Raw genomic sequence first — 71493 nt, forward strand, 5'->3', positions numbered from 1 at the left:
ATCTGTTATATCTTAAAAACATAAAAGAGATTACAAAAGCAGCCAGAGGCTTGCCAATAAGTACTTGCACATTTGGGACTCCATGGGAACACAGGCTGTAATAAGCTTACTGGTTATGCTTCTCCTCCGACAGTGTAACTGGAGTTAGAAACAATGATCCTTCTCTCTGACACCCTAGAAGCATGTATGTCACATCAGGAATGTGAACAGTGGTGTTTCCAAAGCTGCTAAATTTTGTAATTTTTAAAGTATTGTAATAAAAGCCTTCTTTTCTGTTGTTTCAAAATCAGGTAATCAGCTAGGAATTGAAAATCAAAAACCAAGGAAACAAAAAGCTCTCTTCGCAATCCCAGTCTTGAAGAGAAACCTGAATATAAGAGCAAGGAAAGAAAAGGAGAACCCCAAACTATTATTAAGGCCTCATGAGGTTTTTTTTTTTAATGCCAGTCTCATGACTTTCTGGGAACTGATTTATTGAAAGCCTTGGTTTGGCAGTTCTCTGCTTGGCTAGCTTGGGCTTGACCCAAGTCCCCTTTTTTCTTGGCAGCACTTAAAAGAGTTGAGATGTAGCCTATGCTTCTTTGTAATCCAAGATTGCTGCGTGCAGTCAAGAACTCTTAAGCATGGGAAATGAACAAAGTGACCCAAAGTCGTGGGGCTGGGGTGAGGAGCCAAGGGCCCGCTCTACTTCCCTAGTATCAGCTTCTGTGTGGGTTTAGTGCAGCTGACAGACTCTAACTGGTGTAGAAATTCTGTCTTACTTTTAAATCGCGCTAGTTTAGCTGGCAATAATCCAACTGCTGGAAACCCAGTTGCATAGAGAGAACTCATCTGATGTTTCCAGTTCTTCAGCATTTACACGAGCTGCTGCTGCAACCAAAGAGACACAGTGCACGGCCATCTCCTGCAGCAGGTCACGTCCTGCTGGAACAGTGCAGCAGCAGCGCCAGGCATTTTCGTGACCGTTCAGCAATCTCAGCAGTAAGGCAGCAATAAAACAATGCTTCCAATGTATTGCACTGGCTTTGCCTGCCGGCTCTTATTTCAAGGCAGAGCACTCTGCTGGCATATATATATATATATATAGTATAGTAGGTTTCTGTTGCGCTGGTCCTAGAGCGCTCAGCCAAACTGCTGGCACAAGGTTGGAGTTCGTAACCCATAGCAGTACCCCTGTCGTTGCAAACTGCTGAGGTAGCGCTCTACCCTACTATTTTATACACTCTGTTTTCTATATAGAAACAAGGGTAACAGAATCATGCAGCTCTCAAGCCTTAAAACAGGCCAAATTCTTTGTTTTGAACAGGCACAGCTGTGAAGTTAGCAGCGTCTGGCTGCATTACACCAGCACAGAGCTGGGCTAACCGTCATGGTGCAGGGGCCTGTGCAAAGACAAGTAAATGAATATCTAGCTCTGGTGTTTATGCCCTGTGTGATTAAGCATGATACTTCTTTCAGTAACCTTTAAAGCAAATGTCTTTTAAAGTTTCCTTCTAACATCCTGGTCTCACTGACTTGCCTGAAGTTGGGATTGCAGGACTGTTGTTTGTTGCACTTGACAGCTTTTATCTGTAGACTGGTCTTACTAAGGTAGAAGAAACTTGAACTATTCAGTTATATAATGGAGAAGCAAATGCTTTTCCAGAAATTACTATTTGTTTACCAAGGGAGGGTGGGGGTGTGGGGGCTGTTTCCTGAGCCACCACTGTTGCAGTCATTGCAGACAGGCTCATCTCTTTGCCATTTGTTAGCTGGGACATCCAATTAATTAGACTGAGCTTGTTTTTTGGATCTACTCGTCCTGGGTTAATAGTGTAGAGAGTGTGTATGAAAGACTGAAGTTCCTGGCACTGCAAACATATGAATAGTTTTATCCAAAAGATTAGTCTCACTGCTTGAAAGACCAAGATGTCATCACAGCTAAAGCAAAAATACTTGGATTTTCACACCTGTATTATTATAAAATGCTCAAATTTTACTGAAACAAAAGTACTTGAATTCAAACACAAGGTGACAGAGTTCCATGTTTTTATTTGAGTGTAATATATTTTAATAGAAGTACAACAGGAGTTAGCAATTATAACAGCACTCCCATGTACACAGGAGCACAACCTGTGTCAAGGTGTGCCTGCCCCTCACGCAGACATCAGCCTCTCAAGCAGACCATGTGAAACCTACAGAAATGCTTACAGGCAGCCCATGGGCATCCTGTCTGTATACTGATGCAGTGTGGTGCCCAAAACTGAGCCATACTTACCCTGAGCTGTGCTCGCTTGCTCTCAGATCCCCATGCACTAGCAGGTGGATTGATGTTGCACAGCTGGGTTTCTGTATTGCGACCAGTACAATTTAATATCTTCATCAATGACATAGACAGTGGGAGCAAGAGCACCTTCAGCAAGTTTGCAGACAACACCAAGCTGAGTGGTGCGGTTGACACGCCTGAGGGACAGGATGCCATCCAGAGGGACCTGGACAAGCTCGAGTAATGGGCCCATGTGAACCTCATGAGGTTCAACAAGGCCAAGGGCAGGGTCAGGGCAACCCCCGGTATCAGTACAGGCTGGGGGATGAAGGGATTGAGAGCAGCTCTGCTGAGAAGGACTTGGGGGTACTGGGGAATGAAAAGTGGGACATGAGCCGGCAAAGTGTGCTCACAGCCCAGAAGGCCAACCGTATCCCGGGCTGCATCAAAAGAAGTATGGCCAGCAGGGTGAGGGAGGTGATTCTGCCCCTCTACTCCGCTTTGGTGAGACCCCACCTACATCCAGCTCTGGAGCCCTCAGCACAGGAAAGACATGGACCTGTTGGAGTGGGTCCAGAGGAGGGCCACCAAAATGATCAGAGGGATGGAACACCTCTCCTCTGAGGACAGGCTGAGAGAGTTGGGGTTGTTCAGCCTGCAGAAGAGAAGGCTCCAGGGAGACCTTATTGCAGTCTTCCAGTACTTCAAGGGGGCTGATATGAAAGATGGGGACAGACGTTTTAGCAGGGCCTGTTGTGATAGGACAAGGGGTAATGGTTTTAAATGAAAAGGGGGCAGATTTAGACTAGATATAAGGAAGGAAATTTTGACACTGAGGGTGGTGAAACAGTGGCACAGATTTCCCAGAGAGGTGGTAGATGCCCCATCCCTGGAACCATTCAACATCAGATTGGACGGGGCTCTGAACAACTTGATTTAGTTGAAGATGTCCCTGCTCATTGCAGGGGGGTTGGACTAAATGACCTTTGAAGGTCCCTTCCAACCCAAACTATTCTATGATTCTATGCCTGACAGAGTGCATCTATTCTCAAGGACAAGTGTGGAGCACCTCTCAAAGGGCAGTTGAGATACACACTCTCAGACCAAATATGAAACCGGAATTACCCACATCCTTCTCTGCAAGTATCAACATCTCAAATGCATCTTCCTCTGCTACACAAGAAAAAAGATCTGGGGGAAACGCTGTGTTCTCTTCCCATATTTTTGCTAGAGCTCTGACACCTTGTGTAAAGAAGTATAATGGTCCCAGTTTAATTTAGGGTAAACAGTATCTTGTAATCCATCTTTGCTTGATTTGCTGAATTACCTTTACTTTCTTACCTTTACAGTGGCTTTGCCTACTATCAAGGAAAAATATCCGTCCAGTGATTTAGATTTCACTGAATTTGGAAAAATTTAGGTCGCCAGTTCTGCAAACCAAAAGGCGGGTGAGAGGTTCTTTGACTAAAATGATCAGGACTACTAATGTGACTCACAGGTTTTGTGAGACTAACTGTACTCTGTATTTTAGCTTACTGCAATAGAATGTAGTGAGCCTTTGAGTCATAGATTACATTAGGTACTACATAAGTATTTTTGTAACTGATTTCTGAATATATTAAGATACAGATTAGCAGGTTGAGTATCTTAAACTGATGAAGAATAACGTTAGCAATTAAAAATCTCTTCCAGGGATTTTGAAAATGTGATGAGAAGCAAATGACAACTGGTCATACTAACATCTTGAAGAAGGCCTGAACCTTCTATATAGTGTTGCTCTGAAGGCTTTAGTCTTGATGAAGAAATTTCAGCAGCAGTTCTCATGTGGCAAGGTGAAGAAGTGAACACAGAATGCACCTACATTTCAGTGCAGGTGACAATGCAGCCACTGGTTTTACTCGTAATATCTGGATTAAAAGCTCCTCTGCAGACTTTGAGTGTATTTTCATTTTGCTTGTAAAACCACCTTAACAATAGAGCCTCCCTTGCTGTATTTTCCAGGATGTGGTGTTTCAGTGTTATCATAAAACTACGAATGAAAAAGACACGTAAGCAAAAATGTATTCTGCTCTGATACCATTAGCAGTAACAGTGTGACTATGCTAGTATTGAAAGATAAGCTGTTTACAGTAAGAGCTGGATTCTCTTCCTCCATACACAGTTGTATAGTAGGACTGCTGCCATCAAATTTTGTATATGTGGGAGAATGAATATCAAGATGAGCCTTTGAAAATACACTGAACTTTAAAGAGCCTTGGCTGGAACTGTGACAGACCCTTCCATAGGGAATGGTAGCGCTTTTGAGGATCTTAGTAAGTGGAGATTGCATTTTAAGTTAGAAATTTTAATTGCTAAGCAGAGCTATAAACAGGAGTCTAGCTCACCGTTTTCACGGTCGGTTGCATTTGCAAACAAGGTTTTCTGAGCCCCAATAGTTGTACAGTAACACCTGAAATGGATCTCTGCATAAATGAATTTCCCAAAAGCCTAAGTTGCCTAGAACTGACTTCCTACAGTAGCGAAGGATTTTCTGAACAGTTGTGTAACATGTATTTCTTACATTCTCCTAAAGGGAACTAAAAATTGACCTTTCAGAAACAGGGAGTTTGGAGCAATTACTCGCTCTTCAGTAGTCTCTTTGAAACTGTGCTTTACAGAATTAAGCCTTAGAGATTCCTTCCCCTGTTTTTCCTCAAGGCATGTATAGTTTGATCACTGACATGCTCTCTCTGTGGGCTAAACCTAGTTCTATTTCTAAGAAAATGTTCAGCTCACTGGAGCATGTAACTTGCCATACTGCATTATGTTCATTTAGCCCAGTTGTGTACCTCTAACTGTTGCCAATTCCCAATGCTTCTGAGAAGATGCAAAACCAAAACAAACCCAAACATATATTCGACAGAATTGAGGTGATGGAAACTTCATCCTAATTACTAACTTGTTTAAACTTTGCGTTTCAAGCTGTTTTTTTAATCTAATACCTCTTATATAAATAACAAGAATATCCAGAAATACAGTAATTCAGGACAAGAGAATATTGCCCTCCCTCTAAGACTCTTGCTGTGTGTTTTGACTTCAATAACAACCTGGAACAGTGAGTTTCACAATCTATTTTGTTCTTTGATGAAAAGACAACACTTGGTTTCAAATACCGAAGTTGTCAGCTACACAGACTGCCGCCTCTTGTACTACAAGACTAAGAAAACAAAAGCTCACAAACAACATTCTTTATTCTATTTTTATGTTTGCAAGCCTTTTGCTAGATCTTGACCCAGAATTTCTAGGGAATATTTACTAAAAGGTATCCTAAATAATACCGTACTTCCTGTTCACAAACAGCTTAACAAAACAGAACTTAGAAAGGAGGAAAGTAAAGGAAGGGAAATGGGACAGCAACTACACTTTCCCTAAAGGACAGCAGTTATAATTAGAGTTGCCCTCTGATTTCTCAGGGCAGGTGACAGCTACTTACCTCCTTAGGTAGTACTTTATTCACTGGTAGTGTCAAGTCCAGTGGATTGACCACCTGCCTCAGTTTAGGCTGTTGCATGCTGAGGTGTCACCTTGGGTTAGTTGCTCCCAGTTACCTGCTGTCCTTTCCTACTGGCCATTCTGACGGCTGTTTCTTTTTGTTAGTCACTCGTTAGTGATTTTGTGCTTTTTCATAGGAGATCATATATAAAGACACAAATAATCCTTATTGCCCCAGGAAGATTGTTTTTTACAGAGCTTTTCATTCCCCTTCTAGAAGCTGCTGCAACCCGAGGCTGAAAGGGAGGTTTTAAATTAGGATGACTGCAAGCCCCGAGCACATTTACGCTGAATTAGTTTGCCCAGGCTTTTCACACATTGCTGTAATTACATCACTGTTTCAAATCTATACCATGTTTTTTCTCAGTGGCTGACTTGTTAACAGAAATAAAACAAAGCATAAAATTCCAACAGGAGGAAGTTTCTCTTCAGCTCCTTTTCTACCCACAAGATGCCAACAGAGCACTAACACCCTCGTGGCTTTCCATTCTGTCACAGTGCTCAGGAAAGGGATGTTGGTTTGGTGGGTTTTTTTTCTCCTAAGCCTCAGGCTTTCATATTTGAATCTCTTATTTATTTAATTTCTTTGGGGAAAAGTTCTAATTCGGTTAGAGGCCTTTTTTATGCCACTTCAGTGTCTCCAAATGTCTCCTAATTCTGTAGTCTTTTAGGCTGCAACAATCAGAGCTGTACACAGATTTCAGCTGAGGTTGTATAACCTGTACATATATGAATCTTAAACATTTTGTTGATCATAGCCACATACTGTAGTGTCCACATTGATAGCTCTGTCTTTTTCTGGAAACAATATTGTTAACATATAATCACAGAATCATTAAGGTTGGAAAAGACCTTTAAGATCAAGTCCAACATCAACCCAACACCACCATGCCCACTAAACCATGTCCTGAAGTGCCATGTCTACATGTTTTTTGAACACTTCCAGTGATGGTGACTCCACCACCTCCCTGGGCAGCCTGTTCCAATGTTTGACCACTCCCTCAGTAAAGAACTTTTCCTAATATCCAATCTAAACCTCCCTTGGTACAACTTGAGGCCATTTCCTCTTGTTCTATCACTAGTTACTTGGGAGAAAAGACCAACACCCACCTCACCACAACCTCCTTTCAGGTAGTTGTAGAGAGCAATAAGGTCTCCCCTCAGCCTCCTTTTCTCCAGACTAAATAACCCCAGTTCCCTCAGCTGCTCCTCATAAGACTTGTTCTGAAGACCCCTCACCAGCTTCGTTGACCTTCTCAATGTGCAAGATTAATTTTTTACCTTCTCTACATTGGCAAATGAAGTTTGCACATTGTGCTTCCTGTAAACCAACATGAATAACATTCCCCCAGTCTTTTGTAGACTGAAAATAGAAATGAATTTTGCAGGGTTAATCTGAAGCAATGAGGAAAAAAAATTCTCAACTGTACTTACATAATAGGAAATAATGTAAAGATGCAAGAATGGGCAGATCTTCAAGCTGCCAAACCTCTGTTTTCATGCAAAGCCTCAGTGGTTTTGACTGGCTCCAAGTAGAAGAAACTCCATATAGAAGATGATGAGCAATCAGCAGGGCAACCAGAGTAACTCTCTTCTTGATCTGTTAAGTGGGAGCAAGGAACCAGAGGTCTTAGCAGGAGGAATGTTTCATCTCATCTAATTAAACTCAAAAGATGAACATCTGAGCTGTAGAGATGCATGCAGCAGACAGATGTTCAAACTACTGCCAGAATTCATCAACTCCAGGATGTAACAAAATTTTGAACTTTCAGAGGGAAAAAGTAGTAACCAATCCTGCTGGTTTCAATGTAGGCTGTGAGTAGCATTTAATGCCAAACGTTGAACTTAAAAATGCATTATCTGTAGTCTAGTCTGAACACTATTTCAGGGTGTAAGAAAAAAAAAGTTAATTGTTTAACAAGATAAATGACTTGGACTGGTACTTCTTCTGCCTTCATAGTGGATCTCAGTTGTATAACTATTTTCAGCCCAGCTTTTGTCATCAAACTAGGTTCCTCTGAAAGTTTACTTGATAACTTTAAAACCTATTATCCAACTCAACCAAATGCAACAAAGGTAGGAGCCTTGGAAGAAATTAATAACCTACACATTTCATGTAAATAGTCATTAGGAAAGAAGAAAAAGACAACTGAGGGTCCCCAGCTGGGAAGGATTGATTGAGTGATCTCATAACTTCTCGGCCAGCCAGGGAATCCACACCAGGCAGAGCTCTCAAGTTTGCCTCAGATACAGGAAAGAATCACAGCTACACCAAATCAGTCAGTCATAGGGCTCTGTTTCCAAGCACACACAACCTCAGTCAATCTAGTTACATGGAGCAACGTATCTGTTTTGTAATTTCAACTTCAGCAGCATCTGAAGTATCAAATCTGTCCTTATGTGCCATCCTTTCAATCTCTGTTCACCATTGAACTTCATGAATGGCATGTAATAAAAAACCATTAGCAGAAGTTAGACCCTTAAGGGAACTAAGCCAAGCTAATTTCCCGTTTCAATTTAATCATATTTCATTGCTTTGGTACTCTTGTAATATTCTAGCCCATCTGGTTCTTCAGCTGCCTTTGAGGTGTCCTTAAGGATGGCTAAAGACTGTGTCGTTTAATATCTTTTCTAAAAGCAAATAAATACTCTTAAATCTTTCAGACCTTCTTCATACACAGTGAAATGAAAAGGGAGCAGCCTTTAAAAATATACTTGGCAACACAGCACACTGAAGTTCTTCGCATCCTAGAATTATCTTGCCTTTCTCCCTTTCCTGCCTTATGTTTCTCTTTGCTGAACTTTAATGGAGCGTGATTTGTTCTGATGAAGTTCAGTTGCAACAGAATAACTGCTGCAAGGGCAGGTGCCCTCTTAAGGCTAAATTACCTTGCAGACTCAGGATTGCACCTTTGTAGGTGTGCCAATGGTAAAGCCTTGAGATACTGTTCTGCAAATTAAGTTCCTTGATACATTCCTCACTTGCTATCCTTGTGAGGTGAAAAAGAATCTGGGGGGGTATCCACTTCAGCAATAGACCTGTAGCTGGTTTTAATGACACATGCTTTTGCTAATATCAGCTCAGCCTTTTTGTTCCTAAATTCCTTCAGAAGCCCAGAATGTCTGTAGACTTAGGACCTTGTACTCGGTACTACAGATAACTCCGAAATAAACCAGTGATTTCAGTGGAGGCACAACATTTTAAGAGAGGAATTGTGTTCAGTCTCTACTTCTTTACCAACGTTCATGCAGGCACTCAGCAGTTTCATGATTAAGGGCTACACAGGGTTTAGCTGAAAACAAGTAGGGCAAAAATTGCCATCTGTTTTCTTCTAACTAAAACATTTTCTTAATAAAAATGGGTTGGGGAGACTGTTGTGGCGTACCCCCTTTGGAGAGGTGATGGAGTGTTTCCTTTGGTTCTGCAGGCATTTTTTCATCTTTTGTGATGCTACTGGCATGCTATCAAAAATGTCCCATGTCTGGAAAACACAAAACTGAACAGTCTACTTCAATTTTCACCTTTTTTTCCCCAAATAGATATATAGATTTTCCAGGAAATTTAATCTTAAAAAGGGAGTCTTAGCCACTCTGGCTAGAGTTGAGGGGAAAGATGGACTTCTATTTTGAGGTTTTGACATGTCTATTTTGGTAGAACAGGGAGATGACACAAAGCCTTGAGAATAGATTTTGCCTGAAAAGTTTTAAATCTCCTTCCACGGTCTGGCTTATTTCTGCTTGTTAATATGGAAGCAGGTAAGTGCAGTAAAATTAGAAGGGGTCATGACCTAAAAATATTTCAGTGACTGATTCCTAGGAAAAAGCTCTACTTTTTTATATGATTTGTTTATTCACAAAGTTGTATTGCTGTATCTCAGAACAGTGTACATGTGCCTTACGAAAAAAAACCCCAACAAACCAAAAGCATTTGTTTTGGCTCTAACAGTTGCATATATTTTTCAAGCCTTCAAACACTTTCATCCAATTCCTTGGTAACTATATTCCTCTTTTTGTGCCCACAATTTTATCAAAAAAGTTGTTTTCTGGATTGGTGCCTTTAACTCTGCCTAGTATCTTATATCCTAATTTATTTCATTATAAATGCTTAACATTATTTCGCTGAAGTGAATACGTCCATGATTACTAATGATTTTGATTTCCAATGCCATGGACATGACCCAGCTACAACCACGTCACAACTAAAATAAACGCTGTCACTAAAAAAACAATGCTGTCACTGTGGAATGACTTGCACTTGTCATAATAATTATAACTATGAACAAGATAAAAACATGAAGTGGCCAGAAGCAGGAACTGCAGCTAAATGTCAGCTGTTAGATGACAACCTCATGTATCAGTGAAGGCATATTTGGGTGACTTGACACAAGAGCAGTGACATGAGCAGATCTGTCCCATCTCAGATACAGGAAATCAGACAGCTTGCCCCAACCTTAATTGCAAAGCAGCTTAATTTGTTAACTTGTCTCCTGTGCAACTACCAATAGTTACAAAAACAAATCATAAAGTGATAATGGTGGTTGAAATAATAGATGGAACATAAGGACTGCATAATAGATACTCTGTGTGCAAAAATTAGATTAGCAAGTTTTTACCACAGAGATGCAAATACTAATGCGCTTAGAATGAATTGTTAAGATCCATATTTGACACTGTTAAACAAACTACTCCTCTACAAGTGATTTTACTACTTCCAGTCTTGAGCAGAAAAGGTATTAAAGTTGGGCCCTGAGATAGGCTGACACCACTGTGGTATCTTTGCTGTAGTACCAGAGACTAAATACCTAAGAGAAAAACAAAGACACATCATTGGCAGAGGTCATCACATGTGAGAGATGGTCAGTGGTGAAGCCTCTGGGCTTCTCACTCACCCAGGCCCTAGCCAGTGTAAGGTGTCTGCTTGTGGTGGGAACAGTCATCATGAGAAGCAGTGTTCTTCTTAAGTCATTCACCAGCAAGGAATTCATTGGGCTGCAGGACAAAACTTTTGCAAACAAAAATTACAGATTTACAACAGTAAAGGTGACTGCTGGCCAGCCAAGTTTCAATGTCAATGTTAGAGACTAAGCCTCTTCAGCCGAGTTATTAAAACAAAAGGCAGAATGGTCTGACACCAAGCCAGCTGCCAGCAGAGCACTTCATGAGTAGATTGTTCTGCCCGCTGTTTTTCAGATGTTTTGATCAGGCTTTGGGGTCCTTGTTTATCCTTTCTGTTTCCTGCGTGTCCCTGAGGAGGAGGGAAAATCCCCCTTCCATAGAGCTTTTTGCACGCTGGGGCTGCCTTCCCTCATCACAACACTCATGCAGGGGAACATCCAGCTGAAAAGTCCTGGACTCCCCGACATCTTCCCTGGAGCTGAGGCTTGTGGAGGAGCTGCAAACTGCAGGACATCTTCAGCAAGCTTCACACAGCTATGGCATTTCAGAAAGGAAAAGGACAAATCTTCCACAGTCATATCATATTTTGCCATTTGAACTTGATCAAAGGTGAGACTATATATATGCACGCAATAAAGGCAGCTTGGAATGCTCAGTGTTAAGGTGTTAATATATACAATAAGTGTTAAGTGTTAATATATACAATATCTATATATATCATATATAAGGAACCCTTATATTGTTATTAAAATCTGGTATTTTAATAATTCATTAAAAATACTCTTTGGAATTAGATACATTTAATTTTAAATGACAGACAAATTTAAGAACATACATAGAAACTATTCAGACATTTATTGGAACTTCACCAAATATTTAAAATATCTGTGAATTGGATTCATCTAATGACCATGAAATTCTTTCAGTTCCATTTTGTTTCTAGCAAAAACTTTAAAAGGCAATCTAACATACTTGTTTGAAAAAGAAATATGCTTAATGTCCATTAAGGTAACATATTCTATCGTTATTCAAATACTAACAAAAGCATAAACAATTCGGTTTTAGACCATACAATTAGTAATAGTAAAATTACTCTGCAATTATTTTAGACTATGTAAGGTTTGCTTCTGTAAACATATTAATAGATGAATAGGTGTGTATTGAGTCATATGCATAAATATTCCCAGACAGAGCAACTAGCTTCCAGGCTTATAGACGAAGTCCGTGTACAACATTCCATGTCAGGGGCACAGTACGGGCAGAACTGCACTTCTATCCTAGCTGATAGCATAAATCTTAGTTGAATTAGAGGATAGAGAAAAGGTGTGTTGCATACCATTCAACATGCCAAAAAATTCAGAAATTCCTCAAGGTCATTTTTTTTTTCTTAGTTCTCCTTTCCAAGATGCCTCATCCAGTAAATGCCCCTTGGATTGTACATTTAGCTTTTAATAAAAGACCCTAAAATTAATGGGTCTTCACTGGCTACTGCAGGTGCATTGAAAAAGAAGCATTGGCCCCAAAATCTTTACTTCTGAAAGTGATTCTAGGATTGATTCCTCAGACAGGGCAATGAAAGTCAAAAATCTTTTTTTTAATGAAGAGCTGTATTTTGGCATTACTGCTGTAAGACAAACTTTTATTTGTATCTTGTAGTTACAGCATTCTTATCATTAACTTTATCTTTATAACCTACCTCTTAAAGGACTGTGTAATTTAAGTTGATATGGGTATCTGAAAGATCTCTTTATTGCCTGTAGTTCTTTCTGTAGTTTCAATTTCATGGCTAAAAAGAATACGATCTCTAACTACACTTTTGTTTTTACTGCCCTGTACTTATCAGGCAAACTGCAATTTTACACCTTGTTAAAGAAACAAGGTGAGAAGAAAACCACATTATACTGGTGACAAGGAAGATAAGGCTATTATTTACCTTGACATTTTTGAGCAATAATATTCTTCATGTAACAGGATAAGAGATAAAGCATATCCTATGGTGATAATGCACAAACTGAAAGGAACTTTCTTCCACATGCTATCAACACTAGTAAAGAAACCATGCCCTAGTGCAGTAATCCTATATCTGAGCCAGTTCACAATGGACTATTTTGGAAGAAAAGCGAGCCTCTAATTCAGTCAACTAAAGTAAACACATTTTATCTGTGCGCTGTACTGAATCATAGACAATTTCTTTAGGTGACAGAATGAAATAGGGTTTGGTTTTCCATGGTTTCTTTTTTTTCCCCTTGGATCTCACTCTGACCTGCAGGAAAAGGCCATCTGAAGAGGGAAGAGCATGTTGCACACTAATGGCAGCAGGCCAGTGGAACTGTGTATCTGCAGAGGCTGCAAGACACTTCAGAAGTTTAGTGTACTGCAAAATAATCTGTTTCAAGCCAGGATGTTCTTCACGATGAGCAACAACAGTGAGAAGGAGGAATTAGGTGCTGTCACTTTTTCCTTGGAGCAAAATGGCATAAACAAAGCTGGAATTGAAATTTTAGCTCACAGAAGGAAATTGAATGTACCTTTAATAGACTGAAATGTTCAGGTTCTGTGGTGATGACTGCGAGTGAAATGCCTGTTTGAAATATACAGTAAAATGCATTAAATTATCACAGATTCAACTCATTAAATGCCTCTAGAAGAAGCAATTAAACAGGCTTCTAGAACTCACTTCAATAATAGTTTGTATTATGTAGTCATCAGGTTTATGGGAATGTTCTTTAAATTTTGTCCAAACAAATCTAAAAAAAATGTAGTCACTGAGGCTCCCACAGATTCTCTGGGAGATTAATTCCTTGCGACTTGTCAGGCTGCTCTCCTATTCTTCCCCTTCTCACCACCTCCATTCATCCTAAAATGTTCTTATTATTCTTTTTGAAGCAGCTTTAATTGAAAATTCCTCTTAGTTCTTCCCCCAACCTTTCTTTCTTTATCAGACAGCCAGAGGGCGAGGTGTATTAATAGCAGCTGCGTGACTCGGAGTTGGTAGCTCCAGTGGATCCCTTTGCACTGAGCTTTGCTGTTTGGCCTCCCTGGCTATGCTGCCACTGAGCTCAGGGAGCACCTTCACCTTCTCGCAAACAAAAATAAACTGCAAAAACACAGAGGGGGCTGGGACTGCCTCAACCTCTCTGTCCTTCAGAAGGATTGGGGAAAAAAAGTGTGATCCTATCCCCCAGTGCGACTCTCGACACTCGAGTGATGAAGAAGGAGCGAGGATCCCATCATTGCGGTGAGATGAAGAGGGAAACAGGGTGAGCGCTCTCCACTCAAACTGCATCCCGCGCTCTTTTTCTGAAGGCTTCCCTTTTCTCAAGGGCCACCACAGCTTGAGCCTTTCCCATCGCCAGCTCCGTGCCACCCTATCTGCCGAAACACCCGTGCTCCCACCGCGCCTATCGCACCCACGCCCACGGGGCCCCCGAAATACACGCCTGCCTTTCTCTGCCCAGACAAAAAGGAGGGCACGTTATTTCCTCGCAGGGCTTTGAAAGGGAAACCCCCGCGCTGCCAACTCCCCCCTCCCTGGCTCAGGCTTTACTGCCATTTTCTTTTCCCGGCTGCCCAGCTGTCCTAACCGAAGAGCTCTTTCTCCTCATCTTCTCCTCAGTTACGTGAGCAAAGAGTTTTCTCGAGGTTTGTTCTCGGAAAGTTTTACCGCTGAGCATCTATTACGAGCACACACGCGCGGGCAGAGTCAGGGCTCGGGTGACTTCTACGGCGCACTCGCGTCTCCGAACACCGGCTCAGCCCGAGCGTGCAGGGCGCTGCGAAGCTCCGTGCCGCGGGGCCGCAGCGCGGGGCGGGCTCTGGGGGTCGGGCCTCCGGGCCGCCGTGCCCCGGACGCCACCTCACAGAGCGGGTGCTCGCCGCCGTGAACCCCGGCCCTCACCCTGGCTGCCCCTCCGTGGGAGCCTCGATTACCCTCCATGTCCCCCAACAGGTACCACGGCCGCGCACAGCTCCTTCCGCGGGCCGCTCGCGCGCCGCCAGCCCCCGCGCCCCTCCGCCAACGCCGTCTCCACGGGCAGCGGTTTCGCGCCGCCTGACGCGCATGCCCGGCCGCGCCGCGCATGCCCAGTGCGGGCGCAGGAGCAACATCTGATAGGGGGGGAAAATCTGAACGGCGGCGGACGCCGCCATATTGCAGAGCTGTCAGCGGCCGCCGCGTTTGGCGCCTCGTCACCGGTGGCACCGCGAGCAGCACGGGGCGCCCCGCAGCGTCTCCTGCCCCTCTGCGAGGGGGCAGCTGCGCGGCGGGGTGTGGGGGGACGGGACGGAGACCGCCCTGCCCCGCGAGGAGCCGAGAGCGCTGCGCCCAGCACCCTACCCCGGGGTCTCGTCCCTCCGCTCCGCCCGTCGCCGCGGAGCGCCCACTCCGCTGGTTGGGGAGCGGAGCCGCAGGTGAGGTGGTGGCGCGGGGAGCGGCCGCGCCGCCGGGCGGCGCGCTGAGGCGAGGGAGCGTGGGCGGCTGTCAGCGGGCGCGGGGTCTCCCCTGCCGCCGTGCCCCGGCGGGCAGTGCGGGGGCGACAGGCCGCGGCCGCGGGGGCCCGTTCCCCCGCTGCGCCGGAGGCGGGAGCCCGCCTGCAGCGCGCGGGAGGCGGGCGGGGGCGCAGCAGCGCGCGGCGGGGCGACTTGTTGCGGCGGCGGCGTGGCGTTGCATCGCGCCGCTCGTGTGCGGGGCGCAAGCGGCCGCCGCCGCCTAGGAGGGGGCCCGTCTCGCCGGCCCCGCCGCCGCTGAGGGGGTGGCGGGCGGGCGCTTTGTTGGGGAAGCCCCGGGAGCGCGCCCTCGGCGTGCTCGTGCCGCGCAGCCCCCTCTGCATTATTCATGTCCGCGAGCGTCGTGGCTGTTGAGGTGACCGTAGACATGTGGCAGTCGGGTCGGCCAGCTGACTGTGGCGGTGTGGAAGAATAATAAGGAATTACTTCATAAACAAGTTCTGTGAAGCATCTGTTGCTGTCTATTGTTTTCAACGAATGCACATTTTTAGAGTCCTTAAATACTGACCGACGTAATGGGCACAGCGGCCCTGAATGAGCCTTTGTGCATTGTTTTTTTGAATGGATTAATGTTTTGTACAAGTCGTGGGCATTTGTAATTAACCTTGCTGCTTAAAGTCTAGCGCAGATAAGGGGTTTTAGTTTCAATTTTGTGGAATTCTTTTCTCTTTTGTCAGGTTTCTTAATTCAAATGTGAAAAAAAAAAACTCTTCGGACTCTGTGCCAACACAACTAATCACATCAGTTGTAAGGTGCCATTAAGCTGTCTTTTTCAGCCTATGTAACACCCTAGACAAGTATTTCATGTTCCCCTTTCTGGTACAGGCTTATGAAAAGATTCCATTTTTTAAACTGAGTTATGGGAGTTGCAGTTCTGAGTCTTAATTATTTCTTTGTGACTGGTTTGTGTCAGGCCTCAGACATGTCCCTGCATCTTACTCTCTTTTGTTTTCATCAGAGCTACTTGTCATGGTGTTCATGTTGCAGAAGTGTTTTGAACATGCATCTGCCTCCACAGCACTTTACGTATTCAAAAGACTGTAGAAATACCATTGTTGCTGTCAGCTCTTATGTAGTGCATTGGCACAATGCTGCTGGGCAATGTGCGTTGCAAGGAAAGATGTGGAGCTGGTATACAGCAACATTATGGCTACTGTGATGTGGCAGTTTTGTGATCGTTAAAAATAGGAGACAAGTAGTATCTGTTTATTGAATTAGAAGACTTGCCTCCATTGGTCTATTGATTTAACATAGGAGGGGCTGTGAGAAAAATAAACTGCAAGTCAGTGTAATGTTCCCAGATAAGCAACCTCCCAGCAAATGGCAATTGCAAGGCAGTGGCATATTTCCAAGCTTTGTGCTGAAGTGACACAGCTCTTCCATCAGGTTGGGAGACTAGAGAGCAAAAGTACAACAAACAGCTTTAGAAAACACACAGAAAATGACATGGTGTGACATGTCAGGAGCTGTCCAGAGAGTTTTCCTTGCATGCTGACTGAAAGAAATGGTGTAAAAGTGTTTGTAGAGATGACAAAAAGAGTTCTGGTCTGACTATTTCTGCAGCAGAGAGCATTGCAGGGCTTGGTGATAATAGAGCTGCCAGAAAAAAAGTTGGTTCACAGGAAATTAGGTAAAGCCATAAAAAGAGTGAGCATGTGGATCCATGTACAGGATGCAAAATTGGGGTGGTAAGAAGTATAGAGTTTATGATATTAGTTCCTGGTGAGGGCGGCTACTTTAGCCACTGCCAGGATAGGTATACGGCCTTTCTTCTTCAACAGTCGTGCTCAGCTTTTTGAGTAGGGGGACTTCTGTTGGCAGAGGTGAAGAGGGATGTTGTTTAAGGTATTACTTCTTTCTGTTGGATGTGTTAAATACATCAAAGCTGTCCTATCGCTTTGTGTTGCATTAGGAGTCTGTGGGAGTAGAGGAAAGGGAGGATTTTCAAGTCAGTAAATGTAAACAAAGCTTTATACAAACTTCTGAAGAAAGTCCTGATTGTTGAAAGATGCACAGAGTGCTGCTTTAATGGATCAGTATCTTGCATGCTCAGCAAGTTTACCCCAGAGCTGAAGGGGTCTAGGTAAACTCTGTCCTTTCAACGTTTAAGGGTTGCATCTGTGGGTTAACTTTATCAGTAGGCTAATTCTTAGCTGTGCATTGAATTTAAAAACTTTTTTTTCCTTTCTGCTTTGGACATTTATTGACTCTGTGAAATGAAACTTTCAGGTCATGTACTAGAAGGAAAAACAAACATTGCATTGGCTCAAAAAGAGAGTTAATAATCTTTACACTAGAATGTTTCTATTTAAGAACTCTAGCTAGTGTATATGGAGGCTGATGTGAGTGGCCAGTTCATGTTCATAGGTTTCCTTTATTTTATGGAACTAGTTCTAAGAGTCTTAACAGCATTATTCAGAAAATATAATACCTGGTTTTGAAATGGGATATACCCAGAATTTTGGTTATGTCATAATTCTTTGCTAACTGTATGTTTAGATAAAGGTTTATTTCACCTTGAAACAACAGAGTATCTGCAGCAGTCACACTTCTTAATTTCCGTTTTTGCTTATATATCAGATGTGCATGGGAAGATTTGCCATCCTGTCATTGTTGGACTCTTCAAAATCTTAATGTTGTTTCAGATAGTGCAGTTGTGGGTAGTTTGAAGATAAATCTTGAAATAAAGTTACTAAACTTAATAAATATAAGCTGTATGTAAATTGTTTAGCACATCTATAGCATACCAGTTTATTAACTGGTAAAACTGCAAGTATTGCACAAATATTCTTTGGCTGCTCTGTGTTGGGTTTTGTTGGCAACTGCCAAGTTTTCATTTGTACTTCTGAACTTCTCAGGCACTCCAGTTTGGAAGAAACGCTTTACCCTTCAAAATATATTTAACTATAAATACATTTAATGCATAACAATTGTACTGGTTATATTGCAGTTATTTTTCAGAGAGACAGCAAGCCTATCTCAAGTATTTTGGGGAAGGGAGGCTTGCGGGAAATGGTGGTTTTAAGAAGGTGAAGATACAGTACTAAAAAAAAAAGGTTTGTATGTAATACCCTGTGTGTGACTAGCACTGGTCAAATCTCCATTATTAGGTATTATTACAGAATTCAGCTCTTTATTTTTCTTTTTTTCCTTTTTTTGTGAGATAGATGGCTTGTTTTGGTTCCTCCTTTGGTTTGCTTACATCGCAGACAGTTGTGTAGACGACCTTTCTGTCTGTCTGAAAAAGATGTATGCAGAAATAAAGTCTGTGGCAAATGAACTTCTTTACTGGACTGCAGCAAGTATGTAATTAGGGAGCTGTTAGTGTGAAAGACGGTTGCCCTGCAGGCATTCACAGGCTGCTTTGGAATAGAGAGGCGTTTTTGTAGAAAGCTGGGACCAGTTAGTCAGGTACAGTGGCCTGTAAGTTGCTTATTGCTGCCTCCTCAAAGGTCTAAAACTTTTAGGTATCACAAAAAATGGAACGGTATAAGACTTTGAAAAGAAAAAGTATATTAATTTTTAAAAAGTTCCTGTAAATAAATGAGTTGGTTATATTGCTTCGGCTAAAGCTCTGTGGTCCCTGCCATCTGTATGTAGGAAAATAGGTGATGAACCTCTTGCTAGAGCTTAGGAGGCACACTGCTGAACAGCCTGCTTCCGAGAGAAGGTCCTATGCTGTCAAATAGGGATCCTGCTTTTGAGGGTTGGTTCTTCTCCAGCCAGGCGTCCTGCTCAGGCCTTCTGCCTCCTATCCCATCCTCACCTGACCTCAAACCCATGGCTATGTGTATGAATGTTTCTTTTGAAAACAGCTGCTGCATAAATTATTTGACAGAATTTTGGCATCAAGCGTTTTATGCACCATCATTTTCCGAAGAAAGCTTTCTTTGTTGACTTTCAACAATTGCTTTATTTGTTGGCTTCTGTGGCATAACTGGAAACATGGATGATACTGGTTTTAAAAATCCTAACTGCCTTGTAGTGAAATTAATGGAAATCACAGTTCTTCATTTCAGGAGAATTCTTGATGTTCTGGGTGATTGTTTGTTTGTTTGTGATGTGGAGCCTGCTGATATTTTGGTGGTTTGGTCCTGAGTCCAGATTACTGCATATGCTGTGAAGGTCTTAAGGACTGGAGTGTTGTAGCCGTAGGAACTCTGCAAAGTCACAACCCTGCTAATCCTGACTTGGAAGAGGCACCTTTGGGAATTGAAATGCCAAAGTGATGAGCCTTTATGTCTGGTAGGTCACAAGCTGGTTTCAGAATGCAGGAAGCAACAGGGATATCATTCCCAGTCCCAGTTGGCTATTTTTTTTTTTCCTCTATTTGCAATGTCATTTCATATGAGTGTTAAGATAAAAGTAAGTACAAGTAATTAATTGTTTCAAAGATAAAAAAATTAGTAAAACTGATACGCGCTGCCAATAAATTTTTATTTAGTGGATGCAACCGTAAGTAGCAGAAGTGAACTCTCACTCCAGTAATAATAGTGAAGATGCACAATATTTTGCCTGGCAGTGATTTTTAGTTTCTTTTGGCCAAATATTTTCCTTTTATTCGTTTTGTTTTTAATGTTAACTGGTGCCAATAATTGGGAAAGATAGGGTGTTATTTTTCTGTTCAGTGATTATTTGATTTAAATTTTTGCACAGACTTAAGATCTGTGAACTTCTTGATTAGTTGCAATGCTTTTGTGTGAATATAATGTTATGCAATTTCAAAACAGTTTGCGTATGAAAACATAGACATAAGCTGATTTTGCATTATATATAAAATGGAAACAATGGTCCATGAATTTAAGTTGTAGACACTTTCATTTGAGTTTGATTTTTTTTTTTCCCCTTTATAATACGGCACAAGGTCTTTATGATCTGAAATAGAAGCAAGTTCAGCATAGTTGACTCTAAATTTATGAAATTTCTTTTTTTTTAAAAGAAATAATTTTTTTTACTCTAGTAAAAGTTATTACAGCAGACAACTCAATAAAAAAATATCTGGACTATTACTTGTTTTGCATAGATTTTTTTTTTTTTTCCTGTGGCTTCTGTACTATGCTAATTTATCAGGCCCACGAGATCTGTGGGGCTGACAGGGACACTTCATTTTTATTGAGTTTTGCACAAGAGGATTCTTACTTTTACCTGATAGTTTTGTTTTATTGTGAACAATAAATGTTAATTCTGTAAACTCCTTTAAATTACATGTCTACCAGCCTTGAATTCTGTAAACTCATTTAAATTGCATGTCTACCAATTGTGATTTGATAACATAAGATTATCCTATAAAACTTTGTAGTCACATTTCTGATTTTAAAAATTACATTAAGTTTTAAAATATGTTTTCAAATAAGTAATTTAGGGTTGGTGGATAGTAGTTTAACAAAATGTTTGGGTAAAAGCCAAAGCAAAAAGTTGGGACATGTTTATGAAAGAACTTGCAATGTTTAAATGTGTGAGGGTATGACAATCGTTTTAGAAAGTGAAAGACATGGTCTCTCTTGGAAATACCTCAGAAAGTAATCGGTTGATAACACAGATCTCGGCCTTGTGCCATGTGCTGTCATTTGTCTCCTGGAGACTGGACTTACTTATCAGTCATCTTACCCTTTTTAAATGCTAAAATAACTTTTCAATGCACATAAAAATAGTTGTGCTACTTTCTGTTCCTTTTAGTACTGTTGAGTTGGCACGCTTATAAAATGGTGGCTGAGAATCTAATTTACCTTTTGCATTGTTAATTAACTGAGTTTAACTCCAGGGCTTCAATCTGCCTTCAGTTTTGCAAGCAATGAGCCTCTACTGTCAAAAAGGTGAACACAGGGACTACTATAGCTCAGAATCCAGTTTACTGTTAGCAGATATTAGAGCCAAGCTTGTTTTGCTTTTTACTACTTTCTTGAATTTTTCTGAGGACTACATTAGGGAAAGGAGGGGAGAAGAGGGGGCAATTTCTTCTGTGAACTGGAAATGTTCTATTGAATTGTATTAAAAGCTAGCATTGTAAGGACCCAAACCTTTCTTTTTTTCTTTCCGGAAGGCTTTTTTGGTTTAAAAGAAAAAAATGGGGGTATTGTGGAAAAGTGTATTCATATTTTTCAAGAATATATTTAACAATATCTTAGAATAGTAAAGTAATCTTACTGATACTGTCCAATACTTTAGAATGTCTTCCATAATGTAAAAAATCTACTGGAATGTAATTGTCTTTATGCTAGGCAAACTAAGTATTACACCTTTACAGTTGTGCTACATTAATTATGTCATAATGAACAAAACTGAAAGATACTGTTTTAATTTTTTCAGACTGATTTTTTCATTAAACAAAATTTGCTCCATATCTGAATTAAACGACTAGAGTTTTCTTTCTGTAATCTTTAGTCTTAACATTCGTTTTTCTTTACCAGCCAACAACACTGATGCTTCTTAAATTCTGTTTTCATCCTTTATCTCTTTTCCATTCTCTGTTTTCAAACATATCTCTACAGATTAGAAAAAGAAATAAAAATGAAATGCTAATGCACCTTAGATTTCTGTGCAAATGTTTCTAATATTTACTGTATTTTTTTATTGCTAAGAAACAGGGAAAAATAACTTCCTTTGTAAATATATGTAACAATACATTATATTTGCATTTTTCTTTATGAATAAGAAATCATTTATACAAAAGTTTGCTTTTGTTAAATGAATTACTCTAAACATTTTGCTTTTCTCCTTATTTATATATATTTTTTAAGTACTTGTGAAAATTTTATTAATGTGATGCAGTCATAGAGTTATAATACTGGAATCTTGGATTATTCAGAGGAGTTATGTCACTTTCCTTTTTCTTAGTATAACTGTAATTCCAGTTAATATTATTGGAAGGCAGTGCCACCTTTGGTAGTCTTTGCAGACCAGCAGCAGGACTGATTCATGGAAGTCATTACTGTAGAAATGTGCAAGAAGATGTCTAGCTGCTTATTCTTTCTGAGTTAGAATGAATTGAAAAGGAGGCAGGATGCTATCTACCAATAACATTGCAAGCATGTTTTATTCAAGGCATAAAAACTTGTTTGTAACAGAACACAATAGTGAATACTTTCATTACGATGTAGATACAACTTACAACCTTTCTACATAAAAAACAACCCAACCACTCTATTTTAGTATTTTAAGCAGAGCAGATTTTCTTTCTTTTTTTACTGGATGATGTACTTGCATTTCTCTTCATTTGGGAAAAGTGACCATATTGTTCCTTCACTGAGAGAAGCAGATACTTTTACAGACATGAAATACAATTTTGATGCTTTAAAATTGTTAGGTTCTTTCTTAGTTTTCATGATGTTTCAAGTTTGACTAGAGTTGACAGATTAAATTGCAGGTTTGGAGTTCCTTGTACACATTTTACTTCACCACAAATAATGTTAAAGGCTTTTAATACTAGAAGATAGTCCGATATCAAAAGTTTTAAAAATAATTTGTAGCACTTGGGAACTATTGTCTCTTAATTGTAACATTAGTGGATTATTATTCTACAAAAACTAGAAAGGAGGCTACTACTTAGAGACCTGTAGATTCTGGTACTGGTTAACTTAGTTGCTTTTTATTTATGTTATCTACTGAAAAGTGTATTTTTTACATGTAGAGCACTTTTTTACCTGCTTTGGAATTTCTACTGTTTGCTGTGATGTACGTGAACTCTCTTATGATTAATTTAAAAACAACCTTTTAAATTTTATTTTGGCAGAAGGGGACAAGGAGTTATAGAAGACTTAAGTGGACAAGAGACTAAAGACAACAAGAAAAATGCCGAAACCAGTAAGTACCTCTTCTCATCTTACTTTAGATGAGCTTACCTGTTTATAATCTAACAGGGTTTTCATGTTTTAGAGTGGTGATCTTATAACAGCTCTAGTGGTTTTGGCTCTGCACTTTCTACAGATCTGATAATGTACAATTGGAGTTGAGATAATTTAATACCAACATGTGAAAAAAGATTGAGAAAGCTCAGTGCTGCAAGTTGCTTGGAGAACACTTTGAGATGGAGACAGTACTTATAAACCGCAGTGAACTTAGAGCCCCTTTGGCTGGCAGGAGGAATGACTTTTCAGGAATTGTTGACTTTCAGATGAGATGATACACAGTGGTTAATGGAAGCATAATTTGAGCCTGGCTCAACGTCTGTGGGATTCAGTGGAAGGATTTGCTACGGGATTTGGCAGAGGAATACAGAACATGTGTAAAGAGTCTGTGACAGCATCAGCACTAAGTTAGGTAGTTTTAGTACGGTAGAGGGTATAACCTACAAGTATTGAAGAGGGGAAATAAGCAAAGTTTGTGGTCTCCTATTCATCTCACTTTAGCTGAGGTACGGGTTCATCCACTTTCTATCCTGGGGAAAAGAAAAATCTCTTAACTTCTGTTTCAATAATAGTTGTAGAATTCTTTGAGGAGATAATTATTCAGCAGCTTGATTCTTTTGCCGTTGATGTAATATTGGTTGCTTAGGATTTCATCTGCCATGTGCTAAGTGACTTTTGGTTGTCTCTTCCCCTTGTATGCAGTGAGCAAAGCATTCACAAAGGGAACTGAATTGTCAGGGGAGATTATTTCTATTCAACTCAATTGGTTTATGTAGTAGCGTTCAGGCTTTCTTTGTTTACTGATGTTTCATTGAGGTAGTAGATTAGGAGCAGGGCAGATCTATTACTAAGAATAAATATGTCTGTGTGCACATGTGTACACCTATACATACCTATACATGGATGTATAAAAGGCTTTTGCTATGAATCAGAAATTACCAGTGTAGGTAGTCTGTATCGCACATCAGTATGTGGAACTGGTACAGCGTAATGAATAATGTGATCATGAGACTGCCCAAGGGCTAGAAGTTCTGTTCTGAGCTTTGTTGTTGGTCTACTGGCCATACCATATTGTTTCTGTAATTTCTTCTTTTCCCCCTGTGGATTTGGTGCAATATCTTGGCACTTTCTGAAGTTGGAAGTAATACTCATATCCTGCCCCTTTTCACAGAAAGCTGCAATATTACGGTCAGGAAAATGAATTAGCAGCATACCATTTTCTGACCTTTTTGAGTTCTGGCTGTGATGATTAAGGAGTGCCTTTGATAGACCTTCTCAGCTAGAAAACTGAATTTTAAGAGTAAGGCAAAAAGTCACTGTGAACTGATGTCGTTCCCGAGACACCCGACTTTTTGCAGCTACAGAGCAATGAGGTCACAGAAGTGATGACTAGAAAAAAAGCCAGCCAGCCAGTGAGGTTACTTCTTTTTAAATTGTGGGATTGCAGCCGTGAAATTTAGGCAGGCAGGGTTCCCTCTTTTAACGACCTGAGAAAATTGTAGGAAATAGTTTTAGGGTTTTTCACAAGAAAAGCAGTATCCTTAGAACTGAGATTGCAGAGGTGTTTTAAGAGCTCACAATCCACCCTAGGAATGGAAATTAGCTACCAGAATTTAGGAAGAAGCTGGACTCATGCCAAAGATGAGATCATTTTTTTTTCCTTTCATGAGGGGCTTTTATATAAAGAGTTCTCATACGTTGGGATGTTCTCATATGTCTCCTGACAATGTGGGCGCATGTGAGATCTTAGAAGGAAACCAAGTGAAAGGAGCCATTAAGAACTTAAATTTAATACATTTCTCGAAAAAAGTCATACGGATTTCTTACTGGAAACTACAGGTTGCTGTAATTATAATTGGTAATTAGTGAATGAAGTAGCGGCACACATGCCAAAAAGTTATCTTCCCTATAAAAAAATCAAACCTTGGATTTTGCTCTGGTTGCTTTTTAAATGGTAGATTGCTTTGGAGCTTTTTCTGTTTTTATTCTTTCTCTCCCCCCCCCCCCCCGCCTTTTTTGGAGACTCTAAAAGCGTAGTCATTGGTTATGTTTAATGAATCTGACATTGTTCTTTGAAGAGTCTTGCTCTTCTGCTAAGGTTTGATAGTACTGGACTGTAGAAGGTCTCTTGCTCTGGACATTCACTGTAGCTCTTGCCAGTTGTCTTTAAAGACAATCCACAATAACAAAATGTACTTCTAGTCTGGAAACTATTTGTTTCCAAATCTGTGTTGTTTATTTTTGACAGCTGTTGCAATAAGACTTGTCAGTGTTCTGTAGTTCTACTGTTGGAGGTATTTTAACCTGAAAATTAATGAAATAATGAATAAGAAGTAAGAAAACCCAGTTAACATTAACTGGTGAGAATTTTGGCAGTGTTATTTTATAGCTCTCTTCGCCGTATTACTGTGACCTATTTAGTGGTGTTTTTTTCCCAGATTCTGCTGTAATGATCCAATTGATAGTTTTGAGAAAATCTGGTCATCTTGTAAATATATGAACCTGTACAGTACAACTATTAAGTAAATTCTCTCCATGTTTTTGTAATTAATTTTTTTTGTTGTGCATAACAAATAAGCTATAGATTGGTTTAAATGAAATCAGTAAGCACTAAATCACAGACAAACCAATGGAGTAGATTTTGGTTTCACTTTTTTGCTTTCATGTTGAAAAGTTATGTAATACTCCAGACAAAATTAAGTAAATGAAGACCAGTACAGGGTCTTGGTTGAATTTTAAAGCAAAGATCTTTCATTTTTCCTGGAAGTCTCATTCAGGAATAAGGTTCATGCCTCTGTGAATGATCTCCATATATACGTGGTAGTAAAAAGTCATTGTTCTTATGTGTTTGGGATTTTCTCTCTTAGAGGCTACTAGGTTAAATAGCTTGAGTGAAAAGGCTGCTTTGAAAGGGTTAAACTGCCTTTAATGTATTGTCCTGGGATATTAAGGTAATATGTGTCTGAAAAATATACATGATTAATCCAGTTTCTTGTTTGATTGCTTCAGTGGAAAAGTTCATCTGTTCACTTTGGCTGTGTTTGTAACAGAGTGACTTTCCATTCTTTCAAGCAGTTCACTCAGCATATCCTCTAATTTAAACAAAAACTCAAAAAAACCTCCCGAACAGTTCTGAGACTTAACATTCTCAGTTCTGCCTAGCAGTGCAAAATTAAGTTTTGGTTAGCTTCTGTTGTGATCTCTCTAAAGAAAAATTGTGACTTCTTTGTTTAATTAGGCCTTTGCTTCTGTAATCAAAATTGGAGCTGTTAATAGGGCTGTTTTCAGTGCACTTAGTTTGCTGCTTACTGAAAAATAGAGTATTTGTTGAATCTTACTTTCAGTGCTTTCTTCTTAAAAGAAGAAATACAAAGTGTTTCTCAGCTGTATGCTGTTCTCCCAGATCTTCACCAAAAATAGAAACATAGAAACTAAAATTAGGCATCATTAGTTACATAACTGTTACCCATTTCATAGGCTAAGAAGATTAGGTTTAATTGACTGAAATATTAGTTGCATTTACAGGATTTAAGAGCAGTTAAAATTATCAGCTGTTTTTTCAGGTAGTTTGCAGCATTTTTTGAACGAGACTGCAAGGCATGAGAGAAAGCATTAATCTGGGAAGTAAAATGTAGATGTCAAAGTTTAATATTAAAAAAGATTTTTCTAAAAAACTTCAACACTTTATGATATTGTGTATTCAGAAGGAGTAGATTTCAGATTATGGAATAATATGGAAGTTTAAAATTTGAATTAATATTTACAAGATCAAGTTAATTTCAGTAAAGTGATTGAATTGAAATAGTATATAAATTTTTTACTAGAGTGTTTTTACAGGAAAATCTGAGATGTGTAGTGCAGCGTTTGAATTATGTTTTGAATATATGTTTTATTTCAGCAGCATAGAGAGACAACCAACGTCAGTTTGGAGTACTGCTTTCTTTTGATTTGTCTCTTAGTAAAATGTGTTTGTCATTATTCTGTAGCCTTCTGTTCCTAATGCTATGTAATCCTTTCCTTTTTACCTTATCTTCATTAATTTTTCCCTTGCATCTTTTCCTATGTCTCCTTTGAGGTTGATGTGGAGAGTATGTTGTGTATATTTGTACAATGTGTAAAGCAGTGGGACCAATGTAGTGCTACTCCTTAACACAAGTAATTTAATATGCAAACTTCAGTAATCGTCTGAACTAGTGTGAAGAAACTCTTGAAAGAAACTTTTTTTGCTATATGCAACTTTATAATAAATAAGAATTGGACTACTTTGGCTTTTACATGTGGCTAATTCATATTGCATTTATTAAAATAAAGCAAAAACACTGGAAATCTTCATGTAATTTTAAATGGCTTTCTTACTAAATACTGGTACTTACGCAGTTTTGTTCTTCCTGATGAAACTAGTATCTGGAAATGATGGCTGATGTGCAATGATAGGAAATATTAGACTATTAAGCTAACAGTAAGGTTTTGTGCACATTGTGCACAAAATGTGTTTGAGGAAAGGTCCAAAGGTTAATGTGATGACTGTGTAATATTGCATTAAATTGTGGAGGGTTGAAGTTAGACACTACAAGGAAGCGCAGAAATATTTTTTCAAGTCCTTAAAGCAGTGAAAGAATACAACAAAAATATAATTCCCATATAAAATGCATACTTCTAATATATGCACATGGGTGTTTGTTGTTCCAGGTATGTTCATTGACTATACTTTTTATTGGTTTGGAAAAATTATTTCATACATAAATTGCTTTAGATTGTTCTTTATAAATACTATTTTGTGAGCTGTGACAAATGTCCTCATAATCCATTAACAACATTTGTTATCAAAACATCAGTTGCTCCCTTCACAAAGAATAAACAACATGTATGTATGTGCTCTTCCCTTTCCCTTGACCATGTTTAATCATTCTGAAGCAAGTCTCATAAAATACAGATAAACTCAGACTGCTAGTTCTGATGCCAAGGACCTGGACAAGCTCGAGGAATGGGCCCGTGTGAACCTCATGAGGTTCAACAAGGCCAAGTGCAGGGTCCTGCACCTGGGTTGGGGCAACCCCCGGTATCAATATAGGCTGGGGAATGAAGGGATTGAGAGCAGCCCTGCGGGAAGGACTTGGGAGTACTGGGGGATGAAAAGTGGGATGTGAGCTGGCAATGTGCGCTTGCAGCCCAAAAGGCCAACCACCTCCTGGGCTGCATCCAAAGCAGCATGGCCAGCAGGTCGAGGGAGGTGATTCTGCCCCTCTACTCTGCTCTGGTGAGACCTCACCTGGGGTCCTGAGTCCAGCTCTGGAGCCCTCAGCACAGGAAGGAAATGGACCTGTTGGAGCGGGTCCAGAGGAGGCCACCAAAATGATCAGAGGGATGGAACACCTCTCCTCTGAGGACAGGCTGAGAGAGTTGGGGTTGTTTAGCCTGGAGAAGAGAAGGCTCCAGGGAGACTTTCTTGCAGCCTTCCAGTACTTAAAGGGTGCTTATAAGAAAGACAGGGACAGACTTTTTAGCAGGGCCTGTTGTGATAGGCCAAGAGGTAATGGTTTTAAACTAAAAGAGGGTAGACTTAGACTAGATCTAAGGAAGAAATTAAACAAAAAGGGGGTAAGTTTAGACTGGATACAAGGAAGGAATTTTTGACAATGAGGGTGGTGAACCACTGGCACGGGTTGCCCAGAGTGGTGGTAGATGCCCCATCCCTGGAAACTTTCAAGGTCAGGTTGGATGGAGCTGTGAGCAACCTGCTGTAGTTGAAGATGGCCCTACTCGCTGCAGGGGCGTTGGACTAGATGACCTTTAAAAGTCCCTTTCAACCCAAATTATTCTATGATTCTCTAAGGTGAAGATAACTGTCACAATGCAAGGGTTTAAAGCATTATTATTTGGGAAATGTTTATTACAAATAGATTAAAAATATGTATATATACCCAGATATTGGGACAAAGCAGTTTTGTCAGGAATAAGAGGAAAAACTATAGCTTTTGTAGCAATTTTACCAAATATTTGGTGATCCTTTTATGGTGAAAGGTTTCCTTCCATGGCCACTTGTTTATATTGTTCAGTATAGGCAAATGAGCCAAGCTAGTCACTTCAAAAGCTGTGCGGTAGGCATCGGTGCTAATTATTATGGTATTCTAATTCTGATTTGGTGCTCTAAAATAGTGCTTTGCAGTAGTGTTTTCCTAAATGTTCAGCAGACTTTTTTTATGGTATGCTAGCTTTCACTGTGTTCTTTATTCCCTCTTGCAGCAGCTTTGTTTATAAAATGCACTCTTAAAGGTAGCCAGCTGAAGAAAACTTTGTGCTTAGCATTTTCTCCCTCTTAGAATTTTTTAAAAAATTAAAATAACTCGTTAACATGCCCTTTTATGTTTGCCATTATGGCTTTTTAAATACAGCCTGTGCTTGTCTAGATGCTTGGCTTATGTAATCTAACATGTAGTTGCATAAAGGCAATATATTCAGGATGAAATGCTGCCAGAAAGAGGCAAACCCTAAAGGTGTTCACATTTTGCCCATGGGTTGTGGGGATTTTTTTAAATGCCGCCTTCTTCCCAGCATGAGTGCACTTCTTATCCTAGCTTTACTGGGTGAACGTAAGTGTAGTCTGTATCTAAAGTGGGAGCTGAGAAACTTTCTTCTATCTTCTGCATTAAAACCATATGTAGCTCCATGGGTTGGGTGTTGGAAGCATTCCAGTTTTCTGTTTGTTTGTTGGGGTTTTTTTTTGTTTACTGTGTATGTCGCAGTGGCCTAAGTCAGAGATTTCTGGTGCTAGATGTAAGAGGGCTGGTCTAGGAGTGCTTTATTGCCATGTGTCAATTCTGTCTGTTATCACCGAGCTGCCATTCAGGTATGATGTTGCCATATCTGTGGAGGAAGAGAGGAGGATCTCGCACCATAGGACCTTGCCAGAAGATTCACAAAGTCACTAAACCTACAATAGCATTTTTTAAATGTTTCCCAGACATGATCACCATGATATTTTAGCATTTAATATTTGCATAGAGATGTCTAGGTCAGTATTAAGTGATACAAAGTGTTAAATTGTGGCACGAAAAATAATGTGTGCCTATAACCACTTTTTAACCTTAAAAAAAAAAAAAAGTGTTTGCTCAGGCATTCTCCTATGAATTGCAGAACCACCTAAAGAGTTTCTGGATTAGTTTATCATAGTAGGATCCTTGGAGGGCATCTACTCAGAGTTCAGTCAAAATTATATACTAATATACTAAACGGGACTTGTTGCAGCTTTTACCCTGAGCCTGTGCACAGCAGAAAGGGATTTGTCTGACTACTGAGCAGCTGAAGTAATTGTCTAAGTCTTGTCTAGTACTTTTCATGGTTTCTGAAGTTTCAAGGAAGGTGTGTAATCCTGCTGAGAAGGTTGAAAAGCAAGCATTATATGGATCTTGTGGTATGACTTCCAACACTTGCTACAGGAAACCTTCATACATTTCTCTTGTCACCATTGCAAGAGTGTCTTCCTGTTCCTGTATTCATGTGGTAAAGTAAGTTCAGAGTAATTATGTTCAGATTAGTGTCTGTCTTCATAATTTGTGGTTCAAATCATTTCCCTCTGTCACCAATGTCACATTAGGAGTGTTGCTTCAAAGTAGCTGCATACCCAACAGCAGGTTATATGAGTGACAGTCCATTGCTGAAGTCACTGAGCGTTCTTTCTCTGCCCATGTTTTCTCAATTCCCTGCCTTATTTGTAATGTGGAAACTTCCCCCATGACTCTTCTTAGTGTAGTTGGTTAGCTTTATTTTACAGACAGCACAACTGACACCAGAGGTTTGATTTTGTTGCGAGCATGCTGTGTGATCGAGGTTTGGATTAGATAAGTAATTTTAGATAAGTAACTTCTGGGCTCAGTCTCAGGTTTTACCAAAAGTAACCTTCTTATTTTCCATGCCCAGAAATAACTGAAGCTATGAAACAATGTTAGAAGGTTGTAAAAGCTCAGTATTTGTATGCCAAAAGTCTAAGTCAGTCCAAATGTCTTAAGAAGGAAAATGATAAAGTGTAATGTTGCCTTTGTAAATCTCCTCTTAAATAACTCTTGTCATGAAAGGTAGTATTTTAGTATTGCTATAATTTAATTTGCACCTTTCTTAGTAGAATGGAAATATTAATTAGCAGTTGGGTGATCTGTTAATCAGAAGTTTGAAGAAGGAGAAAATTGCTGAAGGTGTAGGCAGTTACTGTAATGCATATGTGACCAGGTATTCCTACTGTGTATTTGTATCTATTGCAGATGTAGGAGCTGTGTACTCTTATAGCACCCTGCTTTTATTTGAGGCAGTAACATCCAGAAGCGAACAGAATCTACAGGCTACGTTGAGTTTGCCTCTGTATTATGTCTATTATTTCACTGTTTGAGTATTTTAGTTCTTGTGAGGGACCTAGACTTTCAGGTAGTAAATATTGCATTTGTAGATGACATTTGTTATAAGAATATTTATGTAGGAAGTTTCTGCTGCAACTCTTAAGAAGTGTGCTGCAATTAGTTGAACTTGCTGTGCTTTGTAGATTTTCTGTGACGCTCTTGTGTTTTGGCAATGGTGCTGTTACATAACCGAGTGCCTTGGCATTTAATAAAGTTACATTTTAGCCTTATCCTTTGTAACTTCCTTACTTGTAGATGCCCTAAAGCAGGCTTCTTTTTAAAATTGAAAAAGCACTTTAAAAAATTAACTTCTTGTAATTAAGGGGCAACCGCTCACACTTAAACCAGTGCAACTGGCAGTGAGTTAGACCTACCATTTAAAATAGGTGGTTCTGTTAGAGAATAAGCATTTTTTTCTCTTGAAATTGGCAGAGTGAGAGAATCTACAGAAGACACCTCTCTTCCCTCCTCCTGACACACAGTCTTTTTTTAAGTTTACTATCTCTTACTCCAAAGCCTTCAACTCTTGTTCTTTATCAGTGTGTTCTACCCCCCTGCTATCTTCCTTGTTTGCAGGTCTATAAACCTAGAGGTCCCCAGATTCCCGTTACTCTTGTCTTGTGTATCCAGCTCGTCCCCTAAGCTGTTTACCTTGGCACTAAAGAAAGAAGTGAATATGCTTAATCTGTTGCATGGGACAAACTTCTATCCAGTTTTCTTTTTCACAACTTAGATCTCCCTTCTGTATTCTGTCTTGCGGAAACTTTTCCAGACTCTTTCTCAAAGTATTCCACCTGGTGGCAAAATTAGGCAAATAGTTAATGGAAATGGTTTACGCAGGCATAGATCAAGTAGTGTAAGAACCTGTAATACAAGTCCTAATTTATTCCTGTTCCATATTTTATAGTAGAGAGAGAGAAATTAGAATATATCTGTGTGTCTTAATCATGTTTCTAGTTTTGGCATTTATAGCAAAGTAGATTTGATCTTTAACACTTTTTATGTTTAGTGACTAGGAATACATAAAATGTGATACCCTGGCAGTAGGAACAGAGGACCATTCTAACAGTGAGAAGACAGTACTGTGCATTTAGTACTTTGTTCTGATTCATGAAAATTCTCACTTCTGTATGTACCAGTTGAAGAGAAATTGGAACAGACTGTTGTACTTCCAAATAAAGTAGGCTTCCAGATATCTCCTGGAATATTTGACTGCTTGTTTTAAAAAAAAAAAAAACAAAAAAAAACCACCAAAAAAACCCAAAAAACCAACAGTGACTGTCAGGACTCATCTGGAAAATGGTCCTCTGTTTCAGGAGAAGGGTGAAGTTCATTGAATAGTGGTGTTTTTTCAGTCTTGTAGTAGGGGAATTGAATGGAATCAGTATTAAGGGAAGTAACTTCATCCGTCCATTGATGAAAAATCTGCTATTAGTCTGTCCTGAGGTGTACAAGCTCTAGTCCTATATACTTGAAGACTGCTGAACCTCTTAATTTTAGAAATGGCAGGGCAGGAGGCTGCTTTTCTTTTTATATTGCCAAGTATAAATACCTTAAAATGGTATGTATATGAGTAGGAACTTTTTCTTTTGCACACATTTGGGAAGCTCGATGAAAGGTAGTGCTTGGTAGCTGACTCTCCCAGTGTTCTTTGAGTATTCAGTAGCCACGTCAGCTATCCAATTAAATTGATTTTGAACTTTGTTCTCTGGTTTGACCTTCAAACCTAGTGTTAAACATTATCCTGAATATGCTTTTGTACTAAATATGAGTTTTTTTGCAGATTCAAATTTCCTATTTTTGTATCTGCTATGTTCTGTGTGTATACAAGACCATTAAAATTGTTGAATTTACTTACAATATGTTGTTTCTTACAGGCTAATCACGATATATAGAATCATTACACTGTTACAGTATGATCTAAATATTTCTTTATTTTCTGTAGATCAATGTCAGGGTAACCACAATGGATGCAGAGTTGGAATTTGCCATCCAGCCCAATACAACAGGCAAGCAACTCTTTGATCAGGTAACTGATATGTGTCTCTGTGTATGTATGTGTACAAACACAAAACTATTGTGGCTATTAAGGCATAGGTTGAGAAAGTGGAAGTGTTCTCATGTATAGATTATGTTTTTCCTTACATTATCTAAGCTGTGCTCTCAGTTTGAACTTCCTCATTACTTCTCATGGAATGTATTAAATTCAAAGACAACTCTGTGTAAATAGGTTAATAGTAAGGCTTCAGCTGAATCATGCATATAGAACTGCTTTGAAACTAATGGTATTTTTTATGTCAAATCACATTATAGTTGCAACTGCAATATAATTGTTAGAATTATGTATCCAATTTGAAATCAAGTTAAAAAAAAAAAAAGGCTCAAGTGGAAAAGTGAAAACAGTGGCTTTAATGTGCTTATGGATCGCAGACCCACCAGAACTACACATTCTCACTTGATAGTCTCTGTCGTACACCAGTCAAATGGGCTAAATGAATGATTTCTTTAAAAAGGGTTGCTCTCACATTCATTTCATGTGATGTTAGCCATCAGAATCTTGAAACAATTTTTTGATCTAGGTTCTAGATCAAAAACACTCCACTAGGTGGAGTGTTCTAGAAAATTTTAAGAATAGAAGCTTGTCAATGTGTCGTTTTGTTTTTCCTCAGGAAATCAATAAATACATTAGATTATCTAGACCCAAGATGTATGCATTTAGTTTAAAATGCAGAAATAGTCAAAATTACTTTCCAAAACCAGTTTAACTATATCAACAGTTATGTCTAGTAGAGCTGTTGTTTCTGTCCACTCCATTATAGACACCAAGAAGTATGTAATGATAGGTATTAAGAGAAAGTAACACATTGAAAGAGTTCTTTAAGAACCCTTAAACTTTTAATTGACCTCTAAGAGTCAATTAAGTGTCTTAGTATAGAAGTTGAAAGGAAAATGTTTATTGTTTTGTAACACTGAGCGTTTTGGTTTAGATGGATGAAATTCAATTTGCAACTTCTGTTTGAAATGACTGACTCTTAACACTTCTATCCTGTGTCCCTTTCACTAGCATCAGTAGCAGTATATTTTCAGCCTCTACATAGGAATAGACTTCATGACTCTTCAAGAAGTCTTTGTAAGAAAGGGGCTGTCCTGCTTTTTGTCTAACCAACACCACCATCAAAAAAAAATACGGTATTCTGTGGCACAGAAGCCTCAAGCTGTTACTTGTCTTTTGCCAACCTTTGCTATCTTCTGCCATGCAGTATTGGGTGGGGTGACATTCTGCTGTGTAACATCTTGTGCCCAGGTAATCAGGTTCATCCAAATTGTGGCATTCACAAACAGGGAACAAAGATACAGCTCGGAATTCTTTTTTGTGCTCTCTTCAACTTTGTTCTTCAATTCACTGTGTGGCTTTTGACATCTCACCAGCTCTTACAATCAACTTCTGGAAGTTTAAATTGAAAAATTGTTAGGTCAAGCAAAACCAACCAGCATAGTTGTGTGTGAGGAGAGAAGCATTTTAAGCCTGAACTGCATTGCAAAACCAGCAGGAAAATTTTCAGACAAAAGGTATGCTGTTTCTCTATAGAAAGAGAATTGAATAGCACTGTTAGTTGAGAGGATTGGTCTTCAAGGTTTAGGCACCAATGGTGAACATGACAGTAGACTTGTCAGTTATTGCTTGCAAAAAATAACCTCTCCATTAATTTAGCTGTTATAGTGCTTTTCTACATTTTTGGTGAACAACTTGTCCTTTTTTTTCAGTCAATGATTCTTTTAAGCTTTAAACTGGTGTTTTCTGGAGTTGTTGATTGTTTCCCATTCCATGTGTATGTTTTCATCATCTTCATCTGCTAGCAGACAAGAATCCAGCATTTGACATCTGTGGCTTTCTCTTTTCTTTTTCATTGTGAAACTCAGTAAAGTTCTTATTTATTGCACAAACCCATTCTTTTAAAAATTACTTGTATTTCAGAAGGCGTATTAACATTTATCGTTAGTCCTTCTGTCTATTCTGTCAGTGTTCAGAATGGGGAAGAGGGGATCTGTCTTCCTTTCATCAATCAATATCTATAACTTTCCTAGGAGAGGAAGAACCCTGTGGTAGGTATGTTTCCACACACCATGGGGTAGTGGTTGTTGTTGCTTTCAGTAAGGTGTTGGCACTGTGCATCAGTAGCTCTGGTTTACTGTAATTGCCATTCAGAAAGAATGGGAAGGTTGTCTTACATATTTCAAGTTATACCCCACTGTCCTTTCCAGATATCTGAGAAATCTCTCTTACGACCTTTCAGAAGGCGACTCAATGAAATCCTTGCTAGGTTGTCTTTATGTGCGTGATGTGATTTTGCCAAAACATGTCTATTGCTCTGGTTGCTTTTTTTCTCCAAGAAGTGTTTATTGCCTGTTAATAGTCAAGTTGTAGGATCTGGTGGTGGATAAATCTGTTTTACAGATGTGATGAAGGCTTGCATGAAGCCACTTAATGAATCTTTTGAGCCAGAATCAAACTCCTAAGCTTCTCATTCTGTACTTATTTTTCATATCATGCTACTGTAGTGTATAGGTGCCTATATTATCTTGGTACAATTTTTTTCACTTTCCTTTGAGCTGAGAGGCAGTGGTGGACAATGCTCTTTCCTTATTTTTGGAATCTGGAGTAAAACCAGCTAATGTGTAAGCTGGTTTGGTGTTGATTTGCTTGTGTAACTCTGCATTGCAGTAGAAAAGTTGTCTGTATTTAATGTGCAATGTGCATCTCAGTTGAAGGGCCATAGTTAGCAGGTGAGAGCAAAATATTTTGATGTGAGCATAAGCACTTGTCTCCTTATGTCTTATGGGCAGAGCTATTGAGCATCTGCAGTTCTTACTGACTTTTTTTGCAGCTCAGGTACAAAGGCTTAACTTGGACAGCTGCAAAGTAAAGAGCAACCTCAGTCATCTGATAAAGCCATAAGTAGTTTGATCAGAAGCATATAATATGTGCCAAAAGAAGCAACAGGTCTGAAATTTCTGTGTTGGGACACCAAATTTAATGTTAGTCAGGACCATACCAGCAACATAAACTTGTCTTAACATTTCTTATGTTCTAAAGTAAATGGTGTAGGAATTCTAGAGAAAATAACTGTGGTCACTAAAGGACTCAGGTTGCATCCGTGAACATTGTCCATTCTGTGGTTTGGTACTTGACTATGAAAGAGTAGAGGAGGAAAAAAGGTGCACACTTGAATGACTGTTAAGTAATAATACAAATATGCAAGGCATCAGAAGTAAGTTTGCACAGCTATCTTGTGACATTTTCTAATTTTCAAAATCTTAATTTTGCAACCCGATAGTCCTACTTTAAAATGGAGGAGGATCTATGTGTAAAATTCTATTTACTTCACATGCATCTGAATGCTTCCATAAAACAGTCTTCAGTAAACCAGCTTGCCAGCATGGTCCAACCTGAGAACTTATGTAAGTACTGCCATACTGGATCTTTTGGAGCCAGAGTTTACAGTTATTTAATAATCTTTGCTGGACCTTTCTGATTAATTACTTATTGAATCCACATGTACTTTTACTATGCAAAAGACTTGTAAGATAGTTCTACAGTTTCATTATATTCTGTGTAGTAAAGTGCTTCTTTTTCTTTGCTTTGAACCTGCTATCTAATGATTTCTGTTGATTCCTTTAATTCCTATGTTATGAGAAATAACGAATAATCATTCTCTATTTTCCTTCTACATGCCATGCAAGTTTTATAAACCTATATCATATTTTTTCCTTTCCTCATTTCTGTCAGTAGCCCTAGTTCTTGTCTTAGCTATGCAGAAAATGTTCCATGTCATTGATCATTCTTTTCAACCCTTCCAGTGCTGAAGCATCCTTTTTTAGGTTGATGTGACCAGTCCATATGTACTATTAGAGATTTGGGAATACCATAGACATGTATAGTAATACAACAACCTTGCTTTTTTGCTTTACAATGAGAACTTTGCATAATTAAAATTGTTGTCATTTACATACAGTATTTTGTTTTTATTAAATATCATCTTTTCTTCAGGTTCATCTTCCTTTTACTGGTCATTCACTTTATGGAAGGTTTTCTACAGCAGATTTTGTTGCATCAGTTTCATTCTTTTTTACACATCCCATATGAAGTCCTGTGGGGCTTTCCTAGTGGTTACACAAGAAGTCTGTTGTAAAAACAAGTTGTTTATTTTTTCTTTTTTTTTTTTTTTTAACTAGTATGTCAATAAAAAAACCTTCCCTCTATTCAAGGACAGTTTTGTTTCTTTAATAGCCTGTGGTGATGGACCTGGTCAGAAATCTTACAGGAAATCTAGGTATGGTTTATCAACTAGATCATCCTTATCCCTTTTATTATTAACTCTTAGAAGATCTCAAAAATATTTGAAGGAGGTGATTCATTATCATTACCTCATATTTATCCACAAGTATTATTCTTTAGCTTCACCAGTTGTGTTCTGTTGAAGCGGATTTAGTCCATAGGTCTGCAGCTACTTCCCAGACATGCTTTCAAATATCAGGGTCCTGTTTGCTACCTTGTATTCCTCAGGTGCTGAGTTTGATGTAGGCAGTAAGCTGCATGCTCCAGTTGGCAGTTTGGCAACATGGTATTTAAGTTTATTTAGAACTCTGAGGTGAATGCTTCCTTGAACCTGATCTTTTGCTACTATTTTCATTTTTTTTGTTCTTGTAAAACCAGATTACATTTCAGTTTGAGATGGCTTCTGTAGGTTAATTACCATAAAAAAAATTCCTGTTGTAGTCATTACTGATGATTATGGATCATTTATCCTTAGGTGGTGAAAACTGTTGGTCTTCGTGAAGTCTGGTTTTTTGGGCTACAGTATGTGGACAGCAAAGGCTACTCAACTTGGCTGAAGCTAAATAAAAAGGTAACAATTGCCTAATATTTAGGCAAGCGTACAATGTGAAATATACTTTTATAAGTCTGGCTGCTTTAACGTTGTAGGTGGGATATAGCTGGCTTCAAATTTAGTTGAAAAGTTGCTTTCCATTTGCTTTAAATGACAAAATACAGTGTTAAATTTGGTTAGTTATAAAAGAATATGCAAAGCTGCGTCAGCATTTAATTTGAGAAGGAGGTACTGTTTCCTATATTTCTAGTACCATGGTGATGCATGTGTTAGGAAAACTTAAATTCATATGATTGTCCTGTTTTCATGTAGCAAAACAGAATAAATGCTTTACAGTTGGGTGGTGTGTGTGTGTGAATTGTTTGAGCTTCAGGAATTTGTGTGTATACAGCTACAGATCTTTAAGCAAGGTGCCAATAATAGTCTCCTAACCTTCTGTGTAGGTATCTAATAGGTAGCTTGTAGGATAACGTGTTTTGTTCTTCCCCAGCAGCACTGAGCACCTTGTATCTCCCAGCTATTGGGAACCAGATCATTTTGCTTTAAAGTCTATTTATGAACTTGAGTGGTCATTGTTAATATTGGTTATCAGGTTATTAATGGCACTACTTAAAATAAAGGGAGGTTTTTTTAATTCAACTTAATCAAGAATACCTTTATCTTCAGTATCAGGAGGTAAATTGAGAGGTTTTTAGGAGCAAGTCCCATTGTCAGCCTTTATATAACCTTTCCTTCTCCTCTGTGGTAAATCCAGTGAGTAAAACCTGCTAATCACCAAAGCTGGCTCGTAGAATTTTTATGTCTTGTTTCATATGCAATAAACATTGCAGTGCTGCAAAGATTTTTGTTAGCGCTAATGGCTTGTCTCCAGTGATTGGAGACTACAGGATTTGGTGCATCATTTGTGGAAAATACAGAAGACATTGCTCTATGAAAATCCTCAGGAAGTTAAGTTGCTGGTGCAGTTCAGGAGCAGCAAGGGTGTGCTAATTTCTTTAAGTTTGACTAAAGCAGTTATCCAGCTTTTTAAAGCTTGTAACATCTGATGCTTAAATGCATCATTGTAAACTGTCTCTAACTTGTAAGTTACTATTTAAATATTTGCAGTAAATACAAATAAGATCTGATAAATCACAGAATAGATGTGCAAATGAGGTTTTATTATGTCAAGAGCACAACTAATCGTTCACTGGTGAGATTAAAGTGAAATACTTAGTAAATTGTAAGCAGATGGACAATAATGAAACCTGAGCAAAACTTTTAAAATTGACATCTGAAATGTTGAATATAGTACTTAGGCTGCCTTATGTACATGATTAAATGCTTGCATTATATTTACAGTCTCTGATACTTCCTACAAGTCAAGGAGATGCATCATTTCATGTGTAGTAGTGCACATAAAATTAAATGTGTAATAAAGTGCTTGAAGAATTGGGATGTATGAGACTTATTTTATTATGAATGTAACTTTTAACAATCACTGTATTACTTGATGTTAAAATTAGTTATATTTTGAATGTTTTTGCTTTAGTCATAATCAGTGCTGAAAGCTGAGCCCAAATGAAGTGGAAAATTCTACTTAAAAATGAGTTTTTGTTGAAATTTGAAGTAAACACTTACTTAAAACTTAAGGTGACCGCACCTGATCTCTTCACAGAAATCAGGATTATAAGGCTTATTTGTTCTAGAAAAATAATGTGATTAATGGAATTATGTTTTTTGCACAGGAACAAAGCATATGTGTTTAGTTCAATACTTCAAAGACTTTTAAAGCTTACATTGAAGAAATGTGCTGTAGTTCTTGATAAAGAAACTGTGTTAGACCCTAACTTGTTACTTCCTGCAATTCATCCTCAGAGATAGTTTTGATTTTTTTTAACATGTATTACAACTACTTCTTTTCCAGACCTTTATTGTATTAAATTTAAATTACACAAGCCTACAAAAATCTTTTAAGTAGCCTTTGAGTAGTATTTCAGAATTGTCTGATTTATCCAAATTGGTGTAACTTGATTCAATGCCATGTGGATCCTTAGTGAGTTCCACAGTGGACTTGTCAGGAAGCACTGGATTTCAGTGTAGAGGAGCCAGACTTCATTACTACTGAGTTAATTATATTTAATATACCATTTAGTGCTCTCTCTATTTTTTTCTTTATTCCTCTCCCTCAGGTAACACAGCAAGATGTAAGGAAAGAAAATCCTTTGCAGTTTAAGTTCAGGGCCAAGTTTTTTCCGGAGGATGTATCTGAAGAATTAATTCAGGAAATAACTCAGAGACTTTTCTTCCTGCAAGTCAAAGAAGCGATCTTAAATGATGAAATATATTGCCCACCAGAAACTGCAGTTCTTCTGGCTTCTTATGCTGTCCAGTCCAAGTATGGAGATTACAGTAAGGAGATACATAAACTAGGGTACCTAGCCAATGACAGACTTCTCCCTCAGCGGTGAGTGAGACTGTTTTTGCATCATCTGCTGCATGTAAACTTGATTACAGCACATTTTTTATAATTAAAATATTAAGGGATAATGTGCATTTAATGGTAGCTTTCTTAAGAGTGCGTGTTTTGCTAGTAAAATTGAGAGATTCTAATTTAGACTCTAAATAACAAGGAAGCATCGCAACCATGGGTTGCATGAGACCTGTTTCCTGTCCTGTCCATAGCCATCTGCACAGATTTAGTTGAACAAATTTCCAAAGTACTTTGAAATCATCTAATGTTCTTGGAGGCTTGCTTCTTTAAATTAAAATCAAAATACTCAAGTATAGAAGTCACTAAGATTCATTTGATACTCACTCCTTTTCTTCAACTCTTGATGCTGTCATGCACTTAAGTGATAATTATTTCCAGGAAATCATTATAATAATTGCAGATTATTGTATTGCAGAATTGCAGTATTGCGATTGCAGAAAAATGCCAGCCTGGACAGAAAATTTGGAAACTGAATTGTTGCCATTAGTGTTGGGTATAAACTCTGTTTCAGTAACTCACCTAATTGGATAGGAAAAGTAAGCACCAAGATTATAATTCTGTTTCTTTACGCAACTGAAACCTTACTCCTGGCATGTTTTGGCAGCAAGAGAAGCATTGCAACACAAATGTACAAAGTTAGACAATTTTGTTAGTGTAGATGAATCCATACTGAGGTATCATAGAATCTTTGGGTTGGAAGGGACTTTTAAAGGTCTACTAGTCCAAATCCCCCTGCAATGAGTAGGGGCATCTTCAACTCAATCAGGTTGCTCAGACCCCTGTCCAGCCTGACCTTGAATGTTTCCAGGGATGGGGCATCTACCACCTCACCTCTCTCGGCAACCTGTGCCAGTGGTCCACCACCCTCATTGGGAAAAATTTCTTCCTTATATCTAGTCTGAATCTACCCTCTTTCAGTTTAAAACCATTACCCCTTGGCCTCTCGCTACAGGCCCTGCTAAAAAGTCTGTCCCCATCTTTCGTATCAGCCCCCTTGAAGTACTGGAAGGCTGCAAGAAGGTCTCCCTGGAGCCTTCTCTTCTCCAGGCTGAACAACCCCAACTCTTTCATCCTGCCCTCATAGGAGAGGTGTTCCATCTCTGGAACAAATCACGGACAAATGTGTGCTTACTAAATATGTAATATTAATGCATCTTCAAAGTAATGAGAGCAATGGAATAATTTAAAGTTTCTTTAAAAGCCATATGCTTTGTCTCTTCGATTTGAAAAGTAAAAGTGGAAGCTCACTTATTAACGTAACTTAGCTTGAGAATTTTCTAGCAAGCAGAAAAGCATTTCAGTGGATTGTGGTGAAGTATTGAAAGAAATATTTCTGAAAATGTTTCAGATTTTCAAAAAACCTGGCTAAGAGTTTGGTTTTGGGTGTTTCCTTACTTCTTGAGACTGCAAAGTCTATACCTCTTTCTAGAAAAATACCCTTTGTTAGGAAGACAGGGAGATGTAGAACCCATAAAACTGTTACTACTGAGTATGTTATTTCACAAATCTTGGTTTTTGCTCAGTTATGATGACAGCCTGTGAACACTGGAGTGCTTGTGTATGACACAAATTCAAATACTTAAGATGCTCCTTTTCAGTAGACAAATGTTCAGATGATTTCCCAGCATATGCTTTTAACCAGTCATGTGCCAGTCTGCACATGGCTTTTGTATTCATTCTAACACAATTATTCCCATTTTGCCTCCTGTCACCAGGAGATTTGCCAGAAAACTAACAAGTACATCATAAAAAGACTTCAGAACAGTATACAGTATAATGTCAAAAATACTTACATGTTTTCCAAAGTAGACTAGCTTTGCAAAACTTTACTGAAAAAGGTGAGGAAAGATTTGCAGTTCCTGTTAATTATAGAGTCTTAATATTCACCTGTCAACACTACTGCATATTTCTTGGCTCAAAACTATGAGCTGGGTAGCAATAAGGCAAAGTACTTGCTGAGTTATTCTATTGTAATAGTCCTTGCAGATCTGTTAGTGATGATCCATCAGTAACATGTGAAGAGAGAATGGAGGGGACCAAATGACGAGATGGCTATTGCCAAAGATATTGCCAGCTTTGAGGATATCAGAAACGCAGAATCATTTGAGGTTGGAGGGGGAGCTCTGAAGATCATCCAGTCCAGTCACCCTACTCAAAGTAGAGTTACCTAGAGAGGTCGTTGATGCTCCATGCTGGTCTGTGTTTAAGAGCCATTTGAATAATGCCCTTAATAACATGTTTTAATTTTTGTCAGCCCTGAAGGGGTCAGTCAGTTGTATAGATAATTGTTGTAGGTCACTTCCAACTGAAATATTCTATTCTAATTACAGCAGGTTGCTCAAGGCCTTTTCCAGTTGGGTTTTGAATATTTCCAGGGATGAACACTCTGCAACCTGTCTGGGCAACCTGTTCTGGTGTTTGACCACCTCTGCAGTAAAAGAACTAAAATAAAAAATAGTGTTCAAGTGTATTTCACTTGTGCCCATTGCCTTGTGTCTCTCAACTCAAATTCAATTGAAAAAGAGGAAAGTGCAAAGAATTTCTGTAAAATAGAAATTTAACTTAATTTGCAAAGCCCAAGAAAGCACAAGTTACCATGAGTGTGACCAACTGCTGGCACAAGTTGCCTGGAGAGCTTGTGGAGTCTCCCTCCTTAAAGATATTCAAAAGCTGTCTGTCTACACATGGTCCTGGGCAGCTGGCTGTAGGTGACCCTGCTTGAGCAGAGGGTTGGACAAGATGACCTCCAGAGGTCACTTCCAGCCTCAACCATTCTGTGATTCTGTGAAGAGCTTGAGAGCGGGGCTTTTATTTTCAGATGGGCACTTGTGTGACATAATCCTGGGATAGTGTCTTTCTCAATATCCTATTTTGTCCTTTACTTTTATGTTACACAGCTTTATGTTACACAGCTTTATGTTACACAGCTGTGAAAGCTTTTGAACATTCTGTGAATATCTGCTGGAGCAGTAGAAGAAATAATGGTGGAAAGCAGCTCACAATGTAATATCGCAACGGAAAAATCAGGCCTGATTTAATTACAGAACTTCTTTAATAAATTAACATTGTCTTAGAAGACCTGGAATTAATTTTTTTAGAAACTTGTAAATGACTGCCAGGCTGCCTTTAGATTATTACAGCTGAAGCAGGCTATTCTACTTTGTGTGTTCTGTAACAGGCTTCTGTAAGTATTATATTTAGGTCTTATATTTAAGGCTAAAGATGAGAAAACAAACAAAAAGGATGTCTTGTCACTGCATGTTCTTGTATGATTTAGCTGTGAACACATCAGCTTTGTGCATGTGTGTGGTGGGTTGACCTTGGCTAGATGCCAGGTGCCCACCAAAACTGCTCTATTATTCCCCCCACCTCAGCTGGGTGGGGGAGAGAAAAATATAATGAGAAGCTTGTGGGTCGAGATAAGGGCAGGGAGAGATCACTCACCAATTACTGTCACAGGCAAAACAGACTCGACTTGGGGAAATTTGTCTCATTTATTGCCAGTCAAAATCAGAGTAGGATAATGAGAAATAAGACCAAATCTTAAAACACCTTCCCCCCACCCCTCCCTTCTTCCTGGGCTCAACTTCACCCATGAGTTCTTTTATCACCTCCCCACTCCAAGCAGTGCAGGGGGATGGGGAATGGGCGTTGTGATCTGTTCACCACACGTTGTCTCTGCCTCTCCTTCCTCCTCGTGGAGGACTCCTCACACTCTTCCCCTGCTCTAGCTTGGGGTCCCTTCCACTGGCGACAGTCCCCCATGAACTTCTCCAACATGAGTCCTTCCCACAGGCTGCAGTTCTGCATTATCTGCTCCAGCCTGGGTCCCTCCACGAGGTGCTGTCCTTCAGAAACAGATGGCTCCAGCCTGGGTCCCCCGCAGGGTCACGAGTCCTGCCAGCAAACGTGCTCCAGGCTGGGCTCCTCTCTCCATGGGTTCACAGGTCCTGCCAGGAGCCTGCTCCAGCATGGGCTTCCCATGGGTCAGAGTGTCCTTCAGGCATCCCCCTGCTCCGGCGTGGGGCCCTCCCCGGGCTGCAGGTGGAGATCTCCTCCAGCATGGAGCTCCATGGGCTGCAGGAGCACAGCCGGCCTCACCAGGGTCTTCCCCAGGGGCTGCCAGGGAATCTCTGCTCTGGAGCCCCTCCTGCCCCTCCTTCTGCTCTTCCCTTGGTGTCTGCAGGGCTGTTCCTCTCACATATTCGCACTCCGCTCTCCGGCTGCAAATGCTGTGTGCCAGGTTTTTTTCCCCTTTCTTAACTCTGTTCCACCAGAGGCGCTGCCACCATTACTGATGGGCTCGGCCTTGGCCAGTGGTCGATCTGTCTTGGAGCCAGCTGGCATTGTCTCTGTTGGACACAGGGGAAGCTTCTAGCAGCTTCTTGCAGAAGCCACCCCTGCAACCTCCACCACTACCAATAGCAAACCCAATACAACGTGTAAGGACTAAAACCTCTGCCTCAGTTTTGAGGAGGAAAGTCTGTTGATGTGCACTAAGCAAATCAAAATATGAAATGGCTACCACTTAGAAGTACACTTCACTAAGTATGGGGCAGAGTAGCAAATCATGTGACAAAAAGATCTTATACCAGAAGAAAGACTGCATTTAGTATCTTTTGCACCACTCAATCTATTCCTTATTGTAGTATACTACAAATGTAGGCAAAAGTAGTAAATCCTAAATTTTCTGAGTAAAGAGAAAGGAAGGAAAACAACTGTTCTGACTTCTTTAGTAAGATTATCTTGCAGTCTCCTCTTTTTTTAAATTGTTCTTTAAAATAAGTTCTCTAGGAATGCTTGAAATGCTAGGTCCATGGAATAAAAGCATAATATGTTTATCATATGTATTTAATTTTTCACTGCAGTACTATATTGAAAGTTCTGGTAGGTCTAAATTATAACTCCATCATTGCAGCCTACTGTAGATAAACCTTAAATAGTTTTCTGAAACTACTTCACTATTGATTTGATTTATTTAAAAAAACCACCAAAACACAAAAAAAACTAGTCTGCTAGCTTGCCTTGATGTGTTACATTTTCTTTCAGCAGAATGAAAGCCTGAGTGTACCTACAGAGCATACCTAGAGATTAATTTGCAGCATTGTTCTATGAGGATTTTATAGGTCTGCATTTTCAGGTGTTCCAAACATGACATTTTGTGACTTTACTGAAAGTTGAGATATGCTGTGGTGTGACTTTTATATTACAAAGAGTATAGAATGCCATGAAAAAAAAAGTGATTTCACACTATTTTAGAAGTGTATTTGTTGAAATACAATGTTTCTGTGTCTGCCTGGGCTCAAAAGATGAACAGTGTATAGGAAGTCATGTTTAAGTTTATTCAGTTACTGCATGTGTTATGCTGGGTAACCAAACCTATTTTTATACGTTTAAGAGGTTAAATTGGTTGTCAGTGTCATTTAATAGCAACAACTTCTATTCACAGTGTGTTAGAACAGCACAAACTGACAAAAGAACAGTGGGAAGAAAGAATACAGAACTGGCATGAAGAGCACAGGGGAATGTTAAGGTAACTATGTAAAAAATGTTCCAAGACCTTTAAAGTTTTTTGTTATTATTAGGATGTATTTTGGCAGGTGGGATATTTGTTTGGAAACTGCTTTCTTTTGTTCCAGCCAGGGTAGGTGGTTATCAAACTTCCATGAAAGTTTCAGTGAGAGTTGAGTTTCCAGTTAGGTTATTGGCTTACCTACATGATTTCTGGTAAGGTTGTCAATTGCCTTTGTCCACAGCTGCCTGCATCTAAAATATATTTAGTATTTCCTTAGCTCACATGGTGAAAAGACAAAGTGCAATGATTGGACTGTACTTGGATATTAGGGTGTAGAGCTTTACAAGTATCTGAGTCAACATACACATGAATTTCAAAGAGAGATTTAGTCCCTAACTAAATTTTACACTAGTTATTCTGCAGTTCCCTTATTCTTAGAATGTACTTTTTATTTGTCTACAGTATGATATTTTTTTTTTCTTCTTTCATCAGGGAAGATTCTATGATGGAATACCTTAAGATAGCACAAGATTTGGAAATGTATGGAGTCAACTATTTTGAAATAAAGAATAAAAAAGGAACTGAATTGTGGCTAGGAGTTGATGCTTTGGGTCTGAATATTTATGAGCATGATGATAAGTAAGTGGCTAATACTCATTTTGCAGTTCTGTCCTAGGAGATCCTATTTGAGATTATACAAAACCCACCTTATTGCGTGTTCAATAACACCTAGCAAAACAGGTTCTCAAAGACCTTCTAATCTCTGTAAAAGATAGAAAAAGAGAGATAGATGTTAACTGCCAGAGTATTTCAATTTTAAAGATTAAATAGGGATGTGGAAGAAGGGAGAGGGAGAGCAGTTCTGTGGAAACTTAAATTTACGTTGCTTAATATGGATGTTTGATAGTTAGACCATCTTTATATGGCTTCTTTCTGTACTTTTCACTCCCTCAAGACTTCCTGTTCAGTCAGGATAAAAAGAACATTGAGAAGCTAAGCAACATATTTAATGAGAAACATTTTGTAAGAGCAGTGACTAGAATTGTAGCTGTTGGAGCATGAAGAACTTCGGTATCTAAAAGTGAAACCTTTTAGACACCAAGAAAATAGATGAATCCTGTATCCTAATAAAGAGACCAAATGTTCTGTCCTACCTGAAGAGAGATAAAGCTGAAATGTACAAAATTTGAAGAATCTGAAAACAGAACAACAGACTTATTCTTTTCTTTTTAAACACCTGTTAGTAGTATCTGATGTCAACAGTCCTTTCACAGTGATTTGAAGTTAAACGAGTCAAACACCAGATAACAGCTGTCAACTGAACTGAAACTTAATGTTCTTCAATGTATGTGCTCTGTAACAAAATTCTGTAAGCTTTAATTGCCATTAGATGGCAATACAACTCCTAAAAGAAGTAAATATTCAGAAAATGTTCAGATCAGATTGAACCATCAGTGAATTTTTTGTGTTCTTTAACTCTTGATAGTTAGCAATCAAATACTTAAACATTTTCTAATGCTTGTAATTAAGCTAATATGAATAGAAAAAAAATTTCTGTGCTCATGGGGAAAAATATTTACAGTTATACAGATGGTGCTTAACTTTGTAATGGTTTCTGAATTGAATTTACTTAAGATGCAAGGGAAGTACATTTAACTTGAACTTTGGAAATGTGAGAACACATATCTTACATCTGAGTTAAACTGAAGTACAACATTGCTGAAGGCTAATTTAATTTCAGTCTTTGAAATGTCAGACTTTTCTCAAATTTAAACAGTTATTCCTTTCACTGAAAACGGTATTATCAATAGCTTATAAAGGATCAGTACATGATTGTGATGTTTAGCATCTACTTACTGGTAGTAGATTAAGTCGCAAATTGAAATTCCTTCTGTTACAGTGCCATGTAATTTATTCATTTGATGGAATAATGTGTAAAAAAAAAAATTGTTTACCAAAATATGCTTGAACTGCTATGTTTTGTAAATATAAGTAAATGTGATAGTGAGAATGGTACAGAGTTAAGACTTAGTGGACATAAATAAAATGCACATCTTTGCTGCTTCTGATGAGAACTTTTTCTCTTTGAAGGCTGACACCCAAGATTGGTTTTCCTTGGAGTGAAATAAGAAACATCTCTTTTAACGACAAAAAATTTGTCATAAAGCCAATTGACAAAAAGGCCCCCGTAAGTAGTGTGTAGAAGAGTATGCCTTTATAGATGAAGAAATTTAAGTTTGCAGGGACTTCCTCTGGCATTATGTCATGAGTAAATATTTTGATATTTATTATTATTGGTAGAACAGTCAGTAATCAAAAGAAATTTTTAATTTTGATGTATGGTGTGTTATTTTCTCTCTTTTCATTCTGGTTGTAAAGCCACAGTGTAAGATGCTAAATTGTCTGGCCCCTCACCTCTGTTTCTCTTTTTTTTTGTATTATAGCGTCACATTTCATGAGACTTTCCAGGTCAAAACTCTTCAGAAATAGAGTAGAGAATAATATCATGTTTTTAGAAGTTTAAATTTTTGTGTAAACTAGCTAACTTCTACATGGAGGAATCCAGATGTAATTTTGAATGTGTCTTGTAACTTCCTGACAGTAACTAGATTTATAGACTATGATGTTGGATTGCTTAGATGATGAGTGTCAAAATACTTGTAAGTTTAAATTTAACAAATACAAGCATGCAGTAATGCTTTGAGTTTTGTCACAACCGTATTTTTAGAGTAATGGATATGCTGCAATTATTTTTGCTAGGATTTTGTTTTTTATGCACCCCGTCTGAGAATTAACAAGCGAATTTTGGCACTGTGTATGGGAAATCATGAATTGTACATGAGGAGAAGGAAACCTGATACAATTGAAGTGCAACAGATGAAGGCCCAAGCAAGAGAGGAGAAACATCAGAAACAATTGGAAAGGTAATTAACAAACTTCCATGAAACGGAGAAAAATCTTCTACCCTTTTAAGAAACCTAAATCATAGAATATCAGACATCTTAGCATTCTAGGAGAAAGAGCTGCTTTTCTTTCTCTAATATGTAAGCAGATTTGTGGACTGGTGTGGCTCACCTGTCTTAATAGAAAGCTGTATATTTTTTGAGTTTTCAGCATAGTAATAGTAGCTGTACCGTTGTTTCTCATTATGTTTTTGTGAAACAGTCTTAACTCTCTGTTGCTTGATCCTTAGGGACTATTATACTGTACAGGTGAACCCTTAAAGCAAGTTCAGTGAACAATGTCATGACTTACCTTTTGTATGTTTAAAAAATACTGTTGCAAATTCTAGCCCAGATGAAACATCAGTCATGTCTAAAATGCAGGTATAATTGTGTCTTTACCTGGTTGAATCACGACCAAGGTTGCTAATCAGTTCTGTTCATAAATTGTTTTTCTGTACAGTATATTGAAACAGAAATGTGGTGGTTCTTGTATTGTAAACTGAATTTGAAACGTTTAAAATTACATGCTTCTCTGCTAGCAGAGTAAACTGAAAAATAGGTTACCAGCATCCTTAGAGTAGAATTTAATTTGTTTTAGGGTAAAACAACATTTTACCTTTTTTTTTTTTCCAGGGCACAATTAGAAAATGAGAAGAAGAAAAGGGAGATAGCAGAAAAGGAAAAGGAAAGAATAGAGCGTGAAAAGGAAGAATTAATGGAACGCTTAAGGCAAATTGAGGAACAAACTATGAAAGCTCAGAAAGGTGAGCTCTTACTGGTCCTAGATTTCTTATATCTGATGACAATGTTTGGTTCAATTGAGTAGTTCAGTTCCACAATTCTCTTGGTATGTATGGCTTTTTGTCATGGTGTTTTTGTTTTTCCTTTTTAAATTTATTTTACTACTAATAACAAGAACTTAGCGGTGTGTTATTTAATTTGAGAGATTCTTTTTCAGTGTTAAGAGTTAAAAGATGGTTAACATGCATATGTGTGTATATCTGTAATATAAAACCAATTCCTAAGATAGTAAAAGTTTCAGTTTTCTTTAATAAAAAGGAGATTAATGTGTACACTGTTCATCTCAGAATTATGAAATGCTTAAAGTGCTGAAAACCTGGAGTTGGAGGGAGCAGGGGAATTAGGAAGATTCAAAGTACTTCCTCTAGGGTTTTGTTGAATTTAGCTTTTCATTTGGACATTTCCTTGCTCTGTCATTTTGCTATTCCCATGTAAGATTTAAGAATTTTAAAATTAAAGTCTTGTCAGATTTTAGTGAATAAACATAGTTTTACCAGTCTCAGTTCTTTGTGTTGAACCACCCTGTAGTGTCCCTGCCTCCACTACTTCCCAGTCCCTCCTCTCCACATTCTTTTTTTGCTTTGGGTTTAGTTCACATTCATAAGTTTGTTCCTCTCTTCTGTTCATAACTGTTGGCTTCAGGCACGATAGAGAGAATCACTGACTAAATCTATGCAAATAAATCACATATGCCTGGCACTGTTCTCCAGCTGTACCCCCACATTTTTCAGTCTTTCAATGCAGAACAGGCTGGACACATCCAGACAGGTAATGCATGAACTGTGCCTTGGAATTGTTTAAGGGGGAGCTATTTGGCCCAGGGTGGAACAGCATCAGGGTGATTCTAAAGATTTAACAACGTATGTTTTCTCATAACTTTTGTAAGCAATATAGGCTAATTTCTGATGCAATACATACCATTTATGTGTTGCTGGTCTTTTCAGCCTTCTATTCACAAATGGAAAAGTGTTCATATATGGTGTCTGTGCTGTAGTTGAGTTGGTAGTTAAGCGTTCTCCATCTTCCTGTGAAAATTGAGTGATGTTTTTAAATATTTATGCATTTTATTTAATTTTCTACATACTGCATTTGTACAACTACGCATACTTGTAATGAAGTTCATTTAATTTTATAACTGCAGTAGTAGGTCTGGGAAGCCAACTGAAGAATATCGATTACATGATACCTACTTAAAACTGCAAGTGCAAAGATCAACCATGTGTCAGCATACCTGGGGAGATGCTTTTTTAGTATTAAAGCATATGATGGAGAGCAAATGGATCATTCCAATAACTGAGCGGTTGTTTAGGTTTTCTGGTGAAAGAATCTATGGCAGCTGTGCCTAGACAAAAACATAGTGGAAAATTTATCATTAGAATCATCAAGGAGCTTCAGAAGGACTTTTTTCATAGTCACTTCATTTTGCATGTCAGAGGAGTGTATTTTGCCTGTGCAAATCTTACCTTGCAGTACTGGTAGATTATTACTACTTCCTGTTTCACACAGGGTTCTGCCTTTTAGATTAGCAATATTTTGCTAACCAGGCAGCTAGACAACTATTATCCCTCCTTTGGTTTAAAACTTTCCTATTTGCACCTTTTTGGCTCTGTTCTACGGAGAATTTTTCTGGCTCTTCCAATGTGTCTTAGGTAATTTTGCTGGAGGTGCACGCCTAAATTGTCTGTTGCGATTAAGGAATGTTTTTAGGCGTTTCAACAGAGTAGAACAGATTTTGCTTTTTTAATGTATGATTTAATGTATATAAAATCTCAGTAGTAAGAGCAAAGGTGTATGTGCTTGTATATGTGCATATGTTTGGATGTTTATTTTTATAGAATCAGTGAGGTGATAATTTTTGAAACACTGGGCTGTCAGAACTGTCAGGTGAAATGAAGTCTATCCAAAGTATGTCTTAAAGGGGGAGGGTGGAAATCAGACACAGCATAGTTTCAGGTAACATGCTTAACAGCTCTTCTTAGCTTGAGGCAGCCTTGTAAATCTTTGTCAGCTTTCTAGGTTACTTCTATTTTGAGCATGTTACAGCTGTGATCGGTGTTACATATGAGAAGGAGCTAGGTAGTGATGTCTTGCCTGCAAACTTTCCTTTTGGCAGAGCTAGAGGAACAGACTAGAAGAGCTCTAGAACTGGATCAAGAACGAAAGCGTGCAAAAGAAGAAGCAGAGCGCCTAGAAAAAGAGCGTCGAGCAGCTGAAGAAGCTAAAGCTGCTTTAGCCAAGCAAGCAGCTGATCAAATGAAGAACCAGGAGCAGCTAGTAAGAAGCTTTAACCCTATTTTGAATCAAATTGAAAAAGCTAGTTGAAAATTTAGTCTTTATTCTTGGTTATATCTATTTTGTCAAATGGATAGGTATGTTGAAACACAGATAAAAGTATGTGAAATAACATTACAGATTGTTGTGGGAACTTTTTTAGAAAACTACATCAGATTTGACGCTAAATGAAGAAGTAAACGTTTGAGACTGACAACACTTACTACATTCTCTTTCTAATAATGTCAGGCTTATCCAGCTGAGAACAAGAGTAGCTTCCTTCTGCAGTCCACTGGGAAGCCTGTTCTCTGAGGCAGGTCTGTTCTGAAGCTTGATGGTGGTGGTGGGGAGTTGGTGACACTGTGGTTTGGGGTTTTTTTTGTTTGGTTGGCTTTTTTTTTTTGAGGGAGGTGTGTCCCTCTATTTCCAGCATTTACAATATCTTCTCACATTCTGTGCTAGACTACATCTAATTCAAGATTTGCATATAATAACTGAGAAAGGCATGAAAATAGTAGAAGAAATGATTTCTCAACTATAAAACAGCTTTTGATCTTCTGTAAACTTAGCGCACAATTCTGAAGGCAAGATTTAGCTTAATAGTACTGTGATTATGATCCAGAATCATGACCTTCTTGGTGGAACCACTAAAGTTGTATTAAACTGAAACAGCCACAACTGCTAATTTGTAACTACAGCTTGCTCTTTCCCAGCAAGCTTTGGAAGTGCAGAAGAGAAATATTTTTTTTTCTGGACTTATTTCCATCAGGCAAGAGTACAGATTTGTTCCCTCTGACATGTATGCTTAAAATTTCTATTTTTAGCAGAAAAGTGATGGATGCTAACTAACTCTTTTCAAGTCGGATCACAGCTAAGGCTCTGCTTTCTTCCACTGCAGAACCAAAATGATACCAAATTAAAACTTCTACTTCAATTTTTTGTTTGTTTCAGGCAGCAGAACTTGCTGAATTCACTGCCAAGATTGCACTTCTAGAGGAGGCCAAGAAAAAGAAAGAAGAGGAAGCCTCAGAATGGCAGCACAAAGTAATGAGCTCATGCTTTGTGAAGTCAGAATGTCAAAGAAACTGAGAGATGAGTGCGGAAATCCCACTGGAAGTCTGTGGGGTTGAATCTCTCTTTCGCCCTTAGGCTTCAGAGAAGCCTTTCCTAAAGGTTTTTGTTCTCCGGTATACTGAAGCCAGCCTATACTTCTGTTTAATTCATTTCTTATTATTAAATAGTCATGAAGGGGGGAAAATTCTAATCATAAAGGTATGGACAAAGATTTGAAACAGCTTCCTTAACGTATGGTGATGAAATAGATTGGAGCTTGATGTTGCAAAAGAAAAAAACTTAGGAGGGAGGTATAGAAAATCATGAGTGGTGGTGAAAAGAGGATCCAGAACAATAATAAAGGCACATCGAATGCAACTGGACAAAAGTTTAAAGCAAAATAGTATTTCTTCACAAAATCTGTAATTATCTATGGGATGTGAATACTAATTGTGTGTACAGGCTCAAAAAGTGATGTTTGAACAAATTCTTATAATAAAGTTCTGGTTGAGTATGAAATATGAAGACATCACCTATGATTTAAGAAGTCCCCGAGCCTCAAATTTCAGGAGGCTAGGAAAGTTGGAAAACTGTCAGTATGACTGCTGTCATATGACTGCTCTCACTCTTCTCTTGTCTACTGCTGGAAATAGCTGGACTCAGGTTTTGAGTCGTATCTTTTTTATCCTGTATTCCTATCTGACATTTTTAAGTGCGTAAGCTAGTTTCCATGTGTCTGAAAACAGCTCAAATATTTATTTTTCTGATTATTCATCAATAATTTTAAAAGATGCTAAGTACAGTGTACTATATTTAGGCTTTTGCAGCACAAGAGGACTTGGAAAAGACCAAAGAAGAACTGAAATCTGTGATGTCTGCTCCTCCACCGCCTCCTCCACCACCAGTTATTCCTCCAACAGAGAATGAACACGATGAACATGATGAGAACAATGCTGAAGCCAGTGCAGAACTGTCTTCTGATGGTGTCATGAATCACAGGAGTGAGGAAGAACGGGTAACAGAAACACAGAAAAATGAACGTGTTAAGAAACAACTCCAGGTAATGAAGATTCATAGTTGTATCAACATAATTCAGGCCTTGGGTTTTCATTCTTTATTTGTCAAAAATGTCATTGAAATTATGGTGTGCCAAGGAAACAGCCTTTTTATCTTTACTAGGTTTATTACTAATTTACCAACCAATATCATTCATAGTGTTCTAGAGGTGGAATAGGTAGAAAGATTTGATGCAAGGCTGTACTTTGTAGCTTAAAAGTATTAGTGTGTTGTTGCATTGGCGATTAAACATTTCTAATAATTATATAGTGTCCAGAACACTGAATGTTAAAATGTAATGCTTTCCTTTCTCAATACTGAAATTCATTAAGTGGTATGAACAGATGACTGCTTAATAGTATTTGTGTTTATTTGTAGTCATTCACAGACACTGTAAATGCAAAAACTGAATTATGCCCCTTTTGGATTGATCATATTTCCCTGAAATGGAGCATTTCCTCCTAGACTAGTTTTATTGTGTGTGTGTGTGTGTATATATATATATATATATATATATATATATACTTAAAGTATAATAATCTATGTTAGTGGTAGCCCTTTGCCTTCTTATGAAACGTCTATCTGGGAAGGAAATAAAAGAAATGGAAAGCTGCTGCTTTTTCTGGCAGCACTATCTTAGTAGCCTGTGTGTGTAGTATCCTTTCTGCTTGGCCAGTCACTGATCGGGCTCAGGGAGACAAACAAGAGCTGTCTTTAGTCAAGCAGAAATTGAAAAATAAGGTCATTCTCCTGCTTCATCCTGCTCGTCTCTTTCTTCTTGTATGTTAGGGTATGAGGCCTTTTTTTTCAGTTTGTCCACACTATGTTCTTCTTCTCTTTCCCTCTGCAGTCTTTCTGATAGACCTTACAACTTGAGTTACTGAACAGCACAACAGGCATTTTATAGGCTGGCATTCAAGAAATCCTTATCCAAATCACAGAGTAGTTGTTATCAGAAATTCCAGAATCATTAAAAGATTAGTCAAAGCACTTAAATGCACATATTTTATTCAACAGGCTTTAAGTTCTGAGTTGGCTCAAGCCAGAGATGAAACCAAGAAAACACAAAATGATGTCCTTCATGCTGAGAATGTTAAAGCAGGCCGTGATAAGTACAAGACTCTTCGACAAATCCGACAAGGCAATACAAAGCAGCGTATAGATGAGTTTGAAGCAATGTGAGAGCTGTTATTTTGCATATATGTTCCTCGTAAAGCTGAACCACCAACAGAGAAAAAAGCAGGCCTTTGCAGATTTGATGGATTGCACCCCACTTTGCCAAAGCACTTAATACCAGTTTGACTACAGTGGCTAGAAGACAAATTTAGGGGAAGCTATTCAACAGTAAGGCAGTCTGTCATCCCTAGCTTTTGCGGGGGGAGGGTGTGGAGAATTATAGCATTTTTTTTCCCCATCATGTTTTCAGTTTCATTGTTTCATATTTTTTTCTTTAGAAACTGATGTGAAGTATATAATGACTGACAAGTGTATATATTGCTTAAACATTAAGAAGTAGAAAGAAGAATGGAACTGAACCTAAACTGAAGAGGTACTATTTCAGTACAAAGTTTGAAATTACATTTTTCAATGTAGCTACACCATTAAGAGTTTGATATTGCTGACTTTCAGTTTTGGATTTTTTTCTCCCAAGTGAAATTTCTTGGTGTTTCATGTCCTGTCATCATTGATGGTTTTCTTTGCCTGCCTGTTCACAAAGGTCTGGATGGCAGGTGGGAGTTCCAGGAAATATTTTTAAATGGAACACTACCTGTGGGCAGCACATGGCTGCTGATAGGCTTGAATAAGTATTGCTTTTCCTAGGTGATTTTTTTTAGATGCACAAAATGATCTAATGCAGCAAATTAAAAATAAAAAATAAAGCTTCATGTGCTATTTGCTTGTAATTATTTTATTTACAGTAGGGAGACCTGGACCTTTCTGGCAAGGGAGCATATGAAAACATCAGTCCCAGGGAGGGGACAGTATCCTACCTCACTACTATGTACATGATGACTGGTCCTTCAAACACCATGAAAAAAACTGTTTAAATTGACTGTCGCTACACAGTGGTATCATAGAATGCTAGGAGCCCTTACTCCTAGGATTTTGTTTTACTTCAAGATGGATTTATAGTGCTAAATACTGTCTAACTGCCTTTTGTTGAGTTTAAATTGTAAAAGCATCTTGCGTGTTTTAAAGCTGTAACCTGTCACTGGTATACTGTCTCCTGGGAGGGGTGTAGAATGTGCGTGTCAGTTTGGTTTTGGGTTTCCAAATACAAAATGAAAGTTCCCAGAATTGGAGTAAAAGTGTTTGTAGCTTCAGTTTTCAGTGAAGCTAGTATTGTAATTGTCATGTCTGATGTTAGATCATTGTTACTAAGTCCTTTCCCTTTTGAAAAGGAGACCAACTTTTTGGAGAAATTTACTTAGAAATTGAACTTTAGAAATAACTTTACAGTTAATGTGGACTGCAGTTTTTGCAGTTATTCCTTCTGTTATAGTACGCTAGTAAATATCTACAGTGGAAGAACCCTGCTTTCTCTGAGGATGGTTCAGCTCTTTTCTGTTTGATATTATGCACTCATAAATTTACACTTATCTATTAAAATTTGCCATTTTATTAAACATTTTTTTCATGCACAATAGGTTTAAATTTCTTATGAACAGTACAACTAAGTTTTTTTTCTATTTTGCAGCGTTAAAGGTTGGCTACTTGGGGTGACATCATGAAAATAAAATAAAGATACATTAATATATTTTTTGGGGGGGTTAAACGTATCTGGTTGACCTTGAAGGCCGATGTGCAGATGCTGTGCACATACTTCAAAATGCTGCTTGGTGGAAGTTGGTGTTTCTACTTGCAGTTCATTCTAAGAACAGTTCTTGTTTCACATGCTTCATACACCGAAGCTTAAGCAAATTTCTGAAGTATTTGAACAGTTTGCCATAGCAGGTGAAATACTGTGCTTCCAGTGAGTTTTCATTTTTCCCTGGAAAGTGTGCACTAACTCTGATACATCAGTTTCAGTGTTGGAAAAAATACCAGTAAAGTTTGCTGTTCATAAATCTACGATATATAGAGTAGGGCTAAATGGATTAGATCCATTTATAAAGCTGTGTGATTTTTTTTTTTTTTCTAAACAACCAGGAACAACCATTTGTAATATGGATTTTCATAATGAACAAAGTGGTAATAGCTGCTGTCACCAGCAGTTGGGAACACTTACTGGTGCGGAAATACTAAGAATACATTTAATGATTACCTGGTGAAGTAATTTTCCACATGCTTTTTCCTTAGCATCATGTTTTGTGTTGTACAATTAAGCTACAATTACATCTACTATTTTGGATAACATTCGTTGGTTAACAATAAAGAGATACAGTTAATTTCTCTGAGGTCCATTGTTGTTATTTAATGCCTTTTATTTCTGACAGCTTTTCTAAACGCAGTGTAATAGCCTTTTTCCAGACCAGCATGCAGATTTTGATCATCTTTTGTTTCACACTCTGGTCAAAATGAAATTTAAAAAAAAAAAAAAAATCAAATTGTATCCCTAGGGAATGGTATTCTGCTTAAGAAATTACCACATAGAATTGGGAGGAAGCACTGGTGATTGTTGATTCAAAACAGGATGTGAATCATCAGAGCAAATTGGCTCTCTTGAGAACAGAGGGTAATCTGGCCATGTAAGAGCTCTATGGGTAATGTAAGAACTTTCAATCACTGCCTACATATTGCTTAGCCTCAGGTTAAGTGAAATTTAGTTTAATAGGTCAATGTCTTAAGCAGTGAGAGACCTTGATGTGTTTTTTAGATACTGCACATTATAGAGGACAGTGCTGTCAAATATATGCATGTAGCATATGTTTTAGATAACAGCAAGTTTATGGGCTTCTTCACCTAATACGTGTTTGGAGAATGCAGGAACAGCCCTGTATAAATAGGTATACAAATTAATCTTCTAAGCAGCTCTCATATCCATTGGACCTCCTCTTGGGTGACATTCCATTCTCTCTTAGGTGTTTAGCCTTGCACTCGGTACAAGCACATGACCCTTTTTGTTATTCAGTGTGGCAGAATTGCTATGATGAATTAAAGCATGTGTGCTTGATACTTTATCTGTGCATATTTCTAGTTTTATACTTCTCTCTTCTTGGAGTCCCTCCTGCTGAAGCATTAGATTTGAGGTTTTTCCCTTGTTAGAGAGCTTCTGCATAGGTATGTAACTTCAGAATATTGTGCTTGAAAGGGGAGGTAAGTGTTTTGAAAGGTTTTTTTAAAAATATGCTCTTGAAATGGAGAGAAAAGGATGCAAAATAGTGCCAGTATTTACAGGCCAGGCCAATACAATCACCCAGAATTCCTTGATGTGAAAGAGAATATCTTCTGGAAGTAGTCTCCTCTGCACATCAAAACCACATTTTCTGTTGGTTGTGCTCTTCAAGTACATGTTTCTTGTATACTGGGTTTATTTTGTCCAAAATGGAACAAAATTCATATCTGCCTTTTTAAACCAAGTTTGGAATGCATTATTGTGCTTTTGCCTCTTTCTTAAAACATGTTCTGTAGGGCTGTTCAAGTAACCTGCTTAAGCACCTCTGAGGAAAAAGGAGGTTTGTTCTAAAAGAAGTATTTTAAACTTCTGAGGAGAAAGTACCTTGAGTATATTTTCTTAAAAAAAAAAATAGAGATTAAAATGATGAGTTAAAAGCTTTTGCTTCTGGAAAGGAATTTTTGTGCAAGCATCTGTTCACATGTGGATCATCTAAAAAGTCTTGTTCTTCTGAAGACATTAGATTAGTTTCAAGAATCAAGGGTTTTAACAAAGATGATGCATCCCAGTGGGATGATGTTGTCGATGCTAGTGCTCATAAGATACTTTGTGGGTAGAAATGTCAACATAAAATTGAAAGCTTCCTTACAAAAGAGCAAAGTTCACTTATATTAATAGAAGTTGTCTTGTACACATAACGGAGTGTGTCTTGACTGGGTGATAAGACTTTCCTGGAAAATGTAATAAGTGTCAATGGATCAGCATACAAACTCTGGTAATTTCTTTGACCCCCACAGCATAGCCTGTTGTTTGTGCTTAGAGGTGGAGAGTACCTGCTCCCCAGCCACAATGCCGTGCTGGCTGGCCAGGAGGTGGTTCTGACTGCTGGCCATGGGCCCCTGCCAGGCGGCGTGTCCCTCAGCTCTGCTCCCGAGTGGGCCATGCAGCATCTCCTTCTTCCCCAACCAAGTGGTCTCCAAGCATGTGTTGCGTGACTGGTCCTTTTCCCAGTTTGGGGACCCGGTCAGCAGCTTGGGGCTGGAAGGGATGGTGAATGGTGTAAGAGTAATGGTAGAAGACTGTAAGGAAAAAAAAAAAACCCACAGTCCCAAAACCTTGTGGTAAGCTTAACTGGCCCATTTATTCACATGTGTTAAGGACTCCTTTTCACTATGCTATTGCAGCATCCATAAATTCACTATGTGTGACCAATAACTTGTTTAGAAAATTCAACAGCCAGTTTGTTGGAGGGAGTTGTGCTTTTCATTTCACAGACCTGAGCCCAGATCCATAGGCATAGGCCAGTTATCTGATTTTTTTTTTTTTCTTTTTGGTTCATGGAGTCCATCACTTGTGTTCACTTTACTGTTTGCAGATTCTGAGTTGATAAATTGCTCCTTTGGAGTACAGTTAGGTAAGCATTGACGACTTTTGCTTTTTCTCCCTTCACTGTGCAGAGATTGCTGACATGTTGAATGTATGTTTCATTTAATGTGAATGAAGGTGACTAACCAAAGCCCAAAAAACCTCCACCCAAAACTCCAATCCCAAACCATCAAATTTCTTCACAAGAGGAGACCACAATATTTGCAGCAGTGCCTGCAATATTCTGGATATTCAGGAAGAGATAGATTATGCCCATGTAGCTCATAGTTCAGGGAAAGACAAAGTTAGCAAAGGGAGATGGAATGTTTGGAATTGCTGGGATTCCATTATGTGTTTATATTGGCTTTTGTAAATAATGTGTCAGAATGTTTCTGTTCACAGCAGTAGGTTTTAGGCAGCAGAAGAAACGAGGGGAGATGGAAATGCACATCAAAGGAGGCGGCCTGGTTGGTGCAAATACTCCTAATGCACATGTGTCTAAGAGTTAATGTTCCCTGTGCTCTGCATAAATGGATAAGGTGAAAAGAGATCAAGCTCAGAGGTAGGACAATTGCATTGCTGCTTTTTGCTTGTTTGGGATGTTTTGTTTGTTTGTTTGCTTTTAACTACCTTATTTACTCAAGAGGAGTTGCCATCATCTGAATATTTAGCTGAAAGCTTTTAGAAAGCCTGCTGCCCAGCACTAGAAGGTCTTGGAGTTCTTGAGGCCATGTGTACCCAGGCTGCCCTCTGTTATAGCTTGCTAAATTTCAGCAGAAGGCATCTTCTGCAGTCTGATAATTTTGCCTTAGAGCATTTCTGCCTTGACAGGATAGGAGTTGTGTACGTGCACGGTTCTAGCTGCCCCATTGCTTGTTTCAGCAACGCAAACCCCTTGTGTACCCATGTGAAACAGTAATCGCCTGACAGGCTCCGTGAGCACATATGCTGAACTCTGCGGGATCTCATATCAAGTCTACGGCTCCCTGTGGCCTCAGCTTTCACGCTTCTTAATCACCCTTGATTTCTTCATTAAACTTGATATAGTATTTAACTTCTTAATCTATAACTTCAGAAACATTCTACTAAACTGAGCTTCCAAGTAAATGGTTGACTGTGTCAAGTATTTTCTTAAAATACATTATACTGATGAGTTGAAATAGTCTAGCTTTTCTTTTATTTAAGCGGCACTTCTGATTAATTAATAATTTCTATGAATATGGTAATTGCAGTCTTATTGCCAGAGAGAGATTCATTTGCATCGGGGCTGAAGCCGAAAACTTTTCTGCCAAGTGCACTTCGATCTTCAGCAACGTAAGTTGAGAACGCGTAGGTAACATCCAGAACACACAGACTAGTCTAGTCTGCTAACACCTTTATTACTGGGAAGAAATTAATTTACATTTAAGTAAGCAGATTCAGTGTTTAGGGGTTGGGACAGGACAGTAAACTTGGTCACACATCACAAAAAGTTGTAAAAATGATAAGAAAACTTCATATCTCTAATCTGCACTTCTGCTGAATGTTTCCTGCTGTTGATGGGTTTTTTTCGGTTTAATTCACGTTTTGAGTTCTTGGATCTCTTCTCTTGCAAACAGTATTTCAGGCATCTGTCTTGCTGTTCAGTGCCAGTTGTTGTACTTTTCTGTACCATTTGAAAACAGCTCTTCCTCTTTCTTCTTTTGCATTTGGGATCTTAGAGCGTTGTTTTCAACAAAGCCGGCTAATTCATCATATTTAAAATTAGAACTTTTCAACAAAGCCAGCTAACTCACTGTATTTAACTTCTGAACTATTACTGCTACTCTTGGAACTATCTCTGGGTTAATTTTGGCTACACGTTCTCTTACCAGTCATGCATGGCATATGCCACCTGACAGAAGAAATAACTGTATCACCTAGTTAAGAATTGCTAGTAGAATTCTGGAGAACGGAAAATGTCAGAAGACAAGTATGTTAGTGCATGCAGAAAACCTGGGAAGATCTGAATCACAGTGTTTATATCCATGAGGTTCAACTTTGAGCCTGTCCCTAGTCACACACACAAGGGAGCACGTGGGAGAGAAATTCTGTGCTTTCATTGTGTCGCTTATCTCTCTGACTGGACTATGCAAGAGAAAGCCCTGGAATAGGATGGTTATGCCCGCTCCAACAGCAGCGCAGTTGGGCACAACTGCATGGTGCTGTGACTTTGCTTTTCTGCACAACGGTTGTCCTGGATGTAAAAGTATTTAAAAACAAAAAAAACCAAAACCAAACCAACCACCAAAACATGAAATAGTTGACTTTTTCCTGTGGATCTTTATTTATGGTTATATTCCTGTCTGTCTTTGAACCTCCTCTGCAGGTCACCCTGGTAAAAGCTGAAGTCCTCTAAAGCATAAGCGCAGATATCTGTGAGGAGTTACCCATCCATCTGCACTGACTTTAAGAAGCAGTGGCAGATGTGGAGGGAAAAGATCTCTTACCTGTCTCTGTTCGTTTTCATATGGGGCCATGAAAATAAATTCTGGAGAACCTTCTTTCTAGCAGTGTCTTCTATATGCTTTGGGTGGCCCTTTTCATACATGTTTCTCCCGGTCTTGGAACTGGTTCTTACTTCTCACTTTGCTTTACTGCTGTTGTTTTGGCTTTTTTTGTCCTTGCTAGTGTGTCACGCCATTTATTTTATCTGAAGAATAGATTTCAGTTTAGATTATTGAGAGCTTTAATGCAATTAAATAACTTTGTTTCAGTATGAGAATGCAAATCAAGACAGGGGAGGAAGATGTTTCATAGTTATCAGCTTAAAAACATTGTGGGGGGGGAAAAGTTTAAGCCCTAAGACTTAACGAAAGAAATATGTTGCATTAGCTGACTACTTAGACTACAGGGTCAAAGCAAGAGGCAGGGAGCTACGTATGGCAAGGTAGACTTTTTCTCAAACTAAACTTATGGTAGCAAAGTACTTTGGTAAAATTCAGCAGACTATTTATCTATGTATTTATTTATTGAAGGAAACTGGATGGGGGCTTTTTATAAGGGCGTGTAGTGGTAGGACAAGGGGTAATTGCTTTAGACTAAAGGAGGGCAAATTTAGAGTAGATACAAGGAAGATATTCTTCACACTGAGGGTGGTGAACCACTGGCATAGGTTACCCAGAGAAGTTTTGGATGCCCCATCCCCGGAACTGTTCAAGGCCAGGCTGGATGGGGCTTTGAGCAACCTGGTCTAGTGGAAGATGTCCCTGCCCATGGCAGGGGAGTTGGACTGGATGATCTTTTAAGATCCCTTCCAACCCAAACCATTCTGTGATTTTTATGACATTTGCTGGATTATTTAGAGACCACCGGAGAATACCATATATTTCTTTCTTCAGTCATATTTCCTTTTATTACTTCTGTTGTGGCTTATTCTATCAATTTAAGAGTAAAAATGCCTTCTTCCTCCCCAGTGATTTTGTAAAATTGTCCCTTGCCTATGACACTGCAACTAGCTTTGCAATCTGGAGCTTAATGGATGAAACTGTTTTCTGAGGGAAAGGTAGTATAATGTACTTTGCATTTAACTGAGCTTGATATTTTTTACATATATATACGTGTGTGTTTGTGTGTGTGTATATATATATATATAAAAAAAGTGTGTATATATAGCATGGTTAAACTGAAGATTTCTAATACAGCCTGTGTCATCAGGACTTGTAATGGCTGCATGAGTGTGAAACACACAAGTTGCTACTTATTTTTATATAAACTTTGATCTTGAATAATTTTAGAAATCAAGCTTTTTAAAGTTAACTGTGTTTTTAAAATTATTTTTAAAATATTACAGCATGCAGAGTGAGTATGGTTCAGTTTTATCCTTGATATAAAAATGGGATCTATTTACCTGCATGTTAGTTTTTATCCTCCTGCAAAAGCCAGTTGTTTCTGGGAGACTCTTAGTACCAGGAAACATTTCACTGGTTTCAGTGGTGCTTTCTCAGTCCACAGTTTCACTCACTGCCAGAAGCCTGTTTCTCTTCCCCACCCCTGGCCAGGACTTGCTGTCTGACTTTAAAATGTCAGAGCGGTTTTAGTACTTCTAAATCTTAACCACACATCTTATTTGTTTATGCTCAAGCCCTGACTTTCTGTGCCAGAAAATGATTTGTGTGGGAAACAGGCTGAGGTATAAAATTTGATGTGACATTCCTATGTATTACAGGCTGTAGCTGCACTCGTAAATGTAAAAGTGGTATTGAGGGTTTCTTTCTTTTGAGTAGCAACTCAGTCCCTATGCTTATTGAATGACAAAGAGAATCTGGTAATTAAGTCTTTTTCTTGATTCCTTTTAAATAAATTTCTGATTTATTAATACTTATAGCTGAAGTGTTTCTCTAAAACAATCAGCATGAGGGGTTTGCACTATAGGAAGGCTGAATTTAAAATACTTGTTATTCTTTGCCTGTTCATAACACAATATATTTAAGGAAGTCATCCTCTAAAAGGAAAACATTTTTCAAGCCACTTCAACAATGAATTTTCATAAAAATGAACATGGAAAATACACATTTTTGAAATGTATCTTCACTCAAGTAGATTTTGATTCATTGTAAAAACTTCCACCAGAGAACCTCAAGGTTTAGGAGAGAAATAAATTTCAGAGAGATTCTTTATGCTGTCCTCACCTTTTTTCCAAAAGGCTCAGGCAAGGCAATGAACTGAATCAACTAAACCTTATACAGCAAACGGCACATGTGCTGTGCTAAAAAGCAAAGATGTCTAAAATCATATTGGCTGTGATTGAATGTTCTACGAATATTCCTATATTTGGTGTATTTATGCACGAGGCATCTTATTTCAGCCACCTTTTGGGAGCAGTTTTAACACAGTCTTACCTACCTTGGACTCAGCTGCGGTTTGTGTCATCTGCATTAGCAAATTAGTCGTTTAAAACTACTCCCTGGGTGGATTTTAGGTTAGGTTCTTTATAATGCTAAAATTTGCCATCAAAACTGTACTGGTGTATGCAAGAATTTGACTCTGGCATAGAAGAGTATTTAAAAAGAGTTGGACCTGCTCTTCAAGCTGGAAGTCAATGAAGATAAGTTCTGGGTGTCCTTGGGGCCTTGGCCACAAGAACCATGTGTTTCTTAAATCACTCTTTTCTGGTGCTCCCTCATTCTGCTGACAGCTTGAACAAAATTGAGTTGGAAATTAAATTCGGGAATTTGATACTTTTTCAGAATAGTTACAGGGAGTGAAATATGGTTCTTATGATGTTGCTGTGTAATTCTATTTATTGTTCGTGTTTAGTATCCTTTTGCTAAATCTACTTGATCTCTCTGTGTCTTTTTGTGCAGGTTACAAAAGTACGATCTCTTGCAGCCCTTAGGATAGGAACAAGGTACAGAGCAGCAGAAGACCTGGGGTCTGCCAAGGCCTGCCATTGCACTTCTGTAAATCTGGACAGTTTACAGTGCTTTAAATTAGGTGCTGCCTGGTCTGTGAAGAGTTTTCTGGAAGGACCAGGAAAGTGCTGTTATGACATTTCGTTAATGTTTGATTCTCTCATGGTTTCTCAAAATCTTTCCTTTGTTGTCTGTTCCCAGGAGAAAGTTAGCTTTTTGAAGTATTTAAGCTGTTGTTCTTCCCAGAAAAACAGGAAATAATACTAATATGTTAATCTTTAACATGTAATGGGACGTGTTAGAGTGAATGGTGATGTGACCCTTCAAAGTGCTTTGGGGGATCTTGTGGGCTTTGCCCACAAATGATGTAGTGTGAGAAGCCTGACTATATCCAGCCTGGGTCAAGTGAAGTAAGAGTAGATACTTTCCAAGTTTTATTGGTTTTCTACACAATTTCTAATAGCCTTGATGATACATGAATAGTGTCAGATAATTTTCTAATGTAAAACTCCCAATTTAATATGTCTGTACATACATTTCCAGTGTAAGCACCCCTTGCTACTTGCCTTTTTGTACGCTATTGGGATGTGCATACTGTGTATACGTAACTGCTTTGAACTGTGCACCCTTGCACAAAAGCCTGAATAAATGGGTTTTAACGTTAATCCAAAGAATCACTATTCATTTGGTGATCAGTGTGACTTACTGCTAATTCCCCTTCTCTGGGAAGTCTAATTCATTTTGTGGCACCAATCCATAAGTGGAGTTTCCAGGTAAATGTCTTGTGCTGTGATCAGGTAAGCCATGGCAAGCTGGATTTGCAAAGAATGGATTGCTCTTGAAGGAAAAAATGGGAGCTGGAAATTAAGGAAGCTGGTAATTGAGTAGATGGACACATGAATTATTTCCAAATTCAGCTAGCATCCCCTGGGAATATACCAAACCTTGGAAACACTGGGGTTCCTCGTGGCACCTTCTTGCACAATGGCCTCTTGCACTGGGAATTGTGCAGCTAGATCCATCGGAGGGTGTAGATCTAAAAGAGTGACTGCCAAAGCCTTACAGCATGTGCCCACAATCGTTAGCTGAAAACGGCCCCGGTGCTGTGCAAGCCTCCCGTTGAGCTGGCAACACTGCTTTGGTGCGTGCCGCTGCGTGTAGGCAGCCAGCACCGCAGCAGCCCCCCCGGTGTAGCCGATAGAGGAGGGCCTGTGTGCGGGGGACTCTCCATCCTGACAGGGTTTGGAGCCATGTCCCCCACACCTCAGCTCTGCAGGTGGGCAGTGTGAGCTGTGGGTCATAGCCAGCCTCCTGCTGAAACCCCTACAGAGATGGGGGGCTGCGCAGAAGGAAGCCTCCCCCCACCTCCAACTGGTGGTGGGTCACAGCAGGGTGCCACCAGTTGCAGCAAGACCCTGGCTCAGCCCTTGGAGGACAAGGTTTGTGTTCAGGACCCCAAGAGGAACATAAAATCCAGAGCAGTGGGATTTCAGGGGCTGCTTTATGCACCCAGGCCAGCTCTGTGGCCTCGGGACCGGTTTGCTCAGCCCGCAGGCGATGCTTTTAAAATAATCTCTTCAGGCTCCCTCTCCCTGCGTGACTCATGCTGGGGGTTAGAGATGGTCCTGGTGCTTGGGGGAAGAAAGGCACGGTGGCCTCTCAAGCACACTCAGCAGAGGCCCGAGTTCCCCGTCGCAGTCTCTAGGTTGTGACAGAGGCAGTGGACAGAAGAGGGAGAGGAGCTGCATCAATATTGAAACTTTTATTAAAGGAAAACTATGTTTGAGCAACAACAACAACAACCAATTTAACAAAGGATGTGGATGAGCACTGTTCAAAACCAGTTGTATCTCTTGGGTCACTGTACCAGTGTACCACTGTACACTGTACAGCTGTTGCGCTTCACTGTGCCCTTCAGCTGGAAGGGTGCGCGTGTCTCCCAGGCTTCCCTTTCACTCTGTCTAAGGCTGCTCAGCAGTGACTTCAGGATCTTTATTTGATGCAGTACTTGAGCTGCTCATCTGAAGGCTGCTACCACCACCTTTCCTGCCTGCGATCCCCAGAAATGGGTGGGTGCACCTAGCAAAGGGGAGGCCGGAGGAGACACACATACATAGCGAGGTATCATAGAATCTTTGGGTTGGAAGGGACCTTCAAAGGTCATCCAGTCCACCCCCCTTGCAGTAAGCAGGGACATCTTCAACTCGATCAGGTTGCTCAGAGCCCTGTCCAACCTGACCTGGAATGTTTCCAGGGATGGGGCATCTACCACTTCTCTAGGAAACCTGTGCCATTGTTTCACCACCCTCACTGTCAAAAATGTCTTCCTTATATCTAGTCTGATGTCTCAGTTTAAAACCATTGCTCCTTGTCCTATTGCTACAGGCCCTGCTAAAAAGTCTGTCCCCATCCTTCTTATAAGCTCCCTTGAAGTACTGGAAGGGTCCAATAAGGTCTCCCCAGAGCCTTCTCTTCTCCAGGCTGAAAAAGCCCAACTCTCTCAGCCTGTCCTCACAGGAGAGGTGTTCCATCCCTCTGAGCATTTTTGTGGCCCTCCCCTGGACCTGCTCCAACAGCTCCATGTCTTTCCTGTGCTGAGGGCTCCAGAGCTGGATTCAGGACTCCAGGTGGGGTCTCACCAAAGCGGAATAGAGGGGCAGAATCAGCCCCCTCGACCTGCTGGCCATGCTGCTCTGAGTGAAGCCCAGGAAACGGTTGGCCTTCTGGGCTGCGAGCACATATTTCTATCATCTCATGTCCAGCTTTTCATCCAGCAGTACCCCCGAGTCCTTCTCGGCACGGCTGCTCTCGATCCCTTCCTCCCTCACAGCCTGTATTGATACCGGGGGTTGCCCCGACCCAGTTGCCAGGACCCTGCACTTGGCCTTGTTGAACCTCAGGAGGTTCTCAACAGCCTATTCCTAGAGCTTATCCAGGTCCCTCTGGATGGCATCCCATCCCTCAGGTGTGTCAACTGCACCACTCAGCTTGGTGTCATCTGCAAACTTGCTGAGCGTGCCCTTGATCCCACTGTCCATGTTATTCATGAGGAGGATATTAAAGAGTGCTGGTCCCAATATGGTGATGGTCACCGCTCATCACCAGTCTCCATATGGACATTGAGCTGTCGACCACTACCCTCTAGGTGTGACCATTCAACTAGTTCCTTGGCCGCCTCTCTGCCCTGACCACAGAGGGCAATAACGAGAGCCTACATCCGTTTGGGGTTTTTCTCCCATTTTCTGTGGCGGCATGACTGAAGTTCTGCTGCTGCTTTGCTTTCCACGGCTGGCGCGCGCCGGCGCGTTAGCAGGTGAGGGCCTGCACCCCCCCGCAGCCCCGGCAGCCCCCCGCGGCAGCGCTCGCCGGCCCTCGGCGGGGGCGGCCTCCCACGGGCCTGGTGTTGAATGCCAGAAGAAAAGGGTGGGGTGAACAAGTTAAGTTAAATTTCATTAAAAGCCTGGTCCAGGTTTGGAGCAGGGTGGCAGCCCCATTTCCCGGCGGCACGTGGCACACTGACACTTCCCATTTTTATCACGCTGACATTTTCCTTTCTCTGAAATAATTCTGTAGACGTAGCCCATGCCAAGCACGAGCAGCTCTGCTGCGTCCCATGCGCACGGAGCTTCGGCGTTAATTAAATCCCTTCGTCGCAGGAGGAGATGAGGGAAACTCATTTCTTCTTGTACAAAATAAATCCATAAACAAACGTAACATCACCCCTCTCTGCAGCTCCTGGAGCATTTGCCTGCCCTCGACCCTGGTGACTCTCACGAGAGCAGGGCAGAGCCGCAGCCCCTGCGTGCTGGAGGCACGTTAGTGCTGAGGGACACCGTCGTCGCCTGCACCACCCCAAAACACCATTTAACGGGGGCCGAGCCCCAGCAGGCTGGTGGTTACAGCCAGTCTGCAAGTACATGGCTCATCCCAGAGCCACCAACTGCTCGAGCAGCAAGAGGTGCTGCCATGGCCTGCGAGAGGGCTGCGGCGGGGGAGCAGGCGGGCAAACACAGAGTCATTAAGGTTGGAAGAGACCTTTAAGACCATCAAGTCCAACCATCAAGCCAAAACCACCATGCCCACTAACACACCGCCCGAGGAGGGGAGCTTGGCTGCTGAATTCATGAAGTGAATTTTCGCCCCATCCCAAGGGGAAAAAAAAAGAGCATTTCTGCTCCTGAAATTGGCAAAATGCAAATTAAATCCAGGCTTGTGGGTGCCTGAAAGCTTTGTATAGGTGGATGAAAACCAAATTCCTTCTCCCTGCCTCCCAAGCATTCCCGCCAAGAGCCCGGTGTGATTTTCCCCTTTTCAGGCCGCTTCCCAAGGCATGGAGTCTCGGGTCACCCAAAGCACCGCCACAGCTCCGGTTCCGGGGCGCAGTCAGGGCTCTCTGTCAGGTGAGCCCAGCCAACGCAGGTGACCTGCCTGGCAAACGCCCGTCGCCAGCTCCTTATCCCCCACGCTCCTCTTGCTTACGCTTCACCCACCTCATGTAAATTAATGGCGGTGTTTAATTTCCATTGTACCTACCTGCTGCTCTCGGCAAGTTCAGCTGTGAAGGGGAAAAAAAAAAGACCCAACCCTTTCTGTGGGGGCAATTAAATAGAGAGACGCTGGGAACATCTTCCGCACACTCACCACGGGGTGCTCACACCTATGTCCCAGCACCATGTTTGCCATGGGGACAGTGGGGCACCCCTGCATCCTCAACCCACCCCCCGGTCCTGCCCTGCGGGACTCCAGTCAGGACTGGTCTCCTGGGTCTCCTACAACCTGGTTTTAGGCAGGTCCTCCTCAGCCTGGAGCTTCTCCCAAGCTCTCCTTGGAGAGGCTTGCGAGTTGGATACATGCCCAGGGATGGGCAGAGAGATGCAGGGCAGCAGCTGCTTCCTGGTGGTGGCTGCAGGACGCCGGGAGCCTGCCGTGTGGTTGGGGAGGCGCGGTGAAACAGCGCGTGCGACAAACCCCATCGGTGAAGGAAACGCCAATCATTTTCAACACTTCTGCTGCTGCTTCTGCCATGCCAGGTGCCTCAGGAGTGGGACCTGGGCTTACTGAACACAGGTCCTCTGTCCTTACGCTGAAGAGCAGGATGATGGTGGCATTTAATGCATTTGCTCCTAATGTGCCCAGGTCCTTGCCAGTTTTCTCTACAGTCACAGCAAACCTTTGGAGCAAAGGGGGCAGTTCATGCACTGGAGCAGAAAAATCTCTCATCTGTTTCGTCAGCGCAGAAGGAGCCCAAAGATCCTGAGAGGATAGAGGATGCTGCCCAGAGCAGCCAAAGCGATGCTTTGTCCTGTTTGGAAAAGGTCTCACAAGGAGCATCCCTGTGTGGTTGTACGACAGCCTCTCTTGCTGCTGTAGACAAGGTCATGCAGGTTCTCTAGTTCAGGTTTCAGCTTCAGGATGACTGACAGAGCCCCTTCATCTCCAACATAACAACACTTCAACCTGCATCAGGAGCTGCTGTGACGCCTGTCAGGCTCACATGGGCTCTTGTTAAAGCCATCACAAGGGAAATTTGTAACCTGGTAACAGGCTCCCCAAGCCTCCCTTGCGTGATGCAGGCAAGCAGACCCTCACGGGAATTAAACTCAACTGAACTGGGGAAACTCACTTTCCTCGATCAGCCCAAGGGAGACATCAGAGGAAGAGAGGAGAGGCCTTGGGCAGCGGTGCGACTGCCATCCAAAGAGACCAAACCAGATTACACAAGCACCAGCAGCTCCATTGTCTTCAGCAAAAAAAAAAAAAAAAAAGGCTGGATTTAGCATTCTTGAAGCAATTTCATAAAATGAAATCCAACCTGTGCTAGCAAACCACCTATGAAGAAACCAGCATGTCCAGCGACATGCCAAATCACACTTGCAGCTTTGCAACTCTTCTGAATTATCCAGTATATCAGTTTCCTCAAAAAACGAGGAATAAGCACGACTCTGGTAGTGGCTGCGAGGTCTCACTGAAGAGAAGAGTTACAGCTGGGAATACTGATCTTCAAAGCAGTTCATCGGTCAAGATCAGCTGCAGCACTTCTACTGCACTTCCCTCAGTGTTTGACACT

The 71493-nt window shown here is 39.8% G+C and overlaps 1 protein-coding gene across 1 annotated transcript; it reads left to right on the forward strand.

Moving 5' to 3' along the window:
* Positions 1–33379: 33379 nt before the first annotated feature.
* On the forward strand, positions 33380–55595 carry RDX (radixin; the record flags this gene model as incomplete). The annotated part of the gene is made up of 10 exons (XM_082014104.1): positions 33380–33438; positions 46222–46305; positions 46780–46926; positions 48379–48475; positions 49048–49211; positions 49866–49996; positions 52147–52307; positions 53256–53348; positions 54175–54417; positions 55431–55595. The coding sequence occupies 10 exons, from the start codon at positions 33380–33382 to the stop codon at positions 55593–55595; spliced, it is 1344 nt and encodes a 447-aa protein (XP_081870230.1).
* Positions 55596–71493: the final 15898 nt, after the last annotated feature.

This window comes from Phaethon aethereus (assembly GCF_964289735.1).
Source record: "Phaethon aethereus genome assembly, chromosome: 1".
Taxonomy (NCBI): Eukaryota; Metazoa; Chordata; class Aves; order Phaethontiformes; family Phaethontidae; genus Phaethon; species Phaethon aethereus.